Below are 72,089 nucleotides of genomic sequence, written 5' to 3' on the forward strand. Positions count from 1 at the left end.
CATCTCGGGGAGTTTGAGGTGAAGACATTTCCTGGATGGCCTTCACCTTATCAGGATTGACCTCTATATCTCTACGTGACACATAGTATCCCAAGAATTTTTCGAAAAGACACCAAATAAACACTTCTTGGGGTTGAACATCATCCTGGTTTCACGGAGGACCCCGAGAACCTCCCTCACGTCGGATAAAAAATTTGAGGTGGTTTTACTTTTCAGAAGAAAGTCGTCCACGTAGGTTTCAATATTCCTGCCTATCTGGACTTGAACACCCGGTTAATCAGTTGCTGGTAAGTCGTCCCGGCGTTCTTCAGTCCGAAGGGCATGGTAGTGTAACAGTAGACTCCCTGATTTGTGAAGATGGCCGTTTTCTCCTGGTCCTCCTCGCTCATTCCTATCTAGTGATAGCCTTTAAAAATATCGAGAAAACAGAGGACCTCATATCCCGAGGCCGAGTCGACCAAAGCATTGATCCTCGGCAGTGGGTAACAATCTTTTGGGCAGGCTTTGTTCAAATTAGTGAAGTCTACGCACATCCTCCACCCCCCAGTGTCTTTCTTGGCCATAACCGGGTTGGATAGTCAGGTGGGATATTGCACCTCTTTAATCATCCGAACTGGTAAGAGTTTATTTATCTCTTCGGCCACAGCTTTGTTGCGCTTAGGGCCGAAGTATCTCCTCTTCTGCTTAACAGGTTTTGCACGAGGGTCAACATTCATTTCATGCAGCATGAGATGGTGGGGTGCTCCCACATCCTGCTCGGCAATCCAGACGAAAACATTCTGGTAGTTCTTGAGGAGATTTACCATCTCGCCTTTGAGGGGCACAGGCAAACTAGTGCCGATGCTGATGGTTCGCTCGGGGGTAGAAGGATCCAAGGAAATTTCTTCCACCTCGTCCCCGGTCTCCAACCTTTGAGGCTTCCCGAGTGTTGAGGGTCTATGCAGTCTATCGAAAGAATATTGGACTTCATGCCCTCAGTCTTTGACTCGGCAGTTGAAGAAGAGTCAGCCTGCAGGGTAGCGAGGTAACATTCTCTTGTAGCGCAGACATCGCTGCTTACTCAGCTATGCCAGCTGGCGTGAGGAATTTGAAACTTATGTGGTACGTTGAGTACACAGCCCGTAACGCATTCAAGATGGGTTGCCCCATAAGCAGATTATACGTGGAATCAGCTTTGACCACAACAAAATTGACAGGGACGATTCGACACCAAAGGTGTTGTCCGACTGTCACTGTCAGCGTAATCATCCCTTCCGAGTGGACAACGTGTCCCTCGAACCCCACTAGAGGAGTCTTAACGGGTACGAGTTGATCCCTGGTTAACTTCAGACATTCAAAAGTCCGGTAATACATGACGTCTACCGAACTTTCAGGGTCAACGTACACCTTCTTCATTATATAGTTATTGGTCAGTAATTCAATTACCAAGACCTCGTGACTACTTGAAACAGTTGGGACGGGGTCACCTGGACCATATGTAATTGTCTTAGTAAAACGGAAGCTCGCCTCGACATGGTTTGGATTAGCTTGTCGGTAAGTCCTCCTCCGGGAGTTTTGACTATCTTTTTCCATCAGACTTTCGGTTATGGTGTTGATGACCCCGGTTATGTTTGACACATAACCTGGGGATCCATCTCCGGGAGATCTTCTCATCTCCTAAGGATCTTTAAAAGATTGGCAACTGCTCCTGGACCCCCGCCTGTCTTCTTGGCGAGACTCGCCTCGATTATTTTCTTGGCAGGACTCTCCTTGGCAGTCTTGGCAGGTGTCACTCCTCTGGCGTTCTCCATCTCTACGAACAAACTGTTTCAGGTACTCCCGCTTGATTAAACCCTTAATATCTTTGTTTAAATAGTTACAATCTTCAGTTTCATGCCGATATCTTGATTAGAAGTACAATAGAGGTCAGAATTCCTCTTTTCTCTCTTCCCAACCATCCTTAGGAGATGACGCCCGAGGTGGTTTTACTTCATGACAGATAGGATATGAGATCGGTTGGTATTTAACGGAGTGAGTTTGGAATCAGGGACAGACGACTTTCTCTTGGCAGTTCTATCGAATACACTTCGCCGATCTCGGTTAGAACTTTTGAATCTGCCAGCGGTGCCAGCCTCACCTCGGCTTGATTCTCTTTTCCTTCGAAAATCAGTTCTCGAACGAGTTACCTGAGTTTCTCTTTTCATGCAATTTAGGTCCTCGGACTGTATGTCTTTTTCGACCTTTTACCGGAACTTCCAAAGTATGCGAGGGTATTTCTTATGTACCCCGGTGTTGAACACTCCAACGGTGAACCCGTTGGTGAAGGCAACTATAGTTACCTGCTTCTAGGGATCAGGTATCTGCATGCTTTTATCTTGAAACCTTTACACATAAGCATGGAGGGACTCCCCCGGATTCTACTGTATATTTAACAAGTAAGCCGAGATCTTCGTCGTCAGCCTAGAAGATATAAATCGGTGCAAGAATTTGTCCACCAACTCTCCCAGAGTGGAGATGCTCCTAGGTTTCAGACCCCAGAACCATTTTCGAGCAGTCTCTTGCAGGAATACTGGAAAAGCCCGACAGATAGTTGGGTCGGAAATATAGTATAATCAGAAGGCCGAGATGAACGCGTGAATGTGATCCTCAGGGTCACCTCGGTCATCATAAGATAGTATAGCGGGTCGTTTGAAGTTTGAAGGAAGCCTCTCCTCGCTGATGTCGTCCGTGAAAAGCGGAACTCTCATGTAATCCACTTCTAATCTCCCCGGGAGCCGAGATTCTTCCTCAACTTGTTTTCCTAACAAACCTCATGAAAGAGCCTTGGAGATGGAGGCTATTCTAGAAGTAGCCTTAGATGAGGTTCATTTCGAGGTGTTTCTAAGGGAATGTCTCCCATCAGATTCTTCCGCGGATGGGATCTCGGGGGATTCTTCTGATTTGCTCTTGGAGGATTCGACCTTTTGCTTACCTTGCCTCTTGAGATATCTTTCCAGCCCCTCAAAGATGTTGGAGTTCTCAGTCACAAACTCAGCCATTTGGGTCATGACTTCTCCATTAGTGGGCCGTGCTTCAAGAGATCCATGCCCTTCAGAAGCATTTTCTTGCTAGGCTGTAACACTGGACACAGCCCCAATAATGAGAACCTTCCTGCTCCTAGAACGCGTGGATTTCATTCTTTGATGTCTTCGGATTCCCACAGAAAGCGCCAATTGAAGAGGTGATTTTCGGATTCAGCAGGCGGCACTTAGGCGTGGGAGTAATTCTCCCGAAGTGGGTACGGCCTCACGGAAGTCACCTGCTTAAATTACCAGATATGGGATAGAGTCCCCCGATTTACCTCCGACGATCTAGTTAGTCTAAATTAAGAGAGAAGTTGTAAGAGAGTTTTTATAGTGTAGTGCTTATAGTGTATCTGCTTAGTCTTTGAGTGAGATTTCTGTATTTATAGGAGACAATTGGGAAGGAATGACGGTTGGGTTTAACTTCCTAAGACCTGACAGGCTGAACACGTCAGTTTGTCTTGATGGGTTTGTCAGACACGCTTTATCAGACGTCTTGTTCCCCTGCAAGTGTCAGTCTGTGACCTGACTTTAGCCGTCCTATCAACCACAGTGACACCTCATGGTGGCCACCACGATGGCCGAGATGAACGGGACGGATATTGGAACCTTAGGAATATTTCACCTCGGATCGCCCTAAAAGTCAAGGTGGAATTAAGACCGAGGTGGAGTTCGGAGAGGTGGAGCCTCCATGGTGGAGCTGGGCCGAAATGACCACCCTCAATAAGTCTTCCAAGCCTCGGGAAGGAACAGGTTTCTGGTTGCCTTTCTGGGGTTTTCGTGTGAACACAGAAAGTCATCGGAGTGTCAGGGTGATGACACGTCAAATTAGTGAAAAGACGTAGGGTGATGAGATGGCTGTCAGTCATAATGACAGTATGTGAAAGACGTGTGACAGGGGGGAGGAATGATGGCCGGTCATAAATGAGGAGAGAGGGTTCAGCCTTGGGAAACTCGAGGGACGCTGCCCTTTCATCTTTCCCTATGCTTATATAAATAGGGGGACCCTTTCTAGCCATTAATTCTTTTACCGCAGAAACTTACAGTACCCCTATTGTGAGTCGTCCGAAATCAGATCAAATATCCGAAATGAGAGAGAACACCCGAACTACTTCAACTGCCCACTTCAGCCTTCTTTTTTCCCAAAACAGTAAACCTACCTCTTTTTTTACCTTCTGTACTATGGCTCGGACAGCTCGCACACATAAGGAAACAGTCAGGCCGAGCTACGACGCGGCAGAGAGGCCCAACCCGGCCGAGGAGGAAGAAAGTTCTTCATCGATCTCGGGGGAAGAAGAAGCCGAGATGACCGGTGGGAATGAGGCATCTAAAGACCAAGGCCAAGAAGGATCCGATATGCTGTACAACGATGAGCTCGGATCCGAGGTGCCCCGGGACGAATGAGTACAGGAGCCAGCCACCCCTTCAGACCTCTTGGCCATAGATTTCAGCCAACTTCCTCTATTCAACAGTGTGGTTGACGAGGCGGCGACGAAAGAGGTGATCCGCAGGTACCCCTTCCGTTGACACTATAGCACCTACTCACCCAAGGCGAACCAGACAACCGAGCCATCCCCGAATGGCAGGGTGGCCATCTATATCGATCAGCTGGAAGCCAGGTTGAGGATGCTCACAACAAGATTCTTCTGGGATTTCCTAAGGTCCTGGGATGTGAGGATCACCCAACTGATCCCGAATACGGTCCGCATCCTCGTTGGGTTTGAGATACTCTACCGAGAGTAGGAGTTAACTCTCACAGCCAACCACTTCCGCCGCTGTTATACCATCAAAAAAAGCGGGAGCGAGAAGAGTTGGTTCTATTTCAGTAACCGAAACAAGAGCGTGCCGAAGTTGGTGGTGGACTCTCATTCATCAATAAAGGAGTGGAAACAGAATTTTGTTTTCATCCCCACCGAGGACTTCCCTAGGGGTTTTTGGTGGAGGCCGCCTACCTTGGCCAAGGATCCTTCCTCGGGTCAGCATGAAGAGGAAAGTTTTTGCAAACTCCTCGGGTCGGGTCTCAGGATCAACAGTTGGGCATATCCCGAGATGGTTCTTGTGGACGGCGGGATCAGCCGAACTCTAATCAACTCGGACCGTCCTCTCCACTTCTCTGCTCGGCTTGAAAAATATTGTATTCTTCAATTCATTACTTTATTTTTTCTTTCCCTTGATTCTAAGTAATAATCCCTTTTTCTTTTGCAGTAGTGAGAGTTTCGGACCTTATCACCTTGGGCGCAGCTACAGTGGCCAAGAAGCCACAGAAACGGAAAGCTCCTGTTCAGACCTCGGAAGCGCAGAAGAACAAAGGTAACTCGGGTGCCATAGCCAGCACACCAATAACAGTCGTTCCCGAGGACGCCTCGCAAATTTTGGCCATTCCCAAAGGAGTGGCTACCCGAGATGTAACAATTGCCGCTCTTTCGCCGGGCTGGGGTAAGCAGTTTCAAACTACCGAAGTGCAAGTCACGGGGTCATCCCTTTGGAATCGATACCTGTAAGTCCCACAGACAACCAAGAGGGGGGGGTGAATTGGTTTGATTAAAATCTTAACCAAGTATATGCACTTTTTGCTCTAATGAAAATTTACCTTCCTTTTTAGTAATGATCAACCAAGTAAATTAGAAGACAATAGCAATATTGATCAGAGAAGCAAGTTTAGATAAGCAATGAAGATTTTATTAAACAGAAATGTAAAATAGAGAAACAAACCAAGTGTCTACCAAGCTTTACCCAAACTTGAAGACCAAACACTAGGAAGAGCAACTTCTCTTTGATGAACGAAGATCAACTAGATGTACAATGGAGGGAGCACTTCCTCCTTGCCCTAAGCCTCACTTAGTCAAGCTAGGAAGTTTTACAATCACTCAGAAAACCCTCAACAAAGCTACACTAAAGATCCTTTCAACCACAAAAGAAATGCTCAACAGAAATTCACACCACTTTAAAACAAATCTGCTTTGGAGACTATTTTCTGGCTAAAATATCTCACTAGATCTTGTAAACAAAGTGTGCCAAAAGTTCCTACTTCGTTTAGACCAGTTTGATTTTAAAGGGAACCAGAAATGGGCTTCATCAATGCTTCCAACGGATAGAAGGCAGCTGAAGAGTCAACTAGCCGTTGGGGCTGTCGGACGTCCGACGATCAAATCATCGTCCGAACCAATCGTCCGATGGCATCCAAGTTGACGTTCGGACGTCCGATGCGTCTTGATCGTCCGACACCGCAGCGTCCGATCGTAGGCAGAGAGTTGGCAAGTCAGCTTGGAATTTTTCGGACGTCCGATGCGGTTGATGAGCGTCCGATGGCAAGCGTCCGATCCTTCCGGACGTCCGATGCTTCCTCACGAGCGTCCGACAGAGCTTCCTTCTTGATGCTCTTTATCCTTTCGGACGTCCGACAGATTCCTTTCGGCCGTCCGACGTGAGTATCCTGTTTTTGCTTCTTCTTTTGGTTGAAATGCATTTCATGACCTATTCATACCTGATTCTTTGATATGTAAAGACACTTATAATCGAAGAAGGTTAGATACATTTCAAAATACCAAGAATAGCAAAATTGTCATACTTAAAGGACAGTATCTTTGATTGGAACAAAACAATGACTAAATTCATTCATTTTATTCCAATCTTGTTTGCCACATCCAAAGCAACGTAGTCAGGAGATAAACGAACATATGCTTTCTTTGATCCATCAGAGCTGATCAAAGTGTTCACTTTCTTGGTTAGTATAAACATTTCAAATTACTTTGTGATCATCAAAACCAAGAATAACATTCTCCCCCTTTTTGATGATGACAAAACAAAGGTTTGAAATGAAATTTTATGATTGCAATGAAAACTCCCCCTTTCAAAATAGACAAGAACTCCCTCTGTCTTAGTGAATCACAAAATTTGGAAAACTCCCCCTCACAAGGCTGCCCATCCGAGTTAAACAATTAAGCATATCAGCCAATCCAAATTTAAACAATCAATCCAACATATCCTAACATCACCAATCATCAATCATGCCAACATCACCAATCATCAATCATCTCCCCCTTTTTGTCATCACAAACGGGCAACCAATCACATCACCACATCCACAAATTCACAAATTTAGACAAGTTCACACATCAAAACTTAGACCATCAATCAGAATAGACAATCCACAAATTCATTACATTCACATAAGCAGAATAGACAATCATTCATCAAAATATTCAGACATCCATCAAAACAGTACTTAGACATCCAAAACGAAACTTAAAATATCCATTACATTACACAGTCATTGTTGAATACTACAAAAACATAAAAGAGACAAACAACATGCAAATGTCCTAAATGATGAACTAAGTGGATCCAGGTGTCCTCCGAGAGAGCTGATATTGATCAAGATCCTCCTCTTCAGTTTCTTCATCATCTTCAGCAGCCTCTTCAACTGGTGCCTTGCATTTATCTGATGTAGAGGTGCCATGAGGAGTCACAGGGGTTGAAGAACCAGGATCCGGAATTGATGAACTTGGATCAGTGGGGTGTGACTCTTTGTCATGGGAAACTTCCTCAACAACAGGGGGGGAAACAGGAGGTTCTTTTTGTCTAGGAAGGCAGTTTGTTGCTCAGAGGACATAGTGAGCATTAGACCATGTTCAAGAAGAAGAACATGCTGTTTGAGTTCACGAAGGAGCTCAATTACTTCATCACTGGAAGAGGAAGATGCTTTAGTGGCAGACTTCCTAGGGTGAATGGGAGTGAGTGAAATGGGTGAAGGATCATGTGCAGTCTTAGACCTAAGTTCACTAGAAGATGCACCCTTATAAGCCCACAGATTATCTTTGAAAACAAGATTTTTCCTTTCAAAATACCCTTTTGTAAAGGCATAAGAAGATGCTTCTTTAGGACAAACACCTAGAATAGGGACTTTGTTAAACTCAAAAATCTTTTGAAGAAACTTTCCATAAGATAATTTTCTGCGAGAATCAGTGGCATAGCGAAGTAAGAACTTGCACATGACAAAACCAAAATCAATACGAATTTTTTCTTGAAAACAATAAAAGAGGTACAACTCCATTTTGTTTGCATCAGTTCTGTGCCCATCAGTGGGCACAAGCAGGTTTGAAATGATAGAAAAAGCAATTAAATTCACAGGAGCCAGATCATTCAATTTAGCATCAGCAGGTGAGGAAAAACTTCTTTTGAAATAGGTTAACATTTTTTCCCCATCAAAATGATTTGCAGCAGTAGGAAGCTCTTCATAAGAAAAGAAATTAGCAATCTTATCTTTGCATAAACGTTCAATGGTAGTATTTAAAATGGAGTTCACAATTTCAGAGTCAATGATTAAGTCTACCCCATTAACCCTGGAAAATATTTCAGTTGGGTCAGAACCTTTCCTTAGATTTGCAAAAAATTGATGCAACATATCAGGATAGTAGACATTTGGCATAGAAATAAGATGTGACCATTTCTGGAAAGCAAATAGACTCAGAATGGATTCTAAACCTATGGAGCGAAATTCAGAGGGGTTTACAGTTCTTTGAGGGATGACACCCTTCTGGGATATCCAGGAGTATTTGTCTTTCGCAGCATCATCAAAGAATGTAGGAGGAGGGACTGATTTAGGAGGCGGTTGAGAGGAGGTCCCCTGTCCAGATTCAGGCTGAGATGTGGGTTGTGGAGTAGGCCGTGACATTTGACCCTTGATAGCTCCCCTTTTGAAGCGTTTGGATGTCCGTTTGACAGTAGGAAGATCCTCATCCTCATCCCTGAGTGGATGCTTGCGTCCGGCAGTAACTTTTCCTCCCCTTAGATTCACCATTGTTCTAAATGTGTGGAATGGAGGATGCAAATGATGCACACAGCAGTAGGGAATTGAATCGCACAGAAATATTGGGACAAAAACACCTTGAACGAGATTTGACAGAGCGGTTATGCAAGAGTAGGGTTGTGAGGAAAATTTGGGGATTAGCGAAATGTTACTCAGTTTGGTGAAATGATCAGGAGAAATGAAACGCAAACGATGGGGAAATGTTTTGGTTGAGTCAATTTGGGAATGGTAGCTACAGAATGGTACAAATTTGAGAGTGAAGGAAGAGAGAGTTTTCGTCCGAGAGGAAATAGGATATGAAGAGACTGAAGCAAATAGGGAAGAAAGTTGATTTAAAAAATGAGCCGTTGCACTGTCGGACGGCCGACCGAAGTTGTGCGTCCGACAGCTGCGTCCGAACAGGCGCAATCTGGAAAATGACTGAAGAACATCATCGGACGTCCGTTTATCTTCTTTCGGACGTCCGAAGACCCAAAGAAAATTAAGATGATTTTTCGATTATTCCTAATTTTGATCTTAGATGAATGAACTGTTCTAATGGCAAAGCTTTCGTAAAAATATCAGCAAATTGATCTTTAGAACAAACATAATTTACACAAATTTCACCTTTTTGAACAAGATCACGAATAAAGTGATGCTTTATATCTATGTGCTTTGTCCTAGAATGATGAATAGGATTTTTGGTCAAATTGATATCACTAGTATTATCACAGAATACAGGCATGCAGTCATACAACAATCCAAAATCATTCAAAGTGTGTTTCATCCATAGAAGTTGAGCACAACATGCACTAGCGGCAATATATTCCGCCTCGGTGGTAGACAAAGAGATTGCACATTGTTTCTTGCTAAACCAAGAGACTAAACATTTTCCAAGAAAATGACAAGTTCCACTCGTACTCTTTCTATCCACATGACAACCTCCAAAATCAGCATCCGAATAACCATATAGAGCAAACTCATTAGATCTAGCATACCAAAGACCATAGTCTAATGTACCTTTCAAATACCTAAAAATTCTTTTTACAGCATTCAAATGTGATTCTTTTGGACAAGATTGAAATCTAGCACACAAGCAAACAGCAAACATAATATCAGGTCTACTTGCGGTTAAATAAAGTAGGCTTCCGATCATACCTCTATAATGCTTTTCATCCACATGATTACCTTCTTCATCTTTGTCAAGCTTTGTAGAAGTGCACATTGGAGTTCCAACTTATTTTGAGTCCTCCATGCCAAACCTTTTCAGCAATTCCTTGGTATATTTTGCTTGATTTATAAAAATTCCCTCAAGAGCTTGATGTATTTGAAGTCCAAGGAAGAAGTTTAATTCTCCCATCATACTCATTTCAAATTCATTTTGCATAGTGGTGGAAAACTCCTTACATAGATACTCATTAGTAGCACCGAAAATGATATCATCAACATATATTTGCACAATAAGAAGGTCTTTCAACACATGCTTAGTAAAAAGTGTGGTGTCCACAACACCCCTTTTGAAACCTTTTTCAATCAAGAACCCACTTAATCTTTCATACCAAGCTCTTGGAGCCTGTTTTAAACCATATAAAGCTTTAGATAGTTTAAACACATGACTTGGAAATTTTGTATTTTCAAAACCGGGGGGTTGATCCACATATACTTCTTGATCAATAAAACCATTTAAAAAAGCACTTTTAACATCCATTTGAAACAATTTGAAGCCTTTAAAGCATGCAAACGCAAGAAGCATTCTAATAGATTCTAATCTTGCTACGGGAGCAAATGTTTCATCAAAATCAATTCCTTCTTCTTGTGCATATCCTTTAGCAACTAATCTGGCTTTATTTCTTATAACAACACCTTTATCATCTAACTTATTTCTAAAAATCCACTTTGTGCCAATGATAGGCTGATTTTGAGGTCTATCAACAAGTGTCCAAACTTCATTTCTTTCAAATTGATTAAGTTCCTCTTGCATTGCCAAAATCCAGTTTTCATCCTTTAAAGCATCATTGACATTTTTGGGTTCAAAAAGAGACACTAAAGCAAAATTGTCAATCAATTTTCTAGATGAGGAACGAGTGTTTACCTTCTCGGATGGATCACCAATTATAAGCTCTTTTGAATGATTTTGGCTGAATTTCCAAGCCTTGGGAAGATCTTTGAGTGGATCATCATTTTTGTCTTCATCTTCCTCTTCTTGATCATTATGAACTTCATTTTCCATTTCAGTTGCTGCTGGTTTAGAACTTCCTTCATTTCCAATTGACAGCTTTTCCATTCCTGCTCGAACACCTACATCATCATCCTCACACGGACTTTTGGAATTATCATCATTGGTTTCATCAAATGTTATATGTATAGCTTCTTCAATCACAAGAGTTCTTCTATTAAAAACTCTATATCCTCTTTTATTCTCACAATACCCCAAAAATATTCCTTCATCAGATTTTTTATCAAACTTACCAAGATGTTCCTTTAGATTCAAAATAAAACATTTACAACCAAATACTTTGAAATAACCAACTGTAGGTTTCTTATCAAAAATCAGCTCATAAGGAGTTTTCTTTAAGATAGGTCTCAAGAGAATTCTATTCATCACATAGCATGCAGTGTTTACCGCTTCAGCCCAAAGATATTTAGGCAACCTACATTCATTTAACATAGTTCTAGCAGCCTCTTGGAGAGTCCTGTTTTTCCTTTCTACAACACCATTTTGCTGTGGAGTTCTTGCAATAGAAAACTCATGAGTTATGCCATTATGATCACAAAATTCTGGAAAACCACAATACTTGAATTCTGTTCCATTATCACTTCTAATTCTAACAATTTTTAATCCAAACAGATTTTACACTTTAGCAAACAATGAAGTGAAATTCTTGAATGCATCATCCTTATGAGCAAGAAATATTACCCAAGTGTATCTAGAATAATCATCTACAATCACAAAACAGTACTTCTTACCACCCAAGCTAGAGATTTGAGTAGGGCCAAATAAGTCAAGATGCAAGAGTTCTAAAGGTTTGGAAGTAGATACACACTTCTTTGGTTTAAAAGAAACTTTTGTTTGCTTTCCAAATTGACATGCATCACATATTTTATCCTTTTCAAAACTGATTTTTGGCAAGCCTCTAACTAGCTCCTTTTTCGAAATTTCCTTTAGTAACTCCATGTTAAAATGACAAAGTCTTCTATGCCACAACCAAGGATCTTCATTTGAAGCTTTAAGACATTTTAAGCTAGAAGAATCAATTTTATCAAGAATCACAATATATATGTCGTTGAACCTCTTACCTTTGAACACAACATTGTATTTGGAATCAATCACAATGCATTCATGCTTTCTAAACAATACATTCAAGTCTTTATCACACAATTGACTGACACTAAGCAAATTATAACTCAAGTTATCAACTAAGAGCACATTATGAACAAAAGTTTCACCATCCTTACCAACATCACCTATTCCAATTGTTTTAGCTTTCACATCATCACCAAATGTCACTTTTCCACTTGATCTTGATTTCAGCTTTATGAACAAAGCGGGATCACCGGTCATATGCCTTGAACAACCGCTATCAATGAACCATTTGGACTTGTGTGAGCATTTTTCCTGAAAAGAGAAAGTGTTTGGTACCCATTTTAATTTTTGGGTCCATAATAGTTAGCATTATATCTAACTAACCACATGCATTTCATCCCTTTGTTCAGATTTCTTTTCACATAGCAATCACTTTTCAAATGCCCTCTTTGACAACAAAAACCACACATAATGGAAGAGTCCTTAACATGTACTGATTTGACATATCTTAATCCACCTTTTCTATATGTTGTGAAACCATGTGCATTTTTGTTGTGTGCAAATGTTCTTTGAAAAATAGTAGGATGTGTAGGTGACATGTTCCTTTTGATAAACTCCTGCTTCCTTGCTTTCAAAGTCTCATCCAAGTTGTCCATTCTCCTTTTTAAATCACCATGTCTTTCGTTCAGCATTTTACAAATATTTGTCTTTCTATCAAGCTCATTCTGAACATCAAATCCGGCTCTTACAAGACATTCATTGTCAGTTTTTAGTTGTTTATTTTGTTGAAGGAGACATGCATTTTCATGAATGAGAAAAGCAATTTTCTGTTTTAGCTGTTTGTTCTTATCATAAGATTCCTTCAAAGCATTATGCAGTTTTTCAACAAAGGATTCAAGATCATCATCTTCTTCATCATCACTTTCAGATTGAGAGTGTATGGGAGTTACCTCATTATCTCCAATAGCCATGAAGGCCATTTGAGCTGATTCTTCCTCTTCTTCAACTTCCCCTTCAGAGTTGCATTCATTCCAAGTAATCTGGAAGTTGTTGAATCTTGGCTTTCGATCAGCTTTTCCATCTTTCATTTTCTTCATGGGGCATTCGTTTGCATAGTGTCCAGGCTGTCCACATTTATAGCATTTGTCCACTTGCTTCTTGTTGAATTCTTGTTTTCCTTTGTTCCTTGCATTTGATGAATAATTTTGGAATTGATTGTTAAGTCCTCCCTTTCTGAACTTTCTTTTATTCAAGATTCTTTTGAAGCCTCTTGTGATGAGAGCAAGATCATTATCATCACCATCCGAATCTTCATCATCCAAGTGAGCTGGATCATCTTCACTTTGAGTAGTCTTTAGAGCAATATTTCTTTTTGCTCTAGCATCCTCTTCCTCCTGCACTTTAGATTTCAGTTTTAACTCATAAGAGGTTAGTGAGTTAATGATAGATTCAATAGGCACAGAACTTAAATCCTTAGCCTCCTCTATTGCAGTCACTTTATTTTCCCATTCTTTGCCCAATGCATTGAGAATTTTTCTGTTCTTCTCTCCCAAGGTGTACTCTTTGCCCAACACCTCGAGATCTTTGATCAAGTCAGTGAACCTGCAAAACATTTTGTCAATATCCTCAAGAGGTTCAATCTTAAAAGATTCATACTTTGTGACCAAGATGGCCTTTCTCTGTTCTCTCACATTGTCACCACCCTCATGGATTTCTCTTAACTTATCCCACATTTCTTTGGCTGATTTACAGCCTTTCACTCTAATTGATTCATTTGAATCTAAGGCACTATAAAGAACATTCATGGCCTTGGCATTCAATGTGAGGTTAGTCCTGTCTTGAGCATTCATTTCAGCTCTCATTTTTGGCCGAAGCAGCCCTGTATCTGCATCAAGAAAGTTAGCTTCATGCGGTCCTTCACTCACAATAAACCATAGTTCAATATCAATAGATTGTAAAAAGATAATCATCCGTTCTTTCCAGCTAACATAGTTAGAGCCACTGAACATGGGAGGCCTAGTAACAGATTGCCCCTCAACAAACATAGCATGACTGGTTGTCATCTTTACTCCAAGCCGTTAGAGCTTAATCTCAAGGAGACCAAGCTCTGATACCAATTGTAAGTCCCACAGACAACCAAGAGGGGGGGTGAATTGGTTTGATTAAAATCTTAACCAAGTATATGCACTTTTTGCTCTAATGAAAATTTACCTTCCTTTTTAGTAATGATCAACCAAGTAGATTAGAAGACAATAGCAATATTGATCAGAGAAGCAAGTTTAGATAAGCAATGAAGATTTTATTAAACAGAAATGTAAAATAGAGAAACAAACCAAGTGTCTACCAAGCTTTACCCAAACTTGAAGACCAAACACTAGGAAGAGCAACTTCTCTTTGATGAACGAAGATCAACTAGATGTACAATGGAGGGAGCACTTCCTCCTTGCCCTAAGCCTCACTTAGTCAAGCTAGGAAGTTTTACAATCACTCAGAAAACCCTCAACAAAGCTACACTAAAGATCCTTTCAACCACAAAAGAAATGCTCAACAGAAATTCACACCACTTTAAAACAAATCTGCTTTGGAGACTATTTTCTGGCTAAAATATCTCACTAGATCTTGTAAACAAAGTGTGCCAAAAGTTCCTACTTCGTTTAGACCAGTTTGATTTTAAAGGGGACCAGAAATGGGCTTCATCAATGCTTCCAACGGATAGAAGGCAGCTGAAGAGTCAACTAGCCGTTGGGGCTGTCGGACGTCCGACGATCAAATCATCGTCCGAACCAATCGTCCGATGGCATCCAAGTTGACGTTCGGACGTCCGATGCGTCTTGATCGTCCGACACCGCAGCGTCCGATCGTAGGCAGAGAGTTGGCAAGTCAGCTTGGAATTTTTCGGACGTCCGATGCGGTTGATGAGCGTCCGATGGCAAGCGTCCGATCCTTCCGGACGTCCGATGCTACTTCACGAGCGTCCGACAGAGCTTCCTTCTTGATGCTCTTTATCCTTTCGGACGTCCGACAGATTCCTTTCGGCCGTCCGACGTGAGTATCCTGTTTTTGCTTCTTCTTTTGGTTGAAATGCATTTCATGACCTATTCATACCTGATTCTTTGATATGTAAAGACACTTATAATCGAAGAAGGTTAGATACATTTCAAAATACCAAGAATAGCAAAATTGTCATACTTAAAGGACAGTATCTTTGATTGGAACAAAACAATGACTAAATTCATTCATTTTATTCCAATCTTGTTTGCCACATCCAAAGCAACGTAGTCAGGAGATAAACGAACATATGCTTTCTTTGATCCATCAGAGCTGATCAAAGTGTTCACTTTCTTGGTTAGTATAAACATTTCAAATTACTTTGTGATCATCAAAACCAAGAATAACAATACCTCGTGCAATCCCAACCCGTTGAGGAAGACAAGAAGCATCTCGGGTGGCGCTGATATCTGGAGTGGGACATCAGTGTCAATGACCGATGCAAGGACCCTAAGGTGGCCCATCATCTTTTGGTCCATTCCACTCTGCCCCGGGACCATGCCTTTGCCACAAGGCTCAATTCTGATGAGTTGATGCAAAGTGCTTCAGTTGCTTGGGCTTCTACTTCGGCCTTCTTCTCCGAGCTGATGCAAAGGTACACCAACATGGTTGAGAATCAGCCCTCAATCGAACTCTTAGATAAAGTGTTCCTGCTGGAAAAACAGCTGAAGTTGGCCAAGACGGAAAGAGATCATGCCCTCAAGCAAAGAGACATCGCGGTGGTCGAGATGGAGCAAGTTGAGACCACGATGAACTCCTTGAAGACCGCCTTGGAAAAAGAGAAGAACCGACGTCTTGAAGAGGAGCAGTCTTCAAAGGAGGCTATTGACAAAGCTAGGAGCTTGGCTGTGGAGGCTTTCCGTACCTCCGAGGCCCTTACGCGTGATCTCGGCTAATTGACCCTACCGAGTTTCATATTTGGCTACACCTCAGCTGTCCAAGATGCTGCTCCTTATCTCACCTCAGAACAACTGGACTTGCTCAAGGACAAGGACAGCTACAATGAGAATGCCAAGGCTTTGTGTGATCGCATGGCTGAGGGTATCCAAGTCAGGAAGAACGTAACTGAAGTGCGAGAGGAATTCAACCGTGAGATGGCCGATTTCGAGCCGAATCCAGAGGGTAGCGAGCTCGGCGACGGGACAGCAGAAGAGACCGGCGCAGGAGAGGGTTCAGCCGAGGCGAGAGGCTCTTAGAAGAGCCTTCAACCTCGGCATTTTGTACTTGAAATTTTTCTACTCTTGTAGTGGTTATATTTTCAATGAAGTCACTTCTTCTGTTCTCATTTCTGCTTGTTCTTCCACTTATTCCACCTCTACTTGTTCCCTTATTTTCTTTAACAACACGAGATAGTGATGCTAAGAAGGTAAGCAGAAGATACATCACAAGTAGTTCGGAATGGAATACAAATAATTTAAAGATAATACAATTTAAGATTCTCGGCATGCCAAGTTTGGGTTACCAGAGTACCATCTCGGTAAGCTAACTTACAATAGTCATTCTGGTTGGCCTCAACTACTCAATATGGCCCCTCCCACTTCGGAGTTAATTTGCCCTGGGGCTCCGATCGACTGACTGAGTTCTTGCGTAAAACAAGGTCTCCCGAGCTAAACCGAAGGTATCTAACTCAGACATTATAGTAGCGAGGTAGCATTCTCTTGCAGCGCAGACATCGCTGCTTACTTCAGCTATGCTTGCTGGCGTGGGGAATTTGAAACTTAAATGGTACGTTGAGTACACAGCCCGCAACCATCCAAGGTGGGTCGCCCCATAAGCAGATTATACGGGGGAATCAGCTTTGATCACAACAAAATTGACAGGGACGGTTCGGCACCAAGAGTGTCGTCTGACTGTCACTGTCAACGTAATCATCCCTTTCGAGTGGACAATGTGTCCCCTGAACCCTACTAAAAGAGTCTTCACGGGTACGAGCTGATCTCTGGTCAACTTCAGATTTTCAAAAGTCCGGTAGTATATGACGTCTACCGAACTTTCGGGGTCAACGTACACCTTCCATATTTTTATGATTACCAATCTGAAAATGTCCATTATAAAGCAAAACCATCTTGGGAGTTAGCTATAGAAAAATTAGCTAATGTGACTTCCGACCGTTTTGATAGGATTGAGGAAATGATAGATGAATTGGCTTCTCACTTTGGTAGAATAAAAGATCAATTACATGTATTGTGTGAAGTTATTTCTTCTAATAATTTGCAAAATGATCCTAGCATGAATGGTGGAAATATTGTATGTGAAAATGGATTGCATTTGGATGAAAATGATGAATCTCAATTATATTTCAATGAGCAAATATCCATTTCACATGATAATACCTTTGAAACTAATTTTGAGCCTCAAGAGGTGAGTTTTAATGACTCATTTTTCACCCCTCTTGAGGAGTGCAGTGAAAGTATAGGTTCTAAAGGTATTCCTGCCCAAGATACTCTTATGACATTTCCTTTGGTGAATTCTCAAGTGGTGCATATTCAAGGTAATATCTATGAAACACTTGAAATAGGTAAGTCACTTCCATCTCTCATATCATTAGAACATGTGACTTTTGCTATACAGTCACCTTTTAATGATCCACCACGGCCTAAAATGGTGGATTATTCGTTAACTAAGCCTCCTTGAAAAATAAGGTGAAATAGTCAAGCTATTGACTTTAAAGAAGCACTTATTGGGAGGCAACCCAATGTTTGTTTAAGTTATGTTATTTTGGGGTGATTTTATGTTTAAAGTATGTGTTTGAGTTATTTTTTTATTTTTCATTTGTAGGTATTGGATATGGAAGCAAAAGTGACCAAATGAGGTGAAAAAGGCGAAATTTGATCAAGGAACTCAACCCCTCGATTTGAGTAATTGTTGTTTTTGATCCGTTAAAAGGGGCTAAAATGCATGTTTTTAATGTTTTACATGTGTGTACATTGATAAATTTTACAAACAAAAGGCGAAATTTGATCAAGGAACTCAACCCCTCGATTTGAGTAATTGTTGTTTTTGATCCGTTAAAAGGGGCTAAAATGCATGTTTTTAATGTTTTACATGTGTGCACATTGATAAATTTTACAAACAAATGATTTATGATGCATTTTGAGTGATTGGGGTATTATTTGTAAATTTTCAAAAGTTGAATTTCTGCTAAAATTCGCAGCAGAAAATGCGTTTCTCAAGAAAACGCGCCTCTGAGTCGCGTGTTCACAGAATCGCGTTTTCAATTCTGCACCTGCAGAACAGAAAACGCGCCATTAAAACGCGACTTTAAGTCGCGTTTTGAAGGAAGTCGCGTTTTGTTGCCTGGATCAAAGATGAAAACGCGCCATTCAAGTCGCGTTTTCTCACAGAACCGCGTTTTCAGTACTGCAACTTTTGGGAAGAAACGCGCCTTCAAAACCGCGAGTTAAAGGCGCGTTTCTACTCACGTTTTCTGAGCATTTTTTTTTTGAAAGAAAAAAATGCAGGTTCCTTGGTTCTCTTTTTCTTCTTTTCCTCATATATTTTCTTGTACCTTGAGTTGCTTATTGTGTATTTTTTATAGGTACATCACCAAAACAAGGGCTTGAAGTTACGGATAGCCGTTTTGATGTCTTAAGCCTTTGTTATCACTTTGGTTTCTCATTTTCCATTCTTAGGTTTATATCACTAATGGTTATCCAATGGAACTCATGAAGTGATGAAGACCGGCGAACAACATACCTTGAAACTTCATATTCAATCACAACAATAGGGGAGTATTATTTTTCTTTATCTTCATTTTCCTTTTTACACATTGAGGACAATGTGCATGTTAAGTGTGGGAGGAGAATTGAGATTATATATATTGTATGTGATTGACTTATTAGTTGCAAATATTGGACTTGTGTTAAAATTCAAATTTTTTCTAACATCTTGTCCAAAATTGCAAATTTGCCCCAAAAATTTTAAATTTTAAATTTCATCCAAAGGGGTAACAAAGTTCCATACCATTAGTAGTTCAAATTCCTTCTACATTTGAGATAAATATATGTGGTTTAAGCACTTCTTTTCTCATTTAATTTGGAAATGACTATTATGTGATTATAATTTTTGCATTTGTAGGAAAGTATATCTTTTAAAGTGGAGAAAATTATGCATATATTTTTTTGCATATTTGATGAAATTTCTTCTCTTTATTGGATTTTATAAGTTAAGTGATAAATATGGTCAATAATTGCAATACTCTTCTCATGATTATGCTTTCGAGGGAATGTTATTATCTTTACTTAAAAAAAAATGAATAAATAAATGAAAAAAAAGAAGAAAAAAAAGATCTATTCTACTCCAATGATTCTTGTACTTAGTAACCGGGAGTCTTCATCTACAAATGTCGACTTTCGCGTAAAACGGTACTTGAATTAAGAGTATGCAAAGCAACTTGAGTATGTGAAGTGTTGAGTAACCGGTGATCTTCATCTAAAAATGTCGATTCTCGCGTCAAAAGGCATTCTCACATCTTAAGTAATATTTAGCTACGTTATATGAATAAATATCCTTTTAAGTAGAATAAAGAGATGATCATGAGTTTAGGAATTATTATTGACCATATGAATTACTTGCTTGTGAAATTGGGAAAGGATGAGAAATTGAATTAAACTTGTTATAATTATGGTATAATTGGCTCTCCTTTACTTGATATTATGAGTACTTGAGGTTATTGAATGATTGCATAATAGTTATTTACTTTGTTTTGAGGAAATGAAGTTGAAATGCTACATATGTTTATTTTCAAATTTTGGATCATTGTTGGTTTGTATTTTTTATTGCTTGAGGACAAGCAATGGTTCAAGTGTGGGGGTATTTGATAAGAATATATTTTACGTATTTTTTAGTGTGTTTTATTAGTTAATTTTGGTTTGATTATTTAGTTTTATAACTAAAATAACTAAGATTTTGGTAAAAAACTACATTTTATGTTAAAGAGGCTAAACATTGCATTTTATGGATTTTTATGGTAAAAACTTCATATTTTGTAGGTTTAATGACTCAATCATCAAATGAAGTGCATTGAGAAGATATTTGGATGATTGAAGATGGATTAAAGTGGGGAAAATAAAATATGAAGTGTAAAAGGAGAAATGCAATTTGAGAACAAAAAGAATCAAGGAAAAGTCAGCTTTGACAACTCAGACACATTTTCGTATTTTGACTATATTTGGAGCTACACAGATCGGATCAAGGTGATCTTGGTACCATTTTGAAGCTAAGAGATATATCTACATTTGGTATGAAGACATCAAAGTCCAATTCAGCCGTTTTCATAGTCCAAAAGTTGAAATACCGAAATTCAACTCAGCTATCCAAAGTGGAAAATAGAGCTCTGACCAGTGTTTAGTATTTTGATCATATCTCAGGCTAAAAAGCTCCGATTTAGATGATTCTTGAAGCATTGAAATACTAACACAAAGGGCTACAACTTTTGTGTTTTGCACAAAAGCCAGTTCGGCCTTTATGATAGAGAAAATTGCAGATAAAGTAAGGCCAAAGTGAATACGCGAGTACACAAAACGTGACTTGTAACCGCGTTTTGTGTAGGCGCGTTTTCTGGCCGCAATTCTGCAATTTGCTCAGTCAATTCTCTTATGTTCAAACTACTTTCCAGCTACAATCTGCAAGAGAATTCGGTGCACATGCTTCAGAAGACAAAAGGGCAGACAAGGTGGCTTATTTTCAAGTCAAAAACATTTGTTATTGACTATCCTAACAAAGTTGAGATTTGGGAATCAAAAGGTGGAATTTGACTTGGAAAAATGGAGCTCTTGAGCATTTTATATGCAGAGACATTTGGGAGGTCAGAGGATCATACGGGAGAAGCTTGGAGTCTGCAAAAATGTAGCTTTTCCATTCTCTTAGTGTTAGTTTAGCTTAGTATAGAGTAAGATAGTTCATCCATTCTTGTTATTAGCTAGATAAAGAAGAAGATGGAGGATGAAGAAGGCAAGGAAGAAAGCTCATGTGACAAGGGTTGTATTCCTTCCAAATCTTTATCTTTTGTACTTGATTCCAAGTTTAGTTAATATACAAGTTCTGGATTTTGTGTTTAATATGTGTCTCTAAAGTTTATACCTTGGGTTTGGTTGAACTTTCTATGATTGTGAGTGTTTATTATTTGGTTATTTGAGCAAGTTATTTAGCACTTTGGCTCTTTAAATCATGATTAATCTGGTACCATTGATTGTGATTATCTAAGGTGTTATTTCTACAATGAAAATTGAGATTTAACATTAGTTCAAGAAGTGCTAAACATAGGAAGTACACTCACGAGAGTAGAGGTGCACCTATGTGGTTTTTAGTGATTCATTTCATGTAATTTCACTGAAGAAATGAATTTGTAACTAATTTCATAACCATGAGAATAGGTATGGATTAGTTATAAGTATAATTGATTCACTACGAAAGTAGGATTCAAATACATAAAGAAATTACACCATAATTAGCCTAGATGTAGTATTCAATGATCCAAATATAGCACTTGCTTGAGTAGTTAGGGATACCACAACCTAAGGAGCATTTATTTGTTATTTTGTATAATTTCAGTAGGATAAATTTGTTATAATTCATTGATAGTCTAAATAATAGAGAAGTTTTAGTAATACCGGTAATTGTTCACTCTTTCCTGTGGGATCGACCCGATATATACCCTAAACTACTAGTTGATCTGTATACTTGCAGTGAACGGGTGTAATTCGGTATTTTTTAGCTTGCACGTATGTAAAATACCCGTCAAGTTTTTGGCGCCGTTGCCGGGGAAGATTTGGCAATATCGGTGTGAAGAGCAACTTTATTAATTTAGACAATTTTTTCTTATTTTTGTTGTTTTTGTTGTATCTTGTGTGTTTTATGTCATTTTTTTGAGTCAATTTTTATTATTATTTTTTTTTCTGTTTTAGTTTGTGTCTTGGAATCTATCCTTCTTAACTAATCTTACTTTTGAGATTGTTTAAAAGTAATTTTAGATAATGAGGAGGGTAGGTGAATTGGGAGGACAAAGCTTGAGAAATGAAAGATTGGCAATGGATGGTTACCTAGTGCAAAGCTCCTTCAACAGAGGTAACCAAGAAATTACTGAAGGTATGTCTTTTGAAGATGGTTTGAAGTGCTTAAAGGCAAAATTTGATGTAATTATGTTACAAGTTCAAATGGACACAATTATACATGAAATTGAGCAAGGGAGGAATGTTAATACTTTTAATTCTTATCATGTGATTTGTGACTTGTGTGGAGGTTATCATGCAACTAATACATGTATGCAAGCACAAAATGTGGATTACTATGATGAATTAGAGCATTACAATCCTTATTTTGATCAATACAGTGCTAATTGGAGCAATTCTCTTTCTTATGGTTGGGAAAATCAATGTGCATATAGTGATTATCCATATTTTTATGATTACCAATCTGAAAATGTCCAATATAAAGCAAAACCATCTTGGGAGTTAGCTATAGAAAAATTAGCTAATGTGACTTCCGACCGTTTTGATAGGATTGAGGAAATGATAGATGAATTGGCTTCTCACTTTGGTAGAATAAAAGATCAATTACATGTATTGTGTGAAGTTATTTCTTCTAATAATTTGCAAAATGATCCTAGCATGAATGGTGGAAATATTGTATGTGAAAATGGATTGCATTTGGATGAAAATGATGAATCTCAATTATATTTCAATGAGCAAATATCCATTTCACATGATAATACCTTTGAAACTAATTTTGAGCCTCAAGAGGTGAGTTTTAATGACTCATTTTTCACCCCTCTTGAGGAGTGCAGTGAAAGTATAGGTTCTAAAGGTATTCCTGCCCAAGATACTCTTATGACATTTCCTTTGGTGAATTCTCAAGTGGTGCATATTCAAGGTAATATCTATGAAACACTTGAAATAGGTAAGTCACTTCCATCTCTCATATCATTAGAACATGTGACTTTTGCTATACAGTCACCTTTTAATGATCCACCACGGCCTAAAATGGTGGATTATTCGTTAACTAAGCCTCCTTGAAAAATAAGGTGAAATAGTCAAGCTATTGACTTTAAAGAAGCACTTATTGGGAGGCAACCCAATGTTTGTTTAAGTTATGTTATTTTGGGGTGATTTTATGTTTAAAGTATGTGTTTGAGTTATTTTTTTATTTTTCATTTGTAGGTATTGGATATGGAAGCAAAAGTGACCAAATGAGGTGAAAAAGGCGAAATTTGATCAAGGAACTCAACCCCTCGATTTGAGTAATTGTTGTTTTTGATCCGTTAAAAGGGGCTAAAATGCATGTTTTTAATGTTTTACATGTGTGCACATTGATAAATTTTACAAACAAATGATTTATGATGCATTTTGAGTGATTGGGGTATTATTTGTAAATTTTCAAAAGTTGAATTTCTGCTAAAATTCGCAGCAGAAAATGCGTTTCTCAAGAAAACGCGCCTCTGAGTCGCGTGTTCACAGAATCGCGTTTTCAATTCTGCACCTGCAGAACAGAAAACGCGCCATTAAAACGCGACTTTAAGTCGCGTTTTGAAGGAAGTCGCGTTTTGTTGCCTGGATCAAAGATGAAAACGCACCATTGAAAACGCGACTTGAAGTCGCGTTTTCTCACAGAACCGTGTTTTCAGTACTGCAACTTTTGGGAAGAAACGCGCCTTCAAAACCGCGAGTTAAAGGCGCGTTTCTACTCACGTTTTCTGAGCATTTTTTTTTTGAAAGAAAAAAATGCAGGTTCCTTGGTTCTCTTTTTCTTCTTTTGCTCATATATTTTCTTGTACCTTGAGTTGCTTATTGTGTATTTTTTATAGGTACATCACCAAAACAAGGGCTTGAAGTTACGGATAGCCGTTTTGATGTCTTAAGCCTTTGTTATCACTTTGGTTTCTCATTTTCCATTCTTAGGTTTATATCACTAATGGTTATCCAATGGAACTCATGAAGTGATGAAGACCGGCGAACAACATACCTTGAAACTTCATATTCAATCACAACAATAGGGGAGTATTATTTTTCTTTATCTTCATTTTCCTTTTTACACATTGAGGACAATGTGCATGTTAAGTGTGGGAGGAGAATTGAGATTATATATATTGTATGTGATTGACTTATTAGTTGCAAATATTGGACTTGTGTTAAAATTCAAATTTTTTCTAACATCTTGTCCAAAATTGCAAATTTGCCCCAAAAATTTTAAATTTTAAATTTCATCCAAAGGGGTAACAAAGTTCCATACCATTAGTAGTTCAAATTCCTTCTACATTTGAGATAAATATATGTGGTTTAAGCACTTCTTTTCTCATTTAATTTGGAAATGACTATTATGTGATTATAATTTTTGCATTTGTAGGAAAGTATATCTTTTAAAGTGGAGAAAATTATGCATATATTTTTTTGCATATTTGATGAAATTTCTTCTCTTTATTGGATTTTATAAGTTAAGTGATAAATATGGTCAATAATTGCAATACTCTTCTCATGATTATGCTTTCGAGGGAATGTTATTATCTTTACTTAAAAAAAAAAAAAAATAAATGAAAAAAAAGAAGAAAAAAAAGATCTATTCTACTCCAATGATTCTTGTACTTAGTAACCGGGAGTCTTCATCTACAAATGTCGACTTTCGCGTAAAACGGTACTTGAATTAAGAGTATGCAAAGCAACTTGAGTATGTGAAGTGTTGAGTAACCGGTGATCTTCATCTAAAAATGTCGATTCTCGCGTCAAAAGGCATTCTCACATCTTAAGTAATATTTAGCTACGTTATATGAATAAATATCCTTTTAAGTAGAATAAAGAGATGATCATGAGTTTAGGAATTATTATTGACCATATGAATTACTTGCTTGTGAAATTGGGAAAGGATGAGAAATTGAATTAAACTTGTTATAATTATGGTATAATTGGCTCTCCTTTACTTGATATTATGAGTACTTGAGGTTATTGAATGATTGCATAATAGTTATTTACTTTGTTTTGAGGAAATGAAGTTGAAATGCTACATATGTTTATTTTCAAATTTTGGATCATTGTTGGTTTGTATTTTTTATTGCTTGAGGACAAGCAATGGTTCAAGTGTGGGGGTATTTGATAAGAATATATTTTACGTATTTTTTAGTGTGTTTTATTAGTTAATTTTGGTTTGATTATTTAGTTTTATAACTAAAATAACTAAGATTTTGGTAAAAAACTACATTTTATGTTAAAGAGGCTAAACATTGCATTTTATGGATTTTTATGGTAAAAACTTCATATTTTGTAGGTTTAATGATTCAATCATCAAATGAAGTGCATTGAGAAGATATTTGGATGATTGAAGATGGATTAAAGTGGGGAAAATAAAATATGAAGTGTAAAAGGAGAAATGCAATTTGAGAACAAAAAGAATCAAGGAAAAGTCAGCTTTGACAACTCAGACACATTTTCGTATTTTGACTATATTTGGAGCTACACAGATCGGATCAAGGTGATCTTGGTACCATTTTGAAGCTAAGAGATATATCTACATTTGGTATGAAGACATCAAAGTCCAATTCAGCCGTTTTCATAGTCCAAAAGTTGAAATACCGAAATTCAACTCAGCTATCCAAAGTGGAAAACAGAGCTCTGACCAGTGTTTAGTATTTTGATCATATCTCAGGCTAAAAAGCTCCGATTTAGATGATTCTTGAAGCATTGAAAAGCTAACTCAAAGGGCTACAACTTTTGTGTTTTACACAAAAGCCAGTTCGGCCTTTATGATAGAGAAAATTGCAGATAAAGTAAGGCCAAAGTGAATACGCGAGTACACAAAACGTGACTTGTAACCGCGTTTTGTGTAGGCGCGTTTTCTGGCCGCAATTCTGCAATTTGCTCAGTCAATTCTCTTATGTTCAAACTACTTTCCAGCTACAATCTGCAAGAGAATTCGGTGCACATGCTTCAGAAGACAAAAGGGCAGACAAGGTGGCTTATTTTCAAGTCAAAAACATTTGTTATTGACTATCCTAACAAAGTTGAGATTTGGGAATCAAAAGGTGGAATTTGACTTGGAAAAATGGAGCTCTTGAGCATTTTATATGCAGAGACATTTGGGAGGTCAGAGGATCATACGGGAGAAGCTTGGAGTCTGCAAAAATGTAGCTTTTCCATTCTCTTAGTGTTAGTTTAGCTTAGTATAGAGTAAGATAGTTCATCCATTCTTGTTATTAGCTAGATAAAGAAGAAGATGGAGGATGAAGAAGGCAAGGAAGAAAGCTCATGTGACAAGGGTTGTATTCCTTCCAAATCTTTATCTTTTGTACTTGATTCCAAGTTTAGTTAATATACAAGTTCTGGATTTTGTGTTTAATATGTGTCTCTAAAGTTTATACCTTGGGTTTGGTTGAACTTTCTATGATTGTGAGTGTTTATTATTTGGTTATTTGAGCAAGTTATTTAGCACTTTGGCTCTTTAAATCATGATTAATCTGGTACCATTGATTGTGATTATCTAAGGTGTTATTTCTACAATGAAAATTGAGATTTAACATTAGTTCAAGAAGTGCTAAACATAGGAAGTACACTCACGAGAGTAGAGGTGCACCTATGTGGTTTTTAGTGATTCATTTCATGTAATTTCACTGAAGAAATGAATTTGTAACTAATTTCATAACCATGAGAATAGGTATGGATTAGTTATAAGTATAATTGATTCACTACGAAAGTAGGATTCAAATACATAAAGAAATTACACCATAATTAGCCTAGATGTAGTATTCAATGATCCAAATATAGCACTTGCATGAGTAGTTAGGGATACCACAACCTAAGGAGCATTTATTTGTTATTTTGTATAATTTCAGTAGGATAAATTTGTTATAATTCATTGATAGTCTAAATAATAGAGAAGCTTTAGTAATACCGGTAATTGTTCACTCTTCCCTGTGGGATCGACCCGATATATACCCTAAACTACTAGTTGATCTGTATACTTGCAGTGAACGGGTGTAATTCGGTATTTTTTAGCTTGCACGTATGTAAAATACCCGTCAGGCCACCTGCCCAACTATCGCCGGGACTCAGTCGTTCACTACAAACCTCAAACGAATTGCAATGTAAAACTCAGATATACATCAAATTAACCAATAATTACATATCAAAAGCGAAGCATCCACGCTTCCACAGCGCCACTCTGATCCTTGATACCAACTATTATACAGGAGGAAGTCCAAAACTAGACTATTACACATCCAATCAATTCTAAACGTTCAATACAATCCCAATATGAACGATTACACAAAAGGAAATCCAAATTCAATCCGTACATGAGATAATCCATGAATAAGCACTACAAACCCTTCCTTCGCCTTGAGCCCTGTGGAGGGGAATAAAATATTTTGGGGTGAGCTAGAAGCTTAGCGAGTAACCGATAAAATCAGTTATCAAATCAGTTTCACAATCGTTCATTTCAATAATGTCATGATTCAGTAATCAATGCACTTTCATCGCTCTCGTGAGCCAGTGAAATCATGGTACTTAGACTTCCAACGCTCAAAACAATCATTTAACATTAACAGTACGAGGGAGCCCCTTTTTGAGCTCGGGAGCCATTTGCTCCAAGTGAACAGAGGTGGAGATGTTGGTGTCCAGTACACGAATTCCAAGTACTCATTTGAGCCAAAACATGTCAAGAACTTATATGCCGGCACACAGGATATGCAATCAAAGAAACGATGCAAGAAACATTTCAAAGGTAACGTTGGAAATAGTTTAAAGTCACTCACCTCCACGGCTCAGAAACCATCCGTCAAATATCATTGCCTTACTCAATTCCAAGCCTTAAATCACAAACGCAAAGCAATCAAGCCTTTTAAAAGTTCGGACAGCATTTCCCCTACATTTCCTTATTTTCCAACCTACAATCAAATACCCAATCATATAGCAATTAACCACAATTGCACATACGGTTCGCAAACGATAACACATATTCCATTAGGGCCACAATACCCCTCAATCAAGCCAATTAGAAACTTAAAGCCAACCATTAGAAAATTCCCCAAATTAAACCCTAGAAACCGGAATTTCCGCATAAACCAGAAATTTTTCGCAAACGATCACAATTAACGCATACAAGCTCCATTTACACCATTCTAATCCATCACTTCATGACCAATCCATGATTATAATATAAAATCAGAAAATGCCCAATAAATCAGAAATTCACCATAAATTCCTTCAACCCAAGAAATACTACCACAATACAACACACATAACCACCACAACCATTAATTAACCAATACTAGAACAAAATGGAACTTGTTTATCCAACTTACCTCAAAATCAAGAAAGCTATCAACTTAGAGCACCCCATCCAAAATCAATCCATCAAAAGCTTTAAACCACCATAGTGAGCCCTTGTATGAAATATCTTCCAAAACCATCGGTTAAAACTCAAGATTTGAGTGAGAATTAAAACTAGAAATTGAAGAAGTTTCTCTCTTGTTTTTTCTCTCCAAAGAGCCGGCAAGAAGGAAGCAAAAATGAGGACCAATTGCAGCCAAAACAAGATATTTATCAAGGAAAACAGCTGGTCAAAAGTGGCTGCCGCGCCTGCCACGTCAGAATCCGGCCGGAATCTGGCCAGTGGCTAAACTCCTTTTTTTTCAAAATCGTAAGGCAATCTGGCCAGCTATCCGGCCAGAAACTGGCCGGATTTCCGGCCGGATTTGGCCCCTGCCTTTTTTCAAAATTTTGGTTTTCTTTTCCGAGTTCAAACGTTGCGCTCCTCCGCTCGTCCAACAAAGATATATATAAAATAAAAACCCTCCTTCATACGGGGCGTCACAATCTCCCCTCCTTAAAAGAATGTTGTCCTCGACATTCCATCTTGTACAAATCAAGTCACTCAAGCATTCCAAGCCAAACCCTAAAATTTAAACACACTTACTTGTCCGATTTCCGTCCTACAAGAAAGCACTTACGTTTCAAACCAAACCCACAGTCCGGCATCCTAAACTTCAAGCCTAGGATACACTACAGAGATCTGAAACCTAAGCTCTGATACCAACTGTGACAGCCCCACCTCCCCCTAAGACGAATCAAAGGGTTTAGCGGGCCGCCTGTCCAACTCTCGCCGGAACTCAGTCGTTCACTACAAACCTCAAACGAATTGCAATGTAAAACTCAGATATACATCAAATTAACCAATAATTACATATCAAAAGCGAAGCGTCCACACTTCCACTGCCCCACTCTGATCCTTGATACCAACTATTATATAGGAGGAAGTCCAAAACTAGACTATTACATATCCAATCAATTCTAAACGTTCAATACAATCCCAATATGAACGATTACACAAAAGGAAATTCCAATTCAATCCGTACATGAGATAATCCATAAATAAGCACTACAAGCCCTTCCTTCGCCTTGAGCCCTGTGGAGGGGAATAAAATATTTTGGGGTGAGCTAGAAGCTCAGCGAGTAACCGATAAAATCAGTTATCAAATTAGTTTCACAATCGTTCATTTCAATAATGTCATGATTCAGTAATCAATGCACTTTCATCGCTCTCGTGAGCCAGTGAAATCATGGTACTTAGACGTCCAACGCTCAAAACAATCATTTAACATTAACAGTACGATGGAGCCCCTTTTTGAGCTCGGGAGCCATTTGCTCCAAGTGAACAGAGGTGGAGACGTTGGTGTCCAGTACACGAATTCCAAGTACTCATTTGAGCCAAAAACATGTCAAGAACTTATATGCCGGCACACAGGATATGCAATCAAAGAAACGATGCAAGAAACATTTCAAAGGTAACGTTGGAAATAGTTTAAAGTCACTCACCTCCACGGCTCAAAAACCATCTGTCAAATATCATTGCCTTACTCAATTCCAAGCCTTAAATCACAAACGCAAAGCAATCAAGCCTTTTAAAAGTTCGGACAGCATTTCCCCTACATTTCCTTATTTTCCAACCTACAATCAAATACCCAATCATATAACAATTAACCACAATTGCACATACGGTTTGCAAACGATAACACATATTCCATTAGGGCCACAATACCCCTCAATCAAGCCAATTAGAAGCTTAAAGCCAACCATTAGAAAATTTCCCAAATTAAACCCTAGAAACCGGAATTTCCGCATAAACCAGAAATTTTCCGCAAACGATCACAATTAACGCATACAAGCTCCATTTACACCATTCTAATCCATCACTTCATGACCAATCCATGATTATAATATAAAATCAGAAATTCACCATAAATTCCTTCAACCCAAGAAATACTACCACAATACAACACACATAACTACCACAACCATTAATTAACCAATACTAGAACAAAATGGAACTTGTTTATCCAACTTACCTCAAAATCAAGAAAGCTATCAACTTAGAGCACCCCATCCAAAATCAATCCATCAAAAGCTTTAAACCACCATAATGAGCCCTTGTATGAAATATCTTCCAAAACCATCGGTTAAAACTCAAGATTTGAGTAAGAATTAAAACTAGAAATTGAAGAGGTTTCTCTCTTGTTTTTTCTCTCCAAAGAGCCGGCAAGAAGGAGCAAAAATGAGGACCAATTGCAGCCAAAACAAGATATTTATCAAGGAAAACAGCTGGTCAAAAGTGGCTGCCGCGCCTGCCACGTCAGAATCCGGCTGGAATCTGGCCAGTGGCTAAACTCCTTTTTTTTCAAAATCGTAAGGCAATCCGGCCAGCTATCCGGCCAGAAACTGGCCGGATTTCTGACCGGATTTGGCCCCTGCCTTTTTTCAAAATTTTGGTTTTCTTTTCCGAGTTCAAACGTTGCGCTCCTCCGCTCGTCCAACAAAGATATATATAAAATAAAAACCCTCCTTCATACGGGGCGTCACAGACTAGTGCTCCAATAAAATAAGAAGGCACCAGATTAGTGGGCTCATGGAGAAAAAGCTATGAAAAAGCTATGAAGACTAAATGCTTGCATTTATATTAGACTAGTTTTCTCTCCAAGGGGGGAAATGGGACGAGTGCAGAAGACATTAGACTAGTTTTTAGTTTTCTCTCCAAAGAAGCTTCGTAGGAGAATAGGTAGTCTTTTATGTAAGAAGGAACTTGTTCCTTCTTTTGTTGTGTGGTATGTAATTTTTCTTCAAAGAGTCTACGGAGATTCAAAGTTTTATTCTAAATTATTATCGAGTGTTTATGTCTTTGAATTCAATTAAATTGCGTGGAGATTTTCTTATGAGGCGTGGCTAATTTTCTCCTCTACTCAAGGATCAACGCAAAGACGCAGTCCCAAATATCTGTGAAATCTAATCAATTTTCATGTGTTTCTTAATTTATTAATATTTGCATGTTTTCTATTTGAATTTTCATGGGATTATTTTGTTAATTGGATATCAAGTGCCCGATGTGCAATTTGATTTTTTAATCTCTTGTCAATTTAATCAATTAAATCCGTAATTGTTTAATTGGTTAATATTAGTGGCAACTAGTGTTTTCTTACACTAGGGAAACATGCAATTTGATTTAAATAACTCTCGTAACGTGTTATTAATTTGGATTAGGTTTTTCTAGTTTTTAATGCAATTAGAAAATTAATTCTTACGATCGTACCTAGGAGTATTTCCTGATTATGGGTAATCAACGATCGTACCTTGGTTATCAATAAATTAAGGAAAAATTGATCGTTAGAGTTTTTCGGCGATTATAACTAACCTATTAATTAAATTAAGTGAACCCCTGTGCATCAATGATCGGATGAATGGACTGTGTCTGCGTAGTTGTATCCTTGGCTAGAATTTATTTATTATTTATTTAATTGCCATTTACATTTGTATTAATTAATTAATTATTTTTGGTTAAATTGTTTAATTATTTTTAGTTTTAATCTGATAAAAATCCCTCGTATCCCGAACTTGAAAAGAATTGAATTTTTTTTTCAGTCCCTGTGGATTCGACCCTGCTCACTACTATACACAGAAAATTTATATTTTTCTCAACCAGGTATTTATTATTGCACAGGCTCGACACCTGTCAATTTTTGGTGCCGTTGCCGGGGACTGGGGTTAATTATTTGTTTCTTTTTAAGTTCATTTTTGTTATAATTTTCTGATATTTTTCTAGTTTATGCCTCGCTCTTCTCGTCCAGGCGAATTAATTTTCGATCCTGAAGTAGAGAAGACCGCGCGTAGAATGTGGAAAGAAATCAGGTGGCTCAGGGAGGAGCAATACGGTATTGCACCTCAGGGACTTGATCCAGAGGTTGAGCCGACAAATTTGTCTGGTGACAATTCGAGTGATTCAGACCAAGAGAAAGTCACTATGGCAAATGCACGAACACTAAGAGAGTTGGCTGCTCCTGATTTAAATCAGCAGCCCTTGTGCATTACTTTTCCACATTTAAATGATGACACTCCCTTTGAACTAAAATCTGGTCTAATTCATCTCTTGCCATCTTTCCATGGTCTACCAGGTGAGGAGCCCTACAAGCACTTGCAAGAGTTCGACATCGTTTGCAACAGCATGAAACCCCCGGGAATTACAGAGGAACAAATAAAGATGAGGGCATTCCCCTTCTCTTTGAAGGACTCCGCGAAAGACTGGCTCTACTACCTACCGCCTGGTAGTATCACCACGTAGTACCAACTGAAGAAAAAATTCTTGGACAAGTATTTTCCGGCGTCTCGAGCTGCGAGCTTAAGGAAGGAAATATATGGCATCAAACAACACCCAGGCGAGTCTCTCTATGAGTACTGGGAGAGGTTTAAGAAACTATGCACCAAATGCCCTCAGCATCAGATAAGTGAGCGACTGCTTATCCAATACTTCTATGAAGGGCTACTCTTCAGGGACAGAAGCATAATCGATGCTGCAAGTGGAGGGGCGTTGGTGAACAAAACTCCTCGAGGAGCATGGGAGTTGATTGAAGGGATGGCTGATAACTCACAGCAGTTTGGTTCAAGAGAGGACATCCCTACGCGTAGGGTGAATAAGGTAGAAACATCTTCTATTCAACAGCAACTCTCCGAATTGACGTTTTTTGTGCGACAACTAGCTGTGGGGAATGCCTCGCAAGCCAAAGTGTGTGGGGTATGCACTGCCGTGGGTCATTCTACAGAATATGTCCACTGGTTCAAGAAGAAACTGCAGAACAGGTGAAAATGACTGGCCACACGCCCGCGCCAAGAAAGCAATACGACCCATACTCAAGTATATACAATCCTGGTTGGAGGGATCATCCCAACCTTAGCTATGGAGGGAATAAGCAGTCTAACTTTGTGCCAAATAGACCACAAGGGTACCAACAGCAGTATCATCCTCGCACACCACCACTCCCTTCAAATTCAAGTCCATCCATAGAGGAGATGATGAAGCAATTACTTGCTAATCAACAAAAGACGGATTCAGACTTGCAAAGCATGAGGAATCAAATGGGACAGATGCAATCATTGCAAAATCAAATGAATCAAATGGCTATAACGATCAACCGTTTAGAGTCCCAAATTCAAGGAAAGTTGCCATCTCAACCTGAGATGAATCCAAAGAATGTAAGCTCAATGACCTTGAGGAGTGGCAAGAAAATCCAAGAGCCCGAACCTGTGATTCCTAAAGACAAGGACGAGGAACGGATTGAGAAAGAGTTGGAAGAGAAGGGCAGAGACAACAAAAATGCAAAGGTACCCCCAAACCCAATTCCTACAGTTAAAACTAATCCACCTCCCTTTCCTAACAGGTTAGAGAAACCAAAGAAACAAGACAAGGAAAAAGAAGTGCTGGAGATCTTCCGTAAGGTGGAGATAAACATACCCCTGCTGGATGCGATTAAACAAGTACCGAGATACACAAAATTTTTGAGGGACCTGTGTGTCAACCGCAAGCGGTTGAAGGGAGATGAACGAGTTATAGTTGGGGAGAATGTTTCAACATTTCTACAAAGGAAACTTCCACCTAAATGCGGGGATCTAGGTATGTTTACTATTTCTTGTACGATAGGTAATATTTTGATTAGAAAGGCCATGTTAGACCTAGGAGTCTCGATTAATGTCATGCCAAAGTCCATTTATGCTTCCTTGAACTTTTGCCCTTTGAAAGAGATTGGAATAATAATCCAACTAGCTGACAGGACCAATGCATACCCTGACGGGTTGATTGAAAATGTTCTGGTAAAAATTAATGAATTGATTTTTTCAACTGATTTTTATGTGCTCGACATGGAGGATGAACACTTCTATGATCCGTCACCTTTATTGTTAGGTAGACTCTTTTTGAGCACAGCCCGAACCAAAATTGATGTTAATAAGGGTACTTTGTCTATGAAATTTGATGGTGAGATTGTTCACTTTAACATCTTTGAGACCATGAAATATCCATCCGATTCAAATATTGGCTTTGTTTTCTCGATAAATGTTATTGACCCTGCTATACAGGAGGTTTTTGAAATTGAAGGCAGGGATGAGCTAGAGGTCGCCTTAACCAGGCACTTCGAATCCGAAACGACCTTTGGGGTAGAGTTGAGTGAAGAGTTCAAATGTGTGATTGGATCGTTATGAACGTTACCAACCACGAAGACAAGGTATGACCTCGCACCCATTTTTATACTTGAACCTCACAAAAGGTTACATCCATCTGTTGTGCAGGCACCTGTCTCGGAACTAAAATCGCTGCCGAAACACCTGAAGTATGCATACTTGGGGTGAAGGTGAGACACATCCAGTGATCATCTCCGCGGGTTTATCAAATATTCAAGAAGATAAATTACTTCGAGTTCTCAGGGAACATAAGCAGGCGATAGGATGGATCATCGCCGATATCAAGGGAATTAGCCCTGCGGTGTGTATGCATCGAATTCGACTCGAGGAGAATGCTAAACCCGTACGGCAATCTCAACGGAGATTAAATCCTCTCATGATGGAGGTAGTGAAAAATGAGATCCTGAAACTACTGGACGTTGGAATAATATTTGCAATATCAAATAGCCCGTGGGTAAGTCCAATACAGGTGGTCCCGAAAATGGCAGGGGTGACGGTAGAACCAAACCAAGAGGGTGAGCTCGTACCAATTCAAAAGCCCACCGGATGGCGACAGTGTATCGATTACCGGAAGCTAAATGCCGTCACGAAAAAGGATCATTTTCCCCTCCCTTTCATTGAACAGATGGTAGAGCGATTAACATGTCGAGCTTACTATTGTTTCTTGGATGGATTTTCAGGTTATTTTCAAATTGCCATCACACCCGAGGACCAAGAGAAAACTACTTTCACGTGCCCATTTGAAACATTTGCTTACCGAAGGATGCCATTTGGATTGTGTAATGCACCTGATACCTTCCAAAGATGCATGGTAAATATTTTTTCAGAATATGTTGAGAAGATTATTGAGGTTTTCATGGACGATTTTAGTGTGTATGGTGAAAGTTTTGAAAACTGTCTAGATAACCTGAAATTGATCTTAGTAAGGTGTATAGAAGCTAATCTCGTACTTAATTGGAAAAATATCACTTTATGGTCGAGCACGGGATAGTTTTGGGTCATGTAGTATCATCTACAGGTATCGAGGTTGATAAGGCAAAAATACATGTTATATCTACTTTACCTTACCCCGCGAGTGTGCGAGAAGTTCGTTCCTTCTTGGGTCACGCAGGTTTCTATAGAATGTTCATTAAGGATTTCTCGAAAATTGAAGCATCCTTGTTCCAACTTTTACAAAAAAATGTATCCTTCGAATTCGATGAAACATGTAAGGGGGCATTTGATAAGTTAAAGGAGTTCTTGACCTCCTAACCTATTATCCAACCCCCTGACTGGAACCTCCCATTCGAGATCATGTGCGATGCCAGCGACTATGCAGTTGGTGCGGTATTGGGTCAAAAAGTGGGAAAAGCAGCTCATGCTATCTACTACGCATCTCGAGCCTTGAACGGAACTCAATTGAACTATTCAACCACCGAAAAGGAGCTTTTAGCAGTTATTTTTGCCTTAGAGAAATTCCGGTCCTATTTACTTGGTGCTAAAGTTATTATTTTTTTTTATCATGCAGCGTTGCGATATCTGTTGACCAAGAAAGAGGCAAAACCACGATTGATACGGTGGATATTGTTTATTACAAGAGTTCAACCTGGAGATCCGAGATAAGAAAGGGGCGGAGAATCTGGTAGTAGATCACTTGAGTCGAGTACAAGTCGTCAAAGATGATCTCCCACTGAGAGAAGCATTTCCTGATGAGCATTTATTTTCCATTAACTCATCTTTGCCTTGGTATGCGGATATGGTTAACTTTCTAGTCACTGATAAGTTTCCTACATGATGGCCTAAGGCGAAAAAAGACAAGTTGAGGAGCGATGCAAAGTCTTACATTTGGGATGATCCTTACCACTGGAAGCGGGGTGCCGACCAAATTATCCGTAGATGTGTAAATGAAGCTGAATTTCAATCTATTCTAACCTATTGTCACTCTTTTGCTTGTGAAGGTTACTTTGGACCAAAGAGAACGGCTCATAAGGTGCTAGAGAGTGGATTCTATTGGTCAACCCTATTCAAGGATGCCTACTCATTTTGTAAGTCCTGTGATAAGTGTCAACGAGTAGGTAGTATCTCTCGTAGGGATCAAATGACTCAAACCCCAATGATTTGTTGAAATTTTTTATGTTTGGGGTATTGACTTTATGGGTTCTTTTCCTTCGTCCTATGGTTTTTTGTATATATTGCTTGCTGTAGATTATGTTTCGAAGTGGGTAGAAGCAAAGGCCACCCGCACTAATAATTCCAAAGTGGTTGCAGAATTCGTTAAGTCTAATATTTTTGTCCGCTTTGGGATGCCGCGAGCGATTGTAAGTGATCGTGGTACTCATTTCTGCAACAAGACGATCGCTGCAGTTTTTAAGAGATACGGTGTCTTGCACAAAGTCTCTACATCCTACCATTCTCAGACAAATGGTCAGGCAGAAGCATCGAACCGAGAGATCAAATCAATTCTAGAAAAGATGGTCCGACCCGATAGGAAGAATTGGAGTATGAGACTAGAGGATGCACTATGGGCATATAGGACGGCATACAAGACGCCCATTGACATGTCCCCTTATCGATTGGTATTGGGAAAGCCATGTCATTTCCCTGTCGAGTTTGAGCATAGAGCATTTTGGGCGGTCAAGCAATGTAACATGGATATCGAGGAAGGCGGAACTCAAAAAAAGTTACAATTACAAGAATTGGAGGAAATTCGAAATGAAGCATACGAGAACGCGGTGATTTATAAGAAGAAGAATAAGGTATTTGATGACCAACAGATATCAAGGAAGACATTTGTCTGTGGGCAAAAAGTTTTACTGTACCATTCCAAATTGAAGCTATTTCCAGGTAAATTACGTTCTCATTGGATCCGTCCTTTTATTTTGACTAATGTCTTTCATTATGGTGCAGTGGAGATCCAGAGTTTGAAAATGGAGAAGAAATTTGTGGTGAATAGTCACCGTCTCAAGCCATATTATGAAGGATTTCTAGTTGAACGGGTGGAGATTATGTAACTGGAAGACCCGATTTGCTTAGTTTAATAAAATTCTGGACTCCGTCTAGCCAAAGACGTTAAAGAAAGGTGCTTTTGGGAGGCAACCCAATTGTTGATTTTGTTGGTTTTTGTTGTTCAATTCGTTAAATATGTCGTTTCTCATTTGGGTATTGCTTAAACTTGATATTTTCTCTACTATGATCAGGACAGGTGATCATGGCGTGCCCATGCGAGAGGGCACGCATTAATCTTACAAGTTCCAACTTCAAGGTCAGTGGATGTTTCTAAAACATGGCGTGCCCACGTCATGTTGATAAAATCTCAACATTCCAAAATGAAATCTTGGCGTGCCCGCACGGAGAGGGCACGCGTTAATGTTCGAAAATTGACTCTCGAGATCAGTGGATGTTTTCTAGTGTTGGCGTGCCCACGCCATGTTTGACGAACCAAAACAACGAAAATATTTTTTAAAAAAATTTTATTTATTAATTTTGAGAAAAAAATAATAATACAAAAAAAATTAATTCAGCAATTAAATTTTTGAAATTTAAATTTGAAAAAAAAGAGATAAAAGAATCTTAATAGTAAATAAAAAAAATAAAAAACTGTTTTCTTTTTCCCTTTCTTTTTCTCTTTTCTTTCTTTTCTTTTTCTTTCCTTCTTTTCCTTTTCTTTCTTTCCTTTCTTTCTTTCTTCTTCTTCCCCGCTGCCTACCTCTTCTTCTTCCTCGCGAGCTCCGCCAGCCGCTGCACCTTCATCGCAGCTCTTCCGCTCGTCCAGCCACGACAAGCACGTCACATCGCGAGCTCTCCACAGAGCTCATGCACATCCACCTGTTAGCAACCCACAAACTGCCACCACCGTCCCTGTCTTCCACTCTGCTCGCCGCCAGCTCTGCCCAGCGTAGCACCGCGCACCGCCAGCAGCTCTTCCTCCCCCGCGAGCTCCTCCGTCCAGCCACAACCTCTCTCTCCTCACACTGTCTCTTCTCTCGCACACCGCACAGAGCCACTGCCAGCCCACTGCACCAGCTCGCGGCGACCACCAGAGCAACGCCTACCTCGTTTTCCAAGCTTCACCATTAAAGCTCCACTACCAACCCACACCGCCAGCTCTCTCTCTCGCCTCGCTCCCACCACCATCGCAAGCTCCACCTTCAACACCACCAACCTCCAGCTCAGCTCACCTGACCTCTGCTACTGCTGCCATCGCCGCAACTTCAAGCTCCATCTTCACAGTCGCACCTCCATCAGCTCATCTCTCTCTCTCCGCTGCATTAGCTCTCCTCTCTTCCTCGTACCGTCGCTCTCTATCTCATCCAGTCTTCGCGCAGCTCCTTCTCCCAGCCCATAGCTGCAGCAGACTGCCGCCTGAAACCCACGGCAGTCCAGCTCTCTACCCATAACCAGCTCAGCTCCACTTCATCAGCCCACCTGCGACGCCGCTTGCTCCACTTGCAATCCAGCTCGAGTTAGCTCGCGCACCTCCACCAGCTCGCGTGCATCTCCGCTGTCGCCCTTTCCTCTTTGACGTGCAATACCACCTGTCCATTTTTTATAGGTGGAGGTATTACAAATTCCCTCCCCAATAATTAGTATTTTTCTGGTCCTTATGTTGCTGGAATTTTCGCTTATGGTTCTTGGGTTTCTTGATGGATAAAAGCAGGACGTGACTTGGGCATTTTCTGGGGTTAATTTTGGGTGGAATTAATTTTATTTGCTGCTCCATTTGCGGATATTTTTTGGTGTTCATTACATTGTTGAATAGTGTTTGGGTTTTAACTACTTGAGGCTTTTATTTCATCTGTGGGGATTAAATTTGACGGCTCTTGTGCCAGTTCATTTGTTTGAGAATTGTTGGGGGTGATTTGAGAGTTACTTGTTACTTGGGTCCCATTTTAATTTCTGTTATTTTGTGGTCTTGATTTGTGTGTTTGGATTTATCAGCGCTTTGTGTTGGTCATTTGAGTTGTTTCTTGATTGTGGGTAGCTCCTTCCTGCATTTGTTTGTTGATTTGAATGGTTATTAGGGTTGGTTGAGTGTGTAATTAACTGTCCAATCGGAAACAGTTATTAAGATTTTGAGTGGTATTGTGTCTAATTGCTGAAATTTGATGATTTATTTAGACATTAACACTGCTCATAGTTTGTTCGAGTGAAATTGGGTGGATGTCCTTTGCCCTTTTTAGTTTAATTGTTGCATTGTTTGGGATTGTTTTCTGGCATTGATTGAACTGGTAGGCATTAATTAGGCCTCAAATTGAGACATCTTTTGACCTTTAGTTGGTCATTTCTGGGTTTGTTTGTTGAATTAGGAGGCAGCTGTGACGCTTGCTTATTGTAGTTGGATTGCCTCTCATTACCTTGCTGTGAATATTCTATCCATTTATTTCAATTACTAGGTATTTATTGGGGTATTTGGATAGCCTGTGGGGCCTGAATTGTGTATTTTGTCGTTGAATTGACTAATAGAGAGGCCCCAGTGGTTATTACAATTGTTATTGCTTTGAATTTGTTGGTTCTAATTTTTATTGGAAATTGTTGTCTGTTGTCAATGTTTTCAGAACCGGACCGGACCGGCCGGTTCGACCGCGAACCGGCCATGTCACCGGTCCGGTCTAATGCTAAAGCCGGAAGTTCATGGAGAACCGTTGAAACCTGGACGAACCGGACGAACCGTGCGAACCGTTAAGAACCGTGAACCGGCGGTTTTTAAATTCTTCAACAAAATATCAAGAATGGTGTAGCTATGATTCGAACCTGGATCTCCAAGTTTGGATATGACAATCTTACCGCTAGACTATAGTTAAGTTTGTTGAGAATTCTACTTGACTAAAAAATATATTAAAACATCAAGTTCTTCTCTTATTTTTTTTTTCAATTTTTTCTTCTTAACTATTTTTAACCCAAATATCCACAACAAGATTTTCTCAAGTCTTCACCGTTATTATTAGGTTATTATCTTTAGCAGATTGTAAAAAGTTGAAAATTTCAACTTTTCTTGTTTTCCAACATCTTAGTAAGTTTAATTTTTTTTCTTTTCAAGGCTTTTTTTCTATATTATTATCTTTAGTTGATTTTTTTGCATTTTCTTCTTTTTCCCCTCAATTTTCATATGTTTCCCTCATTTTTGTTTTATTTTTATTTGATTAATTAAGGATGAAATTTTTGCAAAAGTAATGCACATCCGTGTAGGAATTGGGTAGGAATTACAAATAATAACATTGGGCTGGTAAAAAATATGGTAGTTGGCACATAATCGAAGCTATTGATAATTGAATTTAAAATAATTAATGGTATAGGATCATTGAATTTAATATAACATGTTAATTAATAATGTTTAGTAGCAATTAATTTTTTATGTGTTTAACTGTATATTTGTTTTTCAAAAATTTTTAGTTTTTTTTAGTTTGAGCAATTAGATTTATATTTTTATAATAAAATTTTAACTTTTTCAGCTTAAGTTGATGAAATTGTGAAGGTGGTGTGGTTGCTTATCATGCCACTGATAAAAGTTTGCTATTCAAATGGTTTGTCTTAACTTGAACTCTTTTATGGATTTTTTTAAGGGTTGTAAAAGAATTTCAATATTTAATTTATTTATTTTTTGTGTTTTTATTTGTGATAATTGGTGAACATTTGGATTGTATCTATTTATGTTTATAATGAATTTATGAAAACTTGTGGTGAATTATGATATTTTAATTATATTTATCATTCCATGTTTTATGTATAACTTTTAGAAAATTTATTATTATCATAACTTAAATTAAGTTATGTTGGTAAAGTTCAAGTGTAGAATGAAACTTGCTTAGTACTTAAAATAAAAATTAAAAAAAAAAACAGTGAACCTGTGAACCGGCCGGTTGGACCGGTCAGACCGCGAACCGGCCACCTCTCCGGTTCACTGACCGGTCCGAGTTTAAAAACATTGACTGTTGTTAATCGGAGTGATTTGAAAAAAAAAATGGTGAAACCCAGATCCTCTTCTAGGCCTAGGACACTTAGGACCTCTCGGCCTCCCCCACCTCAACCCACCATTCCCGTCTCTGACCCCTCGCACGACCCTTCTTCCTTTGGACGGAGGGCTCGCCTTGAGAGATAGAGAGGCGTCCATATTTTTGATCCTTCACATTTTGGTGGTAATTTGAACTTCACCAGAGCCGTCGACAAACAGCGATATGCTATTTGTTGCGAACAGCGAATTATTCCTTGCCGCTATCAGGACGCCGCCACCTTAAGTCTTTTGAATATACCAGTTGACTTTGACCGCTTGATTAATGCAATCGGGTGGCGTCCCTACACATATATTGTTGACTGTCTGGCATTTGTTGAGTTGGTTAGGGAGTTCTATACCACATTTGAGTTTAACATTTCCACTAGATACACAGTCTCTATCCCCAATGTCATTCATTTTCGATTAATGGGTCAAGAATTCCACCACTCCATTACTGATTTCAATCTAACCTTTGGTTTTATTGATAGGGCCTACGCCGACTCTCGTGAGTATGCCAAGAGTGCTTGTGACTACGTAGAGCCCTTCTTCTCCCGCTATAGCTATTTTTGGAAAGAGATGTCCGTGGACCGTGATCCTTACGACCCTAGGAAGTCCAAGAGCTCTTATTTCAAAGACCCGGCTTCTCGATATATCCAACGTTTCTTGGCTTATAGTTTCTCAGGCAGGCGAGATAGCTCGGGCATTTTGTCTAAGTCGGAGTTTTTCCTTATTTGGTGCATGCATAATAATATTAAAGTTAATTTGGGGTGCTGGCTAGCTTCTCAATTCAAGTCTGTTTTGACTAAAAAGAAGCGCCCCTTGATTCTTGGATCATACATTACCCACTTGGCTATTAATTTGCATGTGCTTGATCTCTCTAACCATGATTTGCATGTAGCATGTCAAATGGAGCCCTTAAACATCCCTTGTCTAGAGACAATGGGCTTGGCTAGGGAGGGTGACAACGGGTGGGAGGTTCCACCACCGGGACCGTCTTGTATTCCTCCTCGTTCATCTTGTGCCCGTTCCTCCACTGCTAGTGGTGACCCCGGCCCTTCGACCTCCGCTCCACCTCCTCCAACCCCAAGGGCTGATGACTGGCACCAACTCCAGATGCGAGTTCAGAAACTGGAGGCTCAGGTAACCAATATTGATACGAATGTGCATAGTATGGCGCAGAATTTGGCGGCGTTTATGCACCATGTGGGTGTTGAACCTCAATTTGCCTGCCGCTGTTTTGACGACTTAAGGGGAGTTTCGTTGCCCTTCTTCTTATTTTTACTGTTTAATTGTCACATTGAGGGCAATGTGTGCTTTAAGTGTGGGGGGAGATTTAGATTTGACTGGTGTTTCTTTAATTTGCTGCTTATCTTACTGTTGTCTTGATGAATAAATATGGCAACTCACTCTTCTATTGCTAGTTGTGATTTATTCTATGAATTTAGTTTAGGTGGTAAGTAAAAGCATGTTATCTTGGTGAATATCATGAGTTTAATGACTTGGTGCAAATTGTGGTTAACATGTTTAGGCAATACAAATATTTTACTAGCAATTGTTGTGTGAATTGGGCGATTGTTGATCTCAGTTCTCCATGTTAGGAGATGACGTGGGCTATGATCTTTAGTTATCTAATATTCTGGTGCTTTAATTGTGATTAATAAATGACTCTACTCCGCTAGTGTCGTCACCTAGTAATCGGGAGTTTTCACCACAAGTGTCGACTTTCGCGTCAAAAAGTGGCGATATCTATGAGTAGTTAGTGCTGAAGTTGTAAAAAGTTGAGTAACTGGACTCTTTCATTTAAAAATGTCAGAGTTCACGTTAAAAGACTTGAATAGCTTGGGACTGAGCATTTATCGAAAATAAATAAATAAAAATAAAAGAATTCTCAAAAAAAAAGAAAAAAAATGTGTAAGCTTATGATCATGTTGGCCTGCCGATCCTTGTTCTTCAATGTTGAGATTTTGGTTGTCAGTTGACCCAATTGCTAACTTTTGCTAGCTTAATATTTTGATTTCCTAGATGAGTTAGCCATGAATTGGACGAGTTTATGATTTCAGGAGCTAAACGGGAGAAATATGTCTTGACACTTAGCTACTAAAACTTGATTTTGGGATAAACGCAGCTTGGCAATAAATGAAATGAGAGTTAGCCATTGTTGAATTTAGTTGTTCTCATGCTTGAGGACAAGCATGATTTAAGTGTAGAGGAAATTGATAGGTTGTTAATTGTTAGTAATTTTATTGTTAATTCTCCTCTTTATCCTTGCCAAATATTGCTTTAATTGTCAACATATATTTATATTTGGCATTTGGATATAATTTCATAAAGTGGAGCAGAAAAGTGCTAAAAAAGGGAACCTTCTTGAGAAGATTTCTCCACACGTGAAAGCTTCTAAAAGCTTTACACAATTGGTCCAGTGAAGACCAACGTCCATTCCTTTGCTGATGAAGAAGAATTGAATTGCATATCTCAATTCAGCGGGGATCACGTACGGATTGATTTAGAAAGTTTGTCCTGCTTTTGGAAGATATATTCATTGGCCATAATGGACATGTGATAATTGGATGTAACTTTCCAATTGCTTCCTACGTAGCTAGTCCCTTAAGAGACTAGTGCTCCAATAAAATAAGAAGGCACTAGATTAGTGGGCTCATGGAGAAAAAGCTATGAAAAAGCCATGAAGACTAAATGCTTGCATTTATATTAGACTAGTTTTCTCTCCAAGGGGGGAAATGGGACGAGTGCAGAAGACATTAGACTAGTTTTTAGTTCTCTCTCCAAAGAAGCTCCGTAGGAGAATAGGTAGTCTTTTATGTAAGAAGGAACTTGTTCCTTCTTTTGTTATGTGGTATGTAATTTTTCTTCAAAGAGTCTACGGAGATTCAAAGTTTATTCTAAATTATTAGCGAGTGTTTATGTCTTTGAATTCAATTAAATTACGTGGAGATTTTCTTATGAGGTTTGGCTAATTTTCTCCTCTAGTCAAGGATCAACGCGAAGACGCAGTCCCAAATATCTGTGAGATCTAATTAATTTTCATGTGTTTCTTAATTTATTAATATTTGCATGTTTTCTATTTGAATTTTTATGAGATTATTTTGTTAATTGGATATCAAGGGCCCGATGTGCAATTTGATCTTTTAATCTCTTGTCAATTTAATCAATTAAATCCATAATTATTTAATTGGTTAATATTAGTGGCAACTAGTGTTTTCTTACACTAGGGGAACATGCAATCTGATTTAAATAACCCTCGTAGCGTGTTATTAATTTGGGTTAGGCTTTTCTAGTTTTTAATGCAATTAGAAAATTAATTCCTACGGTCGTACATAAGAGTATTTCCTGATTAGGGATAATCAACGGTCGTACCTTGGTTATCAATAAATTAAGGGAAACCTGGTCGTTAGAGCTTTTCGGCGACTATAACTAACCTATTAATTAAATTAAGTGAACCCCTGTGCATCAATGATCGGATGAATGGACTGTGTCTGCGTAGTTGTATCCTTGGTTAGAATTTATTTATTATTTATTTAATTACCATTTACATTCGTATTAATTAATTATTTATTTTTGGTTAAATTGTTTAATTATTTTTAGTTTTAATCTAATAAAAATCACCCGTGTCCCGAACTTGAAAAGAATCGAATTTTTTTTCCAGTCCCTTTGGATTCGACCCTGCTCATTACTATACACAAAAAATTTATATTTTTTTCAAGCAGGTATTTATTATTACACAGGCTCGACACCTGTCAGAAGCATTTTCTTGCTGAGCTGTAGCACTGGGAACAGCCCCAATGGTGAGAACCTTCCTGCTCCTAGAACGCGTAGGCTTCATTCTTTGATGTCTTCGGGTTCCCACAAACGGCGCCAATTGAAGAGGTAATTTTCGGATTCAGCAGGAGGTACCTAGGCGCGGGAGTAATTCTCCGGAAGTGGGTACGGTCTCACAGAAGTCACCTGCTCAAATTACCAGACGTGGGGTAGAGTCCCCTGGTTTACCTTCAACGATCTAGTTAGTCTAGATTAAGAGGGAAGTTGTAAGAGAGTTTTTAGAGTGTAGTGCTTACAGTGTATCTCCTTAGTCTTTGAGTGAGATTTATGTATTTATAGGAGACAATTAGGAAGGAATGACGGTTGGGTTCAACTTCCTAAGACCTGACAGACTGAACACGTCAGTCTGTCTTGATGGGTCTGTCAGACACGCTTTATCAGACGTCTTATTCCTCTGCAAGTGTCAGTCTGTGACCTGACTTCAACCGTCCCATCAGCCATAGTGACACCTCATAGTGGCCACCACGATGGCTGAGGTGAATAGGATGAATACTAGAAGGGTAAAATACAAGAAACCCCCTTGTGGTTTCGCGAAAAGACATCTTACTCCCCTATTATTTAAAAACCTCCACATAAACACCCTAACTTTCATAACTAAAGTGGAAATTACCTTTTGAATCGGCTGAGCTACCAGCAGCAGGTCAAATACTCTCGTCTAACCCGTGGCCTGCTAAATTAGTAGGAATTGACAATCCAATGTATATCCAGAAACGTAAGCTTGAAAGCTTTGCCTTGGAACTTTGAATCAAATGCCAATGCAAGTATTAAACACACACACACTCACGGTGGCAATTGTTTTGCTCTTCTCAGTTCTCCCCTGCCCCCAACCCCACCCGTAACCCAGAAATGATAAAAGGAAACCCATTTTGTCCAGCTTCCCACCTCAAACATAACTCCACTAGATTACAAGTGGTATAATTCCCTTTCCCCCACTGCCATTACTCGTCATCAAGTTGTTGGCCATGGGAGCACTCGCCCATCTGGGAGTCTACAATCCACCCCCTGACCACCAACATCATTCTGCCGACGATTCCAACAATTACATCTTCATTTTCGATGAGGGCACCTGCCCATCCCTCGTCCCCATTCCCGTTCATGTCGTCGCCGCTGCCATCAAGACTAAAGTCCTTGTACTCCAATTTCAAGATTTTCTGCTTTTACAAGAAAGGCGAGAGCCAGAAGCAGAGGAAGAAGCGGAATCGTCAACCTCATCATCATCATCACCCTCACCCTCACCCTCACACGACTGGAACAAAAAAGGTGATAATGATATTTTTCCGCAGAAGATGTGCACCATCTGCTTTTCTTACCATCATTTCTTCATGGAAACGAATAAGTTCTTGGGCAATCTCCTCAGCTGTAGCTTCAATCTCGAGGTAGAAGGCCATATTATTCTCCTCATCTGTAGCGGCATGACCACTCCCCTTATGAGTGGATTCCCAAATTTTTACCAAAAATTCCCAATCAATAATTGAGTGGGCACTCAATTTTGTGTTTACTACTACTACTGCTAAAGAAAATTGCTGAAGAAAATTGATCCCTTGTTCTCTGAGATCCGATTTTAGAGTATTAAAATTGCCATTTTAGAGTTTGTCTATCATTTTGCCATCTCTGAGGAAGAAAATCGTAGGAGTGGCTTTGATTTCCCACGAATTACTGAGCCCCTGTTCCAAACTAATCTCGCATACCCATCATCACTAGGTCGCACACCCGGTTACAGGTCAATTTCTGCTTTAGTTATGAAGTTTAGGGTGTTTATGTGGAGGTTTCTAAACGATAGGGGGTAAGATGTCTTTTCGCAAAACCACAAGGGGGTTCCGTGTATTTTACCCATACTAGAATCTCAAGAATATTCCACCTCGGGTCGGCCTGAATTAAGGCCGAGGTGGAGCCTCCATGGTGGAGCCGGGCCGAAATGACAACCTTCACCATGCATCCTCCGGTTGCAGTGCGTGAGTGTGTGACATAATCTTCCAATGATCAAATTCAAGGTCTTTGGTGGGGACATTTTGGCCTGCCACAGCATGTGCATATTTCACTAACTTTTCCCCAAGTTGAAGCAAGACTTTTCTATTAATGCTGTAAGAAATTCTTTTTCTTAATTACACACCTAGCTGTCAGGACTTAGGAGTAGAGGTGGCAATTTGTCTCAAATCCCAATAGATTACCCATACCCAAAGGGACTTTGGGCGGAATGGGTATTATAATTTGATATTGGATTTAAAATGGGACATATCCTAATTGTACTCATTAATTGATAGGAAATGTTGGGAAATACTTGGGTACCCATTGGGCCCAAATATCTCCCCACCCATATTTGGCACCTCTTCATGATATCAATGAGGAGCTTGTTTGTCCTAGGCCTTTCGTTTTTTATTTTGAGCAGCCATCCTTCACTGAAGAGAATATCAAGGAGCTCATTTGGCGGGAATCCGTAAAATTTAATCCGGATCCTACTCATTGAGAATGGAACTAATGGTGTATGAACAAGTACTTTGACACGACTTCCACTGAATACTTTGTGTTGTATCCAGAGTGAAACCGCTTATTAGAATCATGAAATAAAACAATGGAAATGTTGAGGTTGACAAAATTTCTACATGGTAGATCTCAATAGATTTTTCTTCTGTCATTTTCTTTGTATTTTAAATGTTCCAATATTGTACAAAGAAATTGAAGCAGCGTTCACATAGGCTTAACTTACATCCAGGAATGCAATTTCTCTTTGGGTGATCAAAGAGAAGGATTCCTTCTTGCTGTGATCTTATCTTGTAATTTTTTATTCAATTGCATAACTTTAATCAAATGTTTTATGTTATCGAGTATCAAGGCAGCTGAGTAGTTGTCCTAAGAACTTTGCATAGAGTGTAAAATGAATTCATGAAAATATAAATTCACAATAAGACTAAAAGAAATTTAATAAATAAAAAAATTAAAGTTATTTAAAAAATAAAAAATGAATTAAATGAAAAAAAATATGTAGAAAATAGATTTTGGTATTGGGCGGAATCAATCTAAACTCATCCCAAAGTGATCCCGCCCAAATTAGTCCCAAAACACATATGGGTAAGGTTAGGTCCAAACTCATATGACTCGGTTCCATCTCAAACCCAAGCAAATTCCGCCCATCCCGCCCATTTTGCCACCTCTATTTAGGAGGGAACCTTTTCTTAATTTGTTCTTGGGAGAGAAGTAAACAAACAAAATATTCATCTAGCTCAAGCTTTTACTGGATCCAAACGTCTAGATGATACAACTGGTCAAGGATCAGTGGCAACAAACGCTAATAATTTGATTCAGTCTAATTGACTAAAATGTCTTGGCAAGGTAGAATGTTCTGAAGAAAGGTTTTTGTTTCCAAAAACTTTTGAAGATCTTGCACCAAATACTGCTGACTGCCACCTTTCCTGCAGAAGACACGCACATACTCTCTCTCTATCTCTCTTTCTCTAGAAGAATATAACTCGTCAACTTTTACGGTTTTACCGGGACATGAATGGCACTGCTAATTTGCTCCTCCCAAGTCAAAAATGTCTGCTAGCTTCATCATCCTCGATCAATTCAATCCAAGAGCTGGCTAGCAAGATATTTAACCCAATATAAAGGGTCCCTAGCCTGCTGGACAGTGGATACCCCACTTGACATTCAGTTCATATCATCATGGCTTCCTTTCATAGACTTCTTCTCTTATTTACAATACTCTGCATCTGCACAGCTGAATCCTCAGAGCTTTGGAGTCAGTTTTGCAATCACAATTCTCAAATAAATAGTACCCAGTTGTCAGCAAACATCGATAGTTTATTGGCTGAATTGATGTCAGGAACTGTCCAGAATGGTTTCAGCACCATCTCCTACGGCAAAGCCGAAGACCAAGTCTTTGGCCTGGCACAATGCAGAGGAGATGTGAGCAGCGAAGACTGCTCGAGCTGCGTCGAAGATGCATCAAAACAAATTCGCAAACTTTGCCCAAGTCAATCTGATGCTCGAATTTGGTATGATTACTGTTTTATAAGATATGGTACCAACAAATTCTTCGGACAAGTTGATACATCAGTTGGGATAATCTTCTACAATGTTGAGAATGTAACCAATCCTGATTCTTTCAACAAAGAACTGGCAAGTTTGTCGGATAAGATCAGTTCAGAGGCTGTTAAGCCCGGAAACAAAGGGCTTGGGAGAGGAAAGAAACAGTTGTCACCTTTTCTGACTTTATATGAACTGGCTCAATGCACTAGGGACCTCTCGCCGCTTTCTTGCGATCAGTGCTTGGCCATAGCAATTGGGAACTTCCCCACCTTCTGCAATAACAAGAAAGGATGCCGAGTTCTCTACGGTAGCTGCATCATCCGTTATGAGTTATATCCATTTTTCTTTCCTCTTGATCCAAAAGAGACCTTAGTCAATATGCCTCTAAAGTACTACCACTCGTCTACAGTACACAACCCTTAAATAAGTTAGATGGTTGTTATATGGAGCGAGTCAGCTCTACACTGAATTGTATGCTCAGTTGTTTCTGTACTGTCATCATCGACAAATCCCTGTGTGACCTCGTTTCCACGATCAATATATATACTCAATAATCTGTCATGTCATTGGCAGGGCAACTGATGAATCCCTCCCTACCCATACGCAAATTCTTCACTGATGGTTCGCCACAAACGTTTCAGTTTGTCGTGGCGGGCTATGCCACAACATGCGGGTAAAGGGTGGGAATGTGTTTTTATTTATTTCGCTATGGTTGGCCATGGAATACCCTTTCATTACTTCTTTTTTCCCTCCTAACATTCTTTTTTCCCTCCTAACAAAAAAAAGACATTGAAATGAAAATATATAAATGAGAAATAGAAAATGCCATTAAAGATTTGGTTAAAAAACCTATAATGGTATTTGTAGTCAAAAAAAGATTTGGTATTTTTGTTTCTTATTTATTTGTTTTATATTTCCCTTCTATCTTTTTTGTTTCTTATTTATTTTTTTATTTTCCTTCCATCTATTTTGTATTTAGAAAAAATTAATTAAGATTTTGCAAGCTAAAATATAGGTTTTCAAAATCATCCCTTCTCTTCCCATAGAGAGAGAAAGAGAGAGAGAAGAAAACAGAAAAAAGTAGTGAAAGGACGAATTTATCAATTTATTAGTTTGATTTTAACTTTTTACGGTTGACCATTAGTTTTAATAGAAGAACAACAGTGATATTTTAATTTAAATCATGAGAGGGTTATATATCATTTTTAAACCATAGGGGAGTAATGTGATAAGGCAACAAACCAAAGGGGGAGTAAAAGGTAATAATAAGGGTTAATTATAAAAAAGCACCTCATGGTTAAGTGAATATTCAAAATAACTCCCCATAGTTTGAAAACATATAATTTAACTCCTTATGGTTTGAGTTAAAGTGAAACTATTAGTTTTTCTGTTAGATTTAATAGTCAAATGGGTATAGTCAAACTTTTTGAATGAAATCAAATTGTCCTTCAAAGCAATGCCAAAATGAAGCCGTGAGTAGTGTCTTTAACGAATTCAATCGAACCGAATACTTGGTGTTCAGACTCTGTTTGTATATTATACCAACAGTGTTCGAGTTCAGCTTGAATATTAATGAACTACAAATATTGTTCGAATTTGATTCATTTATTTATATAAATATTCGAGTTCAAACTCCAGTTCGGCTCATTAAACTATATGAGTCAAATTCGAGTTCGAACTTGAGCTCAAATTTGGTTTTGAAGATGATTTAATTATATTTTTAATAAATGATACATTATGTAGAATAAGTTTAATTATATTTATTGATTTTTAAAAATAAATAATGCTAATTTATGTATAATTACTTTTTTTGGTAAAATATAATATATATATTTAATAATATTAAATGAATTTACTTTTATTTATATATGTATTCATAAACTATTCGAATAGTTCGCGAATAGGTTCTTATTCGGCTCGATTATTAAAAGAGCCTAATATTGTGTTCGAACTTGATTCGTTTATTAAACAATCCTAATATTGTTTTTGAACTGGATTCGTTTATTGAACGATTGAGTTTTTTCGAACTCGAACAAGCCGAACTCAAACAAATTCGCAAATAGCTCAATTTGTTAAAGCTCTTGCCGTAAGGAGGTAAAATTACTAAAATATAGGTTTTCAAATTATAGGGAGTTAATATGAACATTTGCTAAATCACAGGGAGATTTTTGATATTTGACCCTAATAACAATAAAGAGCAAGACAACATCTTGGGGAAAAAAAGAAAAGGAAAAGTTATATTTCCACATCCGAGAAAGCTATTTCGAGCTCAACCATCCACATTTCAGTTAATAACCTCTTGGAATTCGACTTTTCAGCTCAAAATCTAGGTCCAAATATGTAAAACATTTCCAAGGGCACACGCATAGCTTTCCAGATGAAGGCAACCTGAAACGGTGAGATATGCCTGGCGAGAGAAAAAAATCCTCAGAGAAATTGAGCTTGTCTGCTCTTAGTGATTTTTCAGATTTTGCCTCCTCTCTTGCTTCCAACTGTGCTACAAATGAAGGGTTGATAGTATCAAGGCTGACACCGACAGTATTATCCACAATATTTTTGGTTGTATTACTGTTTCTTGGTTAAAAAGAGTTGTCACTTTGAAATTTCTTGCTGAATCCTTCAGTGTCCATGGATGTAATCACGGGCACTTGCACGTAAAGAACCATGATTCTGGAAGAAGGTATGAGTTGCTTGAGTGAGAGCATTATTGATTCGTGTGATCACCTATGCAACCTGAAATATTTCCAACAAATTACTCAAAATTTAAAGATTGGAGTGTCACAATATCAAGGCGAAAGGGATCCTAACTCCCAAGTGGATATAATGTACTAGAAAATCTGGTTGGTCTTGACACTCATTCTTTTACGTTTAATGATTTGACATTTACATTTTTACACTTGATCACCATCGAGATAGGTAAGTGTGCACTTAAATAGTATTACTATATGTATAGCACCACGTTTTTGTACACATATTGAATAAATTGCTGATTTCGCATTATCAGCCTCAGCTACCATTATCCAACAAAATGTTAATGATATTCGACCACTTAAACCACTATTCTTCATCATCAATTGCATTTCTCAATATTACCACTTTGATAATTTACAGCATAACAAATGCTCACGTACCATAACAGCAAAATATTGAGCATCATTTTCTCTAATATTGTTAAGGAAAATACTAAATCTCTTCCTTGTACCATTTTATCACCTGTTCATAATAAGTATATTTTGGACGAAATTTACCTTCAAAAAATTAAACCAACAATGACAATGACCTCAATTATATAGTGAAGAAAATCAACGCATTACGTCTGCGCGTTTGTATCATCTGTTAAGTTATGATTGCAGATGTATATTGGTGGCTGGTAGAACTCTACTTGTGGTTCTACATGTTTAGATGCCTTACTATTTTTCGATATTGCAAGGATTTAGTTGGAATTTGGGGGTCTGTTTGTGGGCAATTAGAGATTTAGGTGTGAAAGATTGGGGGGTTTAGAAGTGGAGAATTTGTGGGTCGCAGGAATTCAGGTTTTTTCAAACCAAATTTAGGGACTTGGTTATACAATTAGTAATTTGCAAAGATAAAGAAGCAGGAGAGACAAGGACGGAGAGACAAACAGCATTTCATTTGGCTTACAACTTCTATTTTTAAGGCACCAACGAAGAGTGACAAATTACCTATTTACAAATTTAGTAAAACATACACTCTCTTTTTGAATTTTCATTCTTTCTTTTGCTATATTCCAAATTTTTTCGAAAATTTAACAAGTGGAGAGAAGAAATGAATATTTAAAATCAGACCTCTAAGTCGTGAGACTTCGACATGAACCACTAGATTAATACCTTATCAATTGTAAATTATCTCAATGCGGCTAATTGGTGACTTTTACCTCTTGTGATGTCATATGCATCTTATCAACCATATAAAAAAAGATTACATTTTCCACACCGATTAATGCGTTTAATTCCTATTCTGTTGAAACATATTTCATGCTGTAGATCATCAAATTTCATAATTAACGATAATCTTGTGCAAACTAGATACATTTCGTCCAATTTTAAATTTGATTTATCCTATGGTTTTTCCATAAGAACAATGAATCAACTAGAAATTTTAAAATATCATTCAAGAAACATGTGAATGAATTTTCAACTAGTTTTTTACTGGAATCCACTGCGTACCTTGCACGTGATCATTTTTTAGGGAGAAATTGTCAAATCACATTTCACATAATCTGATTTATAATTCCTCAATTTTACAAAATAAATTTTTTGGTCTCTCACATTTCATTAATTGAATTTTTTTTCTCTCACATTTCACTAAATAAAAATTTTCATCCCTCATTGATCATATGTACGAACAATTTTTTCTTGTATTTGAAAATTCATATATATGTGTCTATTTAATTTCACCAGAACAGTATAAATAACATGTAATATATTTATATTTAATTTCACCTAAACAAGCTAACTGTAGGTGTAGGTGAAATCAAATAGAAATACATTACATGCTATTTATACTATTCAAATAAAATCAAATAGATATATACATGGATTTTTAAAAAAAAAAGATATTTGTAAATATGATCGATCAATGAGGGATAAAAAAAATTCATTTAATGAAATGTGAGAGACAAAAAAATTCATTTTGTAAAATATGGGACTATAGGTCAGATTATGTGAAATGTGATTTGACAATTTCTCCTTAAAAAATGATTGCACAAGGTGAATTTCGGCCAAAAACTAGTTAGATACCTAGATAGGGACCAAATTTGACTAATGTGAATTTGTAAAGGACATAAAATTACGCTTTTAAAAGTAAGGGACAAAAAAGTCATTTTACGACATGTGAGGGATGTTTTGAATGATTTTCCCTTTTTTTTTTTGGTTTACAAATAATGAGGTTGAACTTAATTTCACTTTTATTTTTGCATTTACTAATATTTTTTAGCATAAAATATCTAGTCCCATTCACTAAAAGGGTTTAGAGTAGCTTTGAGTGGAGTTGTAGATACAACAAGAAGGCATCATTAGCATTTAATTGGACATAAATAACCACTATTCGTACTTATGCATAAGAATAGAAGCAATTATGCATAAAGACATACATGATCACGCTCCTGGAAAGCCTTGTTCCTTGCTTATTATCTTTCTCAGAAAAGGACTTGAACAACAATATAATGAGCTAAAAATAAAAGTGACAACCAAATATTTACAGCACACGTCTACGCACTCAAATCAATTTTTTATTTTGAATCAATCTTCTATACACTAATACTATGCTTGGTTGCATCACAATTAATTTTATTGAATTTGAAATCCAAATTTGCATATGTGATATACATGCAACCACATTAATGTATACGTTATCCTTTTATTGAAGATTAGTCCTTTTCTTGTCTTTTTTTTCTCTCAAATGTTTGGGGTACAATTACAATTTGAAGCCATGTTTTTTTGACGGCTATCTATCCAAGTTAAACACAAGTAGCATTCTAAGTATCATTGCGATGGTCAGGTGCAAATCTAATCCTATGACACATATTACAGTAAAAAAGGGTTTGTTTAAAGAGTGTAGGGGTACTTGTTAATTTTTTCGTAAAAATAAAATTAATTTGAACAAGTGTCTAAATATATGCCTACGACAAATGTGAATTTGAGCATTCACATAGCAAGTCATATATTAATTTTGGTATACTAATCAGTGTTCACTAACCTCCTGTGAAAAAATTAAAAGAAAAAAAAATAAATGAAATCTTGCAAGTAATTATGAGAAAGTAAGATGAATCGATAATCTATTCGTGTATTTTTATTCCTTCATTGATTCATTGCATACCAAGTACAATGAGGCGTGGAAGACTGGTATTTTTCCCCGAAAACATTAATGTAATTTAGTTTTTGGCCGGCGGTCCACTTCGTCGACAATGATCTGTTGCATCGCAGCCTCTGCTGTAAGGATTCTTTGAACGTGCCGGTGCACAATTTTGTGGGTCTTTCCGGTTACATCTAGGATCATCTCCCTTCATAGCACCTCCTGAGATCGATTCAGCGTATGAAGATGGTGCAGTTAACAGAAGTGCAACAAGACAAAGCAAAAGGACTTTGTTGCAAGTCTGCACCATCTTGAATAAAGAATCAGATGATTGATTTGTTTTTTTTTTTTTAACTAGCACATGTCTCTGGGTTTATGTAATGATACGAGGTCAAACAATGCAGAGGCTTTGCATGTTTTGTGGAATAATGTGAGAGGGTCAGAATCACTTTCTAGAAATAGAAACTAAACATGAGGTATTTAACTATTTATTGGTCACTGAAACCATTTTTTGCGTAGGGAATGGAACATGCAGCCTCCCATGCTTTTTTGGAGTAGAAAAAACAAAAAAAAAAAAAAAAGTAACTTTTCACTTTTAGATTCAATAAAGTATAGATAATAGAAACTTGTAGAGAAGAAATATACATGAATCCTCAGCTCTCCCTAACCTTGCTAACGTATGACTGTGATTAACAATTGATTTGGTACTAGATTCAAGGCATAATCTCAAAAATCTCCCTTGAGGTTTATCACAATTTCACTATACGCTTCTCAAACCTTTCAAATATTACAATTACTTTCAGTGTTTTGGGTGGTTTTGATGTAACAAAGTTAGCTCATTTACACAAAAAGTTCATATTAAATGCTAATGAGTACAAAATCACGTTAGCTAATTAAGTGCAATCGGCTCAAATAAGGGGAAAAAAAATAACAATTCGATACAGAATTTCAGTCTTCCCATTGAACTATCGAGGGATGTTTACATTACATCTTTGCCATGATGTGGCTGGTCATAGTAACAGAGAATCATGGCGCATCCAAAGTACAGAGAACCGAAATCAGGCAATTAAGCAGGTCATTGAACTTCTCTAGATCGATCTGTATGTTATGCTGGATGGAAGAACAATAAATCTCAACCAAATGTCATTGATCATACATGCCTAACCTGTTGAAGATTCATCTGACAGCCTATGAACCCAACTAACCAAATGTGGTTGATCATACGCGCCTAACTAACCTGTTGAACATTCATCTGGCAGCCTATGAACTCAACAACTTTGATGTTCTCCCGCTTGTATCTTCATGAATTCCAAGTGTGCTTTACCATTGAGCTTTGCTGCAAAGAATTCCCTGAAGAACTTTTCTACTGGAATACTACGAAAAACTGCCGGATTATGTGGTCCAATAAGGCTGCGAGCAGGGGCCACTTCTGCGTCTAGGTTAGAGCTATAAAATGTAGCAATAGATAGCCGTTCTCTGTCAGAATTCACTGTTGCTCTGTGCTCAATACTCCGATACAAGCCATTGCTGAGGATCTGTGCAGCAAAAGAAGATATATGAATAGCATTTTCACAAGCACCAATATGAACAAGCACTACAGTTCCTGTGGAAAAGCTACATGTTCGAGAAGTTTCTTAAATAATGTCTACACTATGCTCACCTAGAAAAAAGATTGATGAAATAGTTGAAATGGTATTCTCATTGAAAGGCTATCAAGATATATACCCTTGTCCACAGACCATTCTCTGATATCCTATTTGACAGGACACCAACCTTCTATTTATGCTACAAAGAGTATGCAAGTTCCAAAATCACAATAGTCTCTAATTTTAGTATGTCATAAGCTAATTAGCTTCACCTCTATTATGTCACCAACATTGACTATTAATGCATCTGGAAGTGGCGTTACTGGTAGCCATTTTCCGTCTTTCCGTATCTGGAGGCCTGGTGTTCCATTCAGCTGAAATAGAATTGTCAAAGCAACTGCATCTGAGTGCGGATTGAAACCAATTGCCATTTCTGGCTCTGGGCATGGAGGATAGTAGTTCATACGCATAGACTGTACACCATCACTAAACAAGCCTTTCATTTCCTCCTCATCAATCTTCAGAACCTTAGCCATTTCCCTTAATAGTGTCATGGCTAGGATTTTGACTTCCAGAGAGTAAGCTTCCATTGCATCTCTGCAATTTTTAAGAGAAGCTAAAAATTGCTTGTTAACAAGATATCATCTCTCTTAAATTAAAAATCTGTAGAAAGCCAAGAGGCGCACCATTTCCTTTGAGAAACATTTCATTAAACAAGCATATATTGACTGTTATTAACAGCCCTTGGCCTTGCTCATTACAGCAGCTGCACTGCGACTGACAAGCAAATTCATGCATTGAAACTACAAAATTAAACTCTCAAACTCATGTAATGTTACCAGATTACCAGTCCCTATATTGCACAGTGAAAGGGTCAATACCATTCTATTCATATAACTTTAGGCTATATATTACCTGACTTATAAAGTTTCAGCAGAAAAACTACATAAGAATAAGAGGAGGTGGAGATAAAGAAGAGAGGGGAGGGGGTGGGAGAGAGAGAGGACCTGAGTTTTCGGGGTAGCTTTTCGAATAATTCCACTTTCCTAAGTTTATCAGGGAGGGTGGTTATGTAAAACATGTCTGACCAGTCAAGCTTCTGCTCCTCTGATACAACAAAAAGCTGCCCAAAGCCCTCGTGATTCTCTGGCTCTTGCCATAACGCCTTCTTTTCCTCAAAAGGAAGTTTGAAGAAATCTGTAATTTCATTCCTCAAGCAATCTAGCAATGAAGTAGAAAGTCCATGGTTTACGACCTACTCCAGGAAACAAGAAACAGAGTCAGAAAATTCACCTATTAATAGTTTATGAAACCTGCTCATCAACAAAAGTAGGACCAATGATAGGTTTGGGTGCATGGTCAATTGGACCAATGATGCTACACTGTGTTCAGGATACAAGCACATAGATGACCCTGATGGAACAGGAGGGGTATTGGCTATTACCCAATGGATAATAGGCTGAGCCGACCTGATTAACACAGTACAAAATATGTCCTTAATCTCCCTATATATTATCCCCCTAACTCCAGGTGACTACACATTCAATGTTCCCTTCAGAACTATTCATCCATTTATCTCAGATCTGACTTGAGGGTTGAAGTGACCTCAGTTAAACCTTGGTCATAAGTGATTATTTGTGCAGATTCTTATAGCATCAAGGTTTTCTGCATATCCGACCTGATTAGCTCATCATAACATCACAACAGCTCAACTCGGATAAAATCTTGCTTCTTTAATAGACATTAACAGTTGGGTAAGGACCCAATTTTGGCGGAATTTTACATGCCATAAGAAAGCAGGACATGATACAATCCAGTCCACTTTCCTCATCTAAGGAGTTTCAACTTCTAAACAATCCAATCATCCAAGAGGAATTTCACTCATCAAATTCCTCAAATTCAAAAGTGAGAGGACTAATGTTAATTTACCTACCAAAGCGCCCATATACTGGCTGATAAAATTGGAAATCAGGCATCTTACTTGAAACTCATGTTAAAGCTTTTTGGGCTCCCAATATACTACATACTCTTGCTCTGATGCAGCTTCAAAGCACCAGTTTCCTATAACCTATGGAAAGCATTTACAGTGCATAACGAAAGCACTAAATATGGCGATAGGAAAGTGCACAGAACATTTTATTACCTCTAAAAGTTACACCTAGCTACGCCAAGATGCCTTTCAAAGTAAGAATTGGATATAAGGCTATGCATAAAGCAAATCCAATTCAAACAAATTACAACTTTTTAAATAAAAGAATGAACCAGGACATTGTTCACAGGCATGACAGAAACACCTCCAGCGTATGTCCAATCTACATGAACTGTGAAAAGTATGTTGTTTTACAATATTGAGTCAACGCTCATTTTCTCCATATGCATTTCCTTTGCCCGAAATATAGATTCACATAACATAATAGAGTAGACAATTTGAAAGATTCCGCATAAGCTCTGTAGACATAGAATGTTAAGCTGCAATGAAGTCAAGCTCAGCAAGACTCCTCAGTTAGGTTTAGATAGTTCTAGCCTTTACAGAAATCCCCAGCACATTTGCTATCAACAATCAAGATTACCAAATACAAATATCGTATTCTAATAACCGTATAATCCAGCATATAATCTCGACCATCCGAATTCAAATACAGCAATATCCAATGTCAACTTCCCTCAATCTTATTGGACTGCAAAAATATTTCTCATCAATATACTCCATAAATTCAAAATTGCAGAAATTTTAACCATGAGATATGTCAATAGAATCAATCATCCCACAAGCTCAGCTCAAGACAGGATATCAATTATGTTGCGGAAGCCCTACCAAAGTTAAGGTATAACGAGTAAATTATTGTACCTAAAATTGCAAAATGGTAATTCCCAGGAAATATTTGGTGAGGGACACTGGCCTGCTTAAGTACCAATTTCCTAGACAGAATCACCTATATATGCACTTAATTGCACAATAACTCACTACAAATATACCTACAAATATATCTACTAAATAGACAATAAAATAGAACACCAGAATTTAACGAGGTTCGGCTAATTTGCCTACGTCCTCGGACACTACCGACAATTTAATATTTCACTAGAAGAAATATTACAAAGAGAGAGAAGAAAGCAAGTTATTGGCTCTTGCTTGGTGTACTTGAATTGGTTTGTTTGAGAGCTATTTATAGTTCTCAAACAACCTCTCAAATGTTAAACTTAATCGATGTGGGATTTAGAAATTTAGGCCAAAGAATTCAAAGTCCTCAATTTTGGCTTGAAAAAGTCATCAATTGAGGCTTGGCTTTGAATTCAACAAATCTCCACCTTGGCATAATTTCTAATCCCACCAAAAATACAAATTTTTTTTCCCTCAAATTCGGTGGTGTCTTCAAATGCGTTGTCAAGCGCCAATCTTCAAGTCGTGCACAACATTTATCAAATTCAAACAATGTTGGAATTTGATAGTTGTCACAACCTTCGTAAGCATATCAGCAGGATTCTCCTTGGTCTGAATCTTTTGAAGTAGTATCGTACTATCTTCCAAAATCTTCCTCACAAAATGATACCGTACGTCGATATGCTTCGTCCTTGCATGATAAACTTGGTTCTTTGCTAAATGAATAGCACTCTGACTATCACAATGAACTTTGATAGACTTCTGTCCAATTTCCAATTCATCAAGCAATCCATGAAGCCAAATTGCTTCCTTAACAGCTTCCGTAACTGCCATATACTCCGCCTCTGTAGTAGACAAAGCAACTGTTGACTGTAAGGTAGACCTCCAACTGACTGGTGCCTTAGCAAGTGTAAAAACATACCCAGTCGTTGATCGACGTGTATCTTGATCTCCTGCGTAGTCGGAATCACAATATCCAACTACGCCTTGACCAATCTTCTCATCCCGCTCAAATACTAATCCAACATCTACGGTGTTCAAAATATACCGTAAAATCCATTTCACAGCTTGCCAATGCTCCTTGCCAGGATCATGCATGTACCTGCTCACAACTCCAACTGCTTGTGAAATGTCGGGCCTTGTACACACCATAGCATACATCAAGCTACCCACCGCATTTGCATACGGTACCTTTGCCATATATTCTCGTTCTGCATCATTCTTTGGAGATAACGATGCACTAAACTTGAAATGAGGAGCAAGTGGAGTACTAACAGGTTTAGTCTTTTCATTCATACCAAACCTCTTTAATACTTTACTAAGATACTCTTTCTGTGTCAAATAAAGCCTCCCCAATCTTCTATCTCTACTTATCTCCATGCCGAGAATTTTCTTGGCTTCGCCGAGATCCTTCATTTCAAACTCCCGACTCAAATGAGATTTCAATTTTTCAATCTCACCTTGATCCTTGGAAGCTATCAACATATCATCAACATAAAGAAGAAGATATATGTAGGATCCATCTCGTAGCTTGCGCAAATATACACAATCATCATATTTGCTTCTTGTGTACCTTTGCCCCATCATAAACTTGTCAAATCGCTTATACCACTGTCTTGGAGACTGCTTCAATCCATACAACGATTTGTCAAGCTTGCATACCATCTTTTCTTTACCAGCAACTTTGAATCCTTCTGGCTGAGTCATGTAGATTTCCTCTTCCAAGTCACCATGTAAAAACGCAGTTTTTACATCTAATTGGACAAGTTCCAGATCCAATTGTGCTACCAAAGCCAATAAAATTCTGATGGAGGAATGTTTCACGACTGGAGAAAACACTTCGTTGTAATCAATTCCCTCCTTCTGAGCGTAGCCTTTAGCCACCAATCTTGCTTTGTAGCGAACACCAGACTTGTCAGGAAATCCTTCCTTCTTTGCATATACCCACTTGCATCCGATTGCCTTCTTTCCCTTTGGAAGACTGGTTAGCCTCCATGTTTGATTCTTATGAAGGGAATGTACTTCTTCATCCATTGCAATCCTCCACTTTTCTTTATCCGAACTTTGAGCTGCTTCATTGAAAGTGGCAGGAATATCAACATTTATGGTTGGGGATGCATAGGCCACTATATCAGCAAAACGAGCAGGTTTTCTGATTGTCCTCTTTGGCCTACTGGTTGCAATTGATTCATGTTGCTGTGAAAGTTCTTCAACTGGAACATTTTCTTCAGTTGATTCTTCTTCTACCATAGGAGTCCTTTCATCTACTCCGATATCCACTGCTGGTCTGATAATGCTTCTTTCAAACTCCATCTGCTTAGGAGTGCTCTCCACCTGTTGGGGAGTACTATCATTCTGCTGTACATCTACCTTTGTTAACATGGTAGATTCATCAAAGGTGACATCCCTGCTGAAAACTATCTTTTTCGTTTCGGGACACCAAAGGCGATAACCTTTAATGCCTGTTGTGATCCCCATAAAGAGCGCCTTCTTCGCCCTTGGATCCAACTTTGATTCTTTAACATGATAATATGCAGTAGAACCAAACACATGTAAGGAATCATAATCTGTAGCAGGTTTTCCCGACCATTTCTCTAATGGCGTTTTGCCGCCAATAGCAATTGATGGTAAGCGATTAACGAGGTGATTTGCATATGCTAAGGCCTCAGCCCAAAATTGTCCGCCCAACTCAGCATTGGACAACATACACCGAACTTTCTCCACCAATGTCCGGTTCATACGCTCTGCCACCCCGTTTTGCTGTGGTGTATCTCTGACTGTGAAGTGCCGAACAATGCCTTCATTTTCACAGACCTCCATGAACGGATCACTAGTGTATTCACCTCCGTTGTCTGTTCGAAGGCGTTTGATCTTTCTTTCTGTTTGAGTTTCCACCATCTTTTTCCACTTGATGAAAATTCCCAATACTTCACTTTTCGCCTTCATAGTATACACCCATACTCTTCGAGAGAAGTCATCGACAAAGGTAACAAAATAATTCTTGCCTCCCAAAGAAGTTGTTTTGGAAGGTCCCCACACATCAGAGTGCACATAATCCAAAATACCCTTGGTATCGTGAATTGCAGTGCCAAATTTTACCCTTGTCTGCTTTCCTTTGACACAATGCTCGCAAAAATCTAACTTGCAAACACTGGCTCCTTTTAATAGTCCTTGATTCATCAGAAGATTCAAAGATTTTTCTCCGGCATGCCCTAAGCGCATATGCCATAATCTGGTTACTTTCAATTCTCGATCATCACTGGAAGCCACGGCCGCTACTCCAACAACTGCATTACCTTGATAGTAATACAAGTTATTATTTTTCCGGATTCCTTTCACCAGCACCAATGCACCTGAAATGATTTTCATCACTCCATTATATGCCGACACCTTGTAGCCCATTGATTCTAGTACTCCCACAGAAATGAGGTTCTTTTTCAATTCTGGCACATATCGGACATCAGTTAGAATCTTAATTGATCCATCCTGATTCCTCAGCCGAATTGAACCAACCCCATTTGTTGCTAATGTGGTCTCATCTGCCGTGTAGACGACTCCACCTTCTTTTTCCTTGAAATCAAAGAACCATTCTCTATTGGACGTCATATGATGGCTACAACCTGAGTCCAATAGCCATGTACTAGAATGACCAGTAGGCATGACAGCTAATGAAAAATCTGATTTGATCAATGCACTCAGATACATTTGAATCCGCAACAGCTTTTTCTTTGTCAGGTCTACCCTTCAGTTTTGGACAGTCCTTCTTCCAGTGCCCTTTCTCTCTGCAAAAGGCACACTCATCTTTACTTAGTCTGGCTCTTGACTTGGATCTTCTTCTCGTCCCCTTTCTCTGGTTTTGTGAGCGTCCTCTAGTTACCAGAGCTTCTGCTGCTCCATCTCTGCTATTTTGCTTGTCTTTTCTTCTGAGCTCATAGCTGTACAGGGCAGAGCTAACTTCACTGAGGGACACCTCAGCTTTCCCATGGAGTAGAGTTGTTTCAAGATGCTCAAACTCCTCAGGAAGAGATCCCAACAACATGAGAGCCAAATCTTCGTCTTCAAATGTCACATCTAAATTCATCAGATCAGTGATTAACTGATTGAAATTAGTGATGTGATCACTTAGAGTTGTGCCAGGAACATAAGTGAAGCGAAATAAACGCTTCTTCATGTTGAGCCTGTTCTGACAATTTTTCTTCAAGAACTTCTCCTCCAATCCAGTCCATAATTTATTTGCAGAGGTTTCTTTTGAGAACACATATTTTTGTTCCCTTGAAAGACACGATCGAATTGTACCACACGCTAAACGATTTAGCGTCCTCCATTCCTTCTCTTCAATCTCTTCTGGTTTCTCTTTTTCGATGGCAATGTCTAGACCTTGATTAAAGAGCGCGTCTAGAATCTCACTTTGCCACATGCCGAAATGACCGGTACCATCAAATGTCTCCACATTTAATTTTGTATTCGTCATAACATTTCTCGCCATAATAGATAATGACGAGCTTGTTGATGCTTGCATTGTAGATGAAGATCTACTTTCGGCCATCTCTACAAATTATATTTAGTAGCTCCTAAATGTAGAGTAACAATAGCCCAAGAAATCTTTTCTGATGTGGAAGATCAGACCATGCTGCAACCACAGAGCATACTAAGAAACCTCGAGCTCTGATACCAATTGTTGCGGAAGCCCTACCAAAGTTAAGGTATAACGAGTAAATTATTGTACCTAAAATTGCAAAATGGTAATTCCCAGGAAATATTTGGTGAGGCACACTGGCCTGCTTAAGTACCAATTTCCTAGACAGAATCACCTATATATGCACTTAATTGCACAATAACTCACTACAAATATACCTACAAATATATCTACTAAATAGACAATAAAATAGAACACCAGAATTTAACGAGGTTCGGCTAATTTGCCTACGTCCTCGGACACTACCGACAATTTAATATTTCACTAGAAGAAATATTACAAAGAGAGAGAAGAAAGCAAGTTATTGGCTCTTGCTTGGTGTACTTGAATTGGTTTGTTTGAGAGCTATTTATAGTTCTCAAACAACCTCTCAAATGTTAAACTTAACCGATGTGGGATTTAGAAATTTAGGCCAAAGAATTCAAAGTCCTCAATTTTGGCTTGAAAAAGTCATCAATTGAGGCTTGGCTTTGAATTCAACAAATTACACAGTCAGCAAGAGGAGGAAGGACTAAATTAATCTAACCTGGAAGAATCCCCAGTCCTTGCAAGCTAAGTGAAGCTTCTCCAACTCAGAATCCATGGAATTTTCAGACAGCAATCTCTCAACATCGATGACGGGTACTGCTAGAAGCGAAGTTTCGTGAGAAACAATGGGTGATTCTTCGTCGTGGTGAACGTATCGAGGTGGGATTTTTGAGATGGGCTGTTTGGCAAGCTCCTGGACACTGGGAACTACGAGGGATTTGCCAAAGTTGACGAACTGTAGAGGTGACTCCGCCATGGACTGTTCGACGCCAGACGTTAGAGAGCAAGTGTTAAAATGGATCCAGTTTAGTATTATCAAACATATATAGACCAAGGGACAAGGGCACAAACGGTTGCAAGGGGCACAAACGGTTGCAAGGGGCACAAACAGTTGGAGGTGCAACCGTTTCTGCCGGTTGTGTGCATTTTTCACTGTGCGTAACTTTGATTGCACACGGTGTAACTTTCTTTGTACACGACGTAACTTTAGAACAAATTTTTGTGGGTCCCACACACGGCGTGAAAATCACGTTACAAGATGTAATCTGAACCGCACAAATTTTTTTAACCAAATCATGGCCGTCAACTACCACACACGTCAACCGTTCCTGCCCCATTTCCAATGAAGTCATAGCGAGTCTATTAGGCGGGATTTTGTGGAAGGGAGTTTCAATGGTTGGTAACGGAGGCGTTAAACTTAGACATAGGTTTTTAGAAATTTTTTCCTTACTCACTAATCAAAACGACTCTGTTTTGAGCTTTGTCAACGTGGATTGATGATGGTCACTTCTTCAGTTTTGTGAGGGAACCGTTCAGGGACGGTCTTTCTGATAACCGTCCCTGCCCCCTATCCAACTTCATTTCAATTCTTGGTACAAAAAACTTTTTTTAGTCTCCCTCCAAAAAGTTGTCAATATTCATTTACAACTTTAGAACTAAAGCAAAATACAATCAATGAATAGGAAAGTTGCAGACAAGGGGCAGAAGAAGAGCAGTCAAAATACACTTAGGAAAAGGAAGAACTACATATTGAAGGAAAAAGTCTTGGAGGCCTAATATCTATAAAGGGTTGGGGAAGGTCATGACTGAACAATGAAGCTAAAGATGATGGAGTCCAAAGCAGTGACACCCAATCGCATCTACATAAACCCTACAAGTAACAATATTGCAAACTAATGACATAATTTCCATTGTTTGGTGAATAGCATCACATGATTTTATATCATGGTTGTCGAAACTCTATAGATGTTAGAAATTAGATATGTTCATGGGCCATATGGGAGAGTAAAGTAGAGAGAAATTTTGAACACCAAGTGTTTGCCAAAAAGAAAAGGAGAACTTCCAAACCAATTGGTAGAGGGAGTTGTTAGGAAGGGATAAATAGGGGTAATAACTCTCGCATTAGTAGCAATAGTGTAGTCATTATATAACAGGATTACTGGTTGTTTCTATGAACTTCTTATAGATTTTGTTGGTTAGCAGCGCCTGTGTGCAGATTATATGTTATGTGTGGTTTGTACATACTATTCATGGCGACGTACAAAACGAAAAAAAAAAGTGTTACAAAGGTAGTTCCCTTAAGAATGCCTCTTACAGCATGTTGTATAAGAAACATTTCATATGAATATATAATGACGCGGAGTAAAATTGTTATGCGGAGTAAAATAACATAACGCTTAGATTGGTAGACGCATTGCAGAGAAAAAGATTACAAGGTTTTATAGCTAGTGGGGTTGGACACCATGTTGAATAACTGTTACATGCAGTGAGTCAGCAATTACAGTAGCAAAACTGATATGTAATATTGCGTGAACATACTATGAAATTGCTACCTATTGTTTGTTAGTTAACTCATATTTGCATAATCATAAGATAAATAGAAGAAGAAATTGATTGTTTGAAACTTGATAGCTAGGGCAGTAGATGACAATTTGAACAGGGTAGGCATAATGAATAACATAGTTTTTAGCTTGGCATACTAAATGTGGAAAAAAGATTATAAGTTTTACTTTGCTAGTGTGCTTGAACATGAAGTTGGATAACTATAACACGCAATGAGTTAGCAATTACAGTGTAAGAACTGCTCTGTAAAATTTCATCAACGTAACTGTGAAATTGGTACCTCCGGGTTATTACATTAACTCATATTTGTAACGTAGGACAAGAAATAGAAGAAGAAGTCAATCCCATCAAACTTGATAAATGAGTGAGAGTAGATTGTAAGTGGAATTGGCCAAACAAAATAATTAACCTACTGTTAATTTTGGCAAACAGAGTGTGGAAAATAGGTTACAAGTTTTCATAACTATTGTTACTAAGATTTGAAAGTGATATATTATATATGTTAGTACTTTGTAATGCATTAAGAATAAGTGAGGAAAGCATAATGGAACTGAAGTGCAATTATCTGTGTAAAACTCCAGTTTAAATGGCAGGAAAAAGATCGAGAACTTCAAGTAAGAAATGTGGCAGAGATGAAGCAACAGGAAAGCTTGATGGCAGACAACCTGAGGTTCCATCTAAATCACTTAATACGTAAATGGCTAGTATTTGTCTCTCACAACATCTATAGAACTCAATACGTGAGATAGATGATAAGTACATGCAACATGCAGTGGGAAGAAGTCAGGGAAAAAAAGAAAAAAATTGAAGGTAAGACATCTTGTTCAGATTGCCTTTCTTAGTGTGGAAACATGGTTACCAGTTATCTTAATTAGTGTGCATATACATCTTGTTAGATAACTATTACATTCTGTGATAGAACAGTGACAGTGAAAAAATACTTTGACACGGTTACAATCAACTAACATAATGATATTAAATCAAGTCCTAGAAATTGATAATGGAACTCTTGTGAGGAAAGAAATGCAAACATAAGTTTACTCTTGTTTACAAGTTGAAACCCCAATTAATTGTAGCAGATCAGTAATTGAAACCTACAGTATGAAAGTTGATTGGCATGAATCTTGGTTCTAATGCCTATATGTTAGGCTGAATATACTTGTTATTCAAAATGTCTAGCGCATAATTGAATCTATTATATCATTACTTTATCTTGATTTGGGAATGTCAGGAGAAAACCTTACAAACATGAAAACAACCACATAGCTATACCTCCACAGAAAAATGCAAATATCAACTATACCAAAGTTCTAGAATACATTCCAACTCACATAGCTATTTTTTACTGTGCTATTTCCAATCTATTTTTTATAAATATGCACAGTCAAGTAACTAATACCTCTTTTGACAAAAAAAAAAAAGTAACTAATACCTCATTGATTATACCTCAAAGATCGTGTATATTTTCGTAAGCTAATTAATGCAGACATTAATAAACATTAGTAATTGTTTACTCTTATTCATAAGTTGAAACCCCAACTAACTGTAGCAATCCAGTAATTGAAGCCTACAGTATGAGAATTGATTGGCATGAGTCTTGGTTCTAATGTCTATATGTTAGGTTGAATGTACTTGTTATTCAAAATCTCTTACTCATAATTGAATCTGCTATATCATTCTTAGAACTACTGTCTTGATTTTGAAATATTGGGAGAAAATCTTATGTAATTGAAATGTAATTGTTTATCAAAAAGTTGGTGCAGATGGCATGAAGGAGATTGAGAAGTTTGACTAAGAAAGCAGCTTGAAAAGAAAAAAGTCAAAAATTAGGTAGTAGCGAACTTGAAGCGCCATCAAAATCCTTGAATATGTAAGTTTGTCAATGCTTTTATGTTGCACCAATATGTTGGCAAGAGAGTGAGACGTGATTGTTTGATTGATTGCAATTACGAGTTGTTGAATTGGTCTCACTTTATTTTAATTTCCATAGATAAGAGTATATGAAACCTTAGCCAAACTGATATGTGTTGAACAAAGTAAATAACCTTTACAATTTGCTTGAGCAGTGGCAAGATGGCGCTGAAAAGGACAAAGAAGACTCCACGTGAAAAGAAAGAAATATGAAAAGTGGGAACTTTTGAGCTTGCAAAAGCAATCCCACCATTTATAATTAGAAAGAAAAAAAAGAAATCAACTTCCGAAGAAGAATGGAGCAAGTGAAACTCAATTAACAGCATTGTATAACTCTTTTACTTTCTTTTTTATAGATTTTTGTTACCACAATATTTGTAAATTTTCAATTTCGCTTTATAGAAAATATTATGTAGTGATAGGCAAGAATCCTTGTAGATATCATTGTAATCATTATAGATTTGTGTTCAATTTGTAAATTTGTTTGAAGCATTGTATATATCTATTAGAATTGTTATACATATTGTTATAACTGGAGTAGGGATGGCAACGGGGCGGGGTTGGGGCCGGGGACCCCTCTCCCATCCCCCGCCCCGCTGCCTACAAACTCCCCCCGCCCCGGCCCCGTCCCCCGCCCCGCTTCCCCCGCGGGGGCACCTGCGGGATTAATAAAATTTTCCCCGCTGGGTTAATAAAATTTTATTATAGTTAAATTTTAATAAATAATCAAGTACTAAAATATCAACACATTATCAAGTTATTATTCATTTTAATTTTACAATTGAAACTCATAAAAACAATCAAACAAAAGTTATTTGAATACAATCCAACATGATGAAATAAATACAACTAAAATAGTTAAGTTTTCACTTTTGGTACAAATACAATCACTAATTCATTATTGTGTTTGTGCTTTTTTTTTGAGAAAAAAGTGTTATTCTATTAAGTGTAATTAGAAATTTAGTATAAATATATTAGTAAATTTAGTATAACTAATTAATAAATTCTATTAGTAGACATGTCTAATTATTCGTATAATTGATAATATCAAGTATATTACATACACTAATATACATTATATAATACATCTAACTAATAATATCATTATCATAAGTTTATAACTAATTAAATTACATACTCCCTCCGTCCCAAAATAAGGGACGTTTTTGGGGATTCTAACTTATTATGCACAGTTCAATCAATTTGAATGTGAGACATTTTTTTCCAATCGTGCCCCTTTGACCGATATCAAATCTTAATTGCTGTCTATGGTGATGTGAAAAGAATCTGTGGGTCCATGTAAAATGTAAGCTCTTTTTCATGCTGTTGCCAAGCACGCGCCTATTTATGGCCATCAAAATTTTTGGTGCTGTCCACGCACCTTTTTTTTGGATGTCTATTTATTGCTTTTGTGGGTTCCATCATACTTGTTTTTTATTTTATCAATGTCTCTTTTGAGGCTACAAATGGAATGTTAGAGAAAAAAATTGTAGTGTGACTCAAATTTTGGGACATGAAAAAAGGTGAACTATGACAATAACAATGGGACGGAGGGAGTATTATATATAATTATATATATAATTTTTTTTTTACGGGTGGCGGGGCGGGGGTATACTTCCCCGCCCCCCGCCCCGTTTCTAAACAGGGGGAAAAAATTCCCCCCCCCGCCCCCGCCCCCGCCCCAACCCCCTCCCCAAGAGCCCCCCGCGGGACGGTTGCCCGCCATTGCCATCCCTAAACTAGAGTGTACATTTGGTTTATTTTTATATGCATCATACCTAATAAACCTAAGGATATTTGTTCAAAGAGCAATTAAATGATAGAAGGATGCCAACATTGACATCCCAACCACGTTTCTAAGGTTCTTAGTTTGGGGTTTTATAAAAATGGAAATGAGTGACACTATGATTGGGTGTTACAAATTTGTTGATAAAACGGAAACATGTACACTCCACAGAAAAATGCTAATATCAACTACACCAAAGTTTCTAAAATACATTCCAACTCACGTAGTTACTTTTTATTGCACTATATCTAATTTTCCTTTTACAGATATACATAATCAAGTAACTAACACCGAACATGATGTACATTTTTATAAACTGATTGTAACTCATAGATCACTCCGTGTAAAGTACTCACAGACAAATTAATACTACTCATACAAGGAAAATTATGCATCAATTATAGGGAGATGCACAAGTTGATCAAATGGCCAATAACCATTTCAAAGTTATGCGTACCATTGCACTACATTTCATAGATATACACGGATAAGTAACTAATATCTAACATGATATACATTTTTGTAAACTGATTATATCTCATAAATCACCTCGTGTAAGTTGCTTATAAGTAAATTAATATTAGTCATACAAATAAAATTACGGACCCACTGCAGCCTACAAGAAGATGCACAAGTGGGTCAAAACACCAATAATCATTCTAAGTGTATGCGTACCATTGCACTATGCATGTGGTTGTGATGACTAATTGCAATATGCATGAGTAATTTCTACTTTTTGAGATTGTCATATATTGACAACTAAAATCTTACCTAAATCCACTACTTCCATAATAGTGATAAATGACTAGTTAAATTTTTGTTCAATCAATATGTATGCAACTTATAAATAACCAAATGTAACTAAAATCTTTGTTAGAATGTACTTACATTTAGTTCTTAATACATTACCACATGTTCAATCTATTTTACAATGTCCAAGGAAAAAAAAAAGTTAAATTACTAATTTTAGATTCTGTTTATTAGTATTGTATATTTAGTTAGTATTTAAACATTATTTATTGCTAATTTTTTATTATTAGTTCGATCTGTTTTACAATATATCCAAAACAATAACTTCTATTCTATCGATTGGTAAAAAAAAAAAAATTACATTCTATTGCTAATTAGTAACATACTGATGTTGTACCCCATGTTGGTATTTATTGACTTTCCATTGCTAATGTCTTACAAACTGTTTAACCCATTTTATGATATATTTAAGGAAATAAAGATTTTGGTTTCGCAAATTGGTAAAAATTAGTTACATTTGGTTACTTATAAGTTACATACATGCTGATTGAAAAAAAAAATTTAACTAGTCATCTACCACTATCATGAAAGTAGTGGCTTTAGGTAAGATTTTAGTTGTCAATATATTATAATCTTATAAAGCAATAATTATCCATCAACAAATTTGTAACACCCAACCATAATGTAACTCATTTTCATTTTTATCAACCCGAACTAAAAGCATTAGAAAAGTGATTGGCATGTCAATTTTGACATACTTCTAGCATTTAATTGTTCTTTGAACAAATATTTTTAGGTTGGTTGGAATATCA

At 38.1% G+C, this 72,089-nt stretch overlaps 4 protein-coding genes and 1 non-coding gene across 5 annotated transcripts; 2 read left to right on the top strand and 3 right to left on the bottom strand.

Annotated features, from left to right (window-relative positions):
• Positions 1 to 578: 578 nt before the first annotated feature.
• On the bottom strand, positions 579 to 1,653 carry LOC113782546. Its single transcript, XM_027328433.1, has 2 exons — positions 1,061 to 1,653; positions 579 to 945 (listed from the first exon to the last, which is right to left on the bottom strand). Exons 1-2 carry the CDS (start codon positions 1,651 to 1,653, stop codon positions 579 to 581), a joined length of 960 nt encoding a protein of 319 aa, XP_027184234.1.
• A 31,168-nt stretch (positions 1,654 to 32,821) lies between these two features.
• On the bottom strand, positions 32,822 to 32,928 carry LOC113748549. Its single transcript, XR_003464402.1, has one exon. It is a non-coding gene; the product is annotated as a small nucleolar RNA R71 (small nucleolar RNA).
• A 360-nt stretch (positions 32,929 to 33,288) lies between these two features.
• On the top strand, positions 33,289 to 34,677 carry LOC113782548. Its single transcript, XM_027328434.1, has one exon. It carries the CDS (start codon positions 33,289 to 33,291, stop codon positions 34,675 to 34,677), a length of 1,389 nt encoding a protein of 462 aa, XP_027184235.1.
• A 14,440-nt stretch (positions 34,678 to 49,117) lies between these two features.
• On the top strand, positions 49,118 to 50,002 carry LOC113782549 (cysteine-rich repeat secretory protein 55-like). Its single transcript, XM_027328435.1, has one exon. It carries the CDS (start codon positions 49,118 to 49,120, stop codon positions 49,904 to 49,906), a length of 789 nt encoding a protein of 262 aa, XP_027184236.1. The 3' UTR covers positions 49,907 to 50,002.
• A 6,185-nt stretch (positions 50,003 to 56,187) lies between these two features.
• LOC113783578 (protein SRG1-like) lies at positions 56,188 to 65,267 on the bottom strand. Its single transcript, XM_027329761.1, has 4 exons — positions 64,987 to 65,267; positions 57,891 to 58,138; positions 57,156 to 57,480; positions 56,188 to 56,832 (listed from the first exon to the last, which is right to left on the bottom strand). Exons 1-4 carry the CDS (start codon positions 65,242 to 65,244, stop codon positions 56,566 to 56,568), a joined length of 1,098 nt encoding a protein of 365 aa, XP_027185562.1. The 5' UTR covers positions 65,245 to 65,267; the 3' UTR covers positions 56,188 to 56,565.
• Between the last annotated feature and the right edge of the window lie 6,822 nt (positions 65,268 to 72,089).

The sequence above is a fragment of the Coffea eugenioides genome, chromosome 9 (assembly GCF_003713205.1).
Source record: "Coffea eugenioides isolate CCC68of chromosome 9, Ceug_1.0, whole genome shotgun sequence".
Lineage (NCBI taxonomy): Eukaryota > Viridiplantae > Streptophyta > Magnoliopsida > Gentianales > Rubiaceae > Coffea > Coffea eugenioides.

Coding starts and splice junctions, on each gene's coding strand:
- LOC113782546 (XM_027328433.1), bottom strand. CDS start 1,653: ATGAGAAGATCTCCCGGAGATGGATCCCCAGGTTATGTGTCAAACATA. Junction 946..1,060: donor ACGCCAGCTGGCATAGCTGA/GTAAGCAGCGAT, acceptor TTCTTTCGATAG/ACTGCATAGACCCTCAACAC.
- LOC113782548 (XM_027328434.1), top strand. CDS start 33,289: ATGACTGGCCACACGCCCGCGCCAAGAAAGCAATACGACCCATACTCA.
- LOC113782549 (XM_027328435.1), top strand. CDS start 49,118: ATGGCTTCCTTTCATAGACTTCTTCTCTTATTTACAATACTCTGCATC.
- LOC113783578 (XM_027329761.1), bottom strand. CDS start 65,244: ATGGCGGAGTCACCTCTACAGTTCGTCAACTTTGGCAAATCCCTCGTA. Junction 57,481..57,890: donor AAGCTACCCCGAAAACTCAG/GTCCTCTCTCTC, acceptor TAAAAATTGCAG/AGATGCAATGGAAGCTTACT. Junction 56,833..57,155: donor ATGTTGGTGACATAATAGAG/GTGAAGCTAATT, acceptor TTTGCTGCACAG/ATCCTCAGCAATGGCTTGTA.